The sequence below is a fragment of the Biomphalaria glabrata genome, chromosome 1 (assembly GCF_947242115.1).
Source record: "Biomphalaria glabrata chromosome 1, xgBioGlab47.1, whole genome shotgun sequence".
Classification (NCBI taxonomy): domain Eukaryota; kingdom Metazoa; phylum Mollusca; class Gastropoda; family Planorbidae; genus Biomphalaria; species Biomphalaria glabrata.
Window position 1 is genome coordinate 37,108,116 of NC_074711.1, and position 72,089 is coordinate 37,180,204.

The 72,089-nt window shown below is 34.9% G+C and overlaps 4 protein-coding genes across 4 annotated transcripts in view; 2 read left to right on the forward strand and 2 right to left on the reverse strand.

Moving 5' to 3' along the window:
• Positions 1–7,577: 7,577 nt before the first annotated feature.
• LOC106071511 (nucleolar protein 16-like) lies at positions 7,578–27,826 on the forward strand. The gene is made up of 7 exons (XM_013231634.2): positions 7,578–7,759; positions 9,165–9,273; positions 9,399–9,477; positions 10,202–10,308; positions 12,591–12,708; positions 24,153–24,293; positions 25,170–27,826. The coding sequence occupies exons 1-7, from the start codon at positions 7,659–7,661 to the stop codon at positions 25,244–25,246; spliced, it is 732 nt and encodes a 243-aa protein (XP_013087088.2). The 5' UTR covers positions 7,578–7,658; the 3' UTR covers positions 25,247–27,826.
• Positions 15,301–20,971, reverse strand: LOC106071509 (testicular haploid expressed gene protein-like). The gene is made up of 8 exons (XM_013231633.2): positions 20,830–20,971; positions 18,481–18,528; positions 18,331–18,361; positions 17,196–17,258; positions 16,971–17,105; positions 16,721–16,855; positions 16,278–16,533; positions 15,301–15,766 (listed from the first exon to the last, which is right to left on the reverse strand). The coding sequence occupies exons 1-8, from the start codon at positions 20,840–20,842 to the stop codon at positions 15,476–15,478; spliced, it is 972 nt and encodes a 323-aa protein (XP_013087087.2). The 5' UTR covers positions 20,843–20,971; the 3' UTR covers positions 15,301–15,475.
• Positions 27,827–28,092: 266 nt separating the features above from the next.
• LOC106071512 (BTB/POZ domain-containing protein 16-like) lies at positions 28,093–47,080 on the reverse strand. The gene is made up of 19 exons (XM_056034817.1): positions 46,831–47,080; positions 44,076–44,142; positions 40,928–41,084; positions 37,891–38,038; positions 36,305–36,393; positions 36,183–36,203; positions 35,712–35,880; positions 35,425–35,552; positions 35,073–35,187; positions 34,883–34,952; positions 34,720–34,782; positions 34,213–34,280; positions 33,964–34,083; positions 33,623–33,714; positions 33,406–33,488; positions 32,860–32,937; positions 32,619–32,723; positions 29,632–29,820; positions 28,093–28,586 (listed from the first exon to the last, which is right to left on the reverse strand). The coding sequence occupies exons 1-19, from the start codon at positions 46,917–46,919 to the stop codon at positions 28,515–28,517; spliced, it is 1,923 nt and encodes a 640-aa protein (XP_055890792.1). The 5' UTR covers positions 46,920–47,080; the 3' UTR covers positions 28,093–28,514.
• Positions 47,081–56,873: 9,793 nt separating this feature from the next.
• LOC106071507 (synaptic vesicular amine transporter-like) overlaps positions 56,874–72,089 on the forward strand; it is a 17,404-nt gene continuing 2,188 nt past the window's right edge. Inside the window, exons 1-14 of the mRNA XM_013231631.2 lie at positions 56,874–57,386; positions 59,153–59,486; positions 60,496–60,554; positions 62,808–62,891; positions 63,268–63,360; positions 63,527–63,616; positions 64,416–64,456; positions 64,646–64,709; positions 66,666–66,761; positions 68,765–68,843; positions 68,933–68,984; positions 69,892–69,955; positions 70,940–71,059; positions 71,157–71,202. Of these exons, the coding sequence (XP_013087085.2) occupies positions 57,227–57,386; positions 59,153–59,486; positions 60,496–60,554; positions 62,808–62,891; positions 63,268–63,360; positions 63,527–63,616; positions 64,416–64,456; positions 64,646–64,709; positions 66,666–66,761; positions 68,765–68,843; positions 68,933–68,984; positions 69,892–69,955; positions 70,940–71,059; positions 71,157–71,202 (1,382 nt within the window). The 5' untranslated portion in view covers positions 56,874–57,226. The remainder of the gene's footprint in view (positions 57,387–59,152; positions 59,487–60,495; positions 60,555–62,807; positions 62,892–63,267; positions 63,361–63,526; positions 63,617–64,415; positions 64,457–64,645; positions 64,710–66,665; positions 66,762–68,764; positions 68,844–68,932; positions 68,985–69,891; positions 69,956–70,939; positions 71,060–71,156; positions 71,203–72,089) is intronic.

Sequence of the window (72,089 nt, forward strand, 5' to 3'; positions counted from 1 at the left end):
TTAGTCATGCATATTAACCAATGACTTAAATTCGGCCAAGTCACTGGTTTTCCTGGCTAGCTCAGGCAACCCATTCCATGCTCTAATAGCGCTAGGGAAGAAGGAGTATTTGTACAAATTTGTCCTAGCATATGGAATGAGGAATGTGCCTTTATCTTTGTGTCTTTCAGAGTATTTTATTAAATTTTGTTTTTGTATTTGAAGATTATGGTTCAGTGTTTTATGTATAATTGCTACTTTACTTTTGAGTCTTCGGTCCTGAAGGCTTTCTAAATTTAGTGATCAGGGGCGGACTGGGTGTCAAAATCGGCCCGGGCATTTCTATAAAATTTGGCCCACAAATTCTCTATCATGTGATGGGCATCCATGTCTAGGTGTAGCGGTCCTTAAAAATCATTGTTAAGTTTGATAATGTATCGATACGCATGCATACAGTGAACTCTATTATATCTTAATAAGCAATATAGCGTCTTTTTAAATCAGCAATTATGTAGGCCCTAAAAAGATGAAGCCTACTAGTAGCACTGTCTACATTCTACATTTTATTTTCGGAAAATGTGTTTGATTAAAAGAATATTACACTGTAATGTCTGTGAAAGACTTTTTGTTTAAACACGACGCTCAGAAGGCCTTTTATAAAAAAATAATAATAATAACATAATAAGGATATTATAAAACCTTTAACAACTTGATATGTGCCATAGTGACTTTCGATCAGGCCATTTCGGTGGCCCTACCGGCCCATTTGGGTACCGGCCCACCGGGCATTTGCCCAAATGCCCATATAGCCAGTCCGCCCCTGTTAGTGATTTTACTAAAGGTGTTACTCTAGTCAAATGTGAGTATTCGTTTGTTATGAATCTCACTGCTCTATTCTGTGTCTGTTCCAGTTTCTTAATGTTTTCTTGAGTTGAGGGGTCCCAAACAAAGGCTGCATATTCTATTATTGGCCTAACCAAGGTTAAATTTATAGAAATTTCTTTTAATAAACCCTAATGCTTTGTTTGATTTTTTTTATAGTTTCATCAATATGTGGATTCCATGACAGTTTTTCATTTATTATAACACCTAGGTATTTTGCGTTTTTAGTCTGTGTTACTTGTTTGCCATGAATAATATAAGTGGAATTAATTTGTTTTAGTTTTTTTGTTACTCTTAACAACTGACATTTTTCTGGGTGGAAAGACATGCTCCAATTTGATTCCCATTTCTGTAATTCATCTAATTCTCTTTGTAAAATGTCTGTGTCTTGTGTTGTTTTTATTGTTCTATATATTATGCAATCGTCTGTAAATAAAAAAAGCGAAGACTGGTTTGAAGCTAGTCTACCAGAAATGGAAACTGCCACTACGAACAAGAGAGCAGCCATGCTAATCTACAAAAAGGATCCCACCCCAAGCAATTTAAAAAGGCTCAGAGCTGCACGTAACAATGCCCAAAGAGTAGCGAGACAATGTGCTAACAAATACTGGCAGGAGCTATGCGAAGATATTCATTCTTGTGCCGACTGTGGTAACATAAGAGGACTATATGAGGGCATGAGAAAAGCCTTTGGGCCTCACACCAGCAAGTGTGCTCCGCTCGAGTCAAAAGATGGCTCAATCATCAGCGATCGTGCGCTGCAAATGGAACGATGGGTAGAACACTATGCAGAACTCTACCAGATTGAAAACGCCATCTCACCAAATGCTGTTTCCAACTTCCCATCACTTCCAGTTTTGACGGAATTAGACGAAACGCCCTCAGTAAAGGAGCCATTGACATGCTTGCACATGGGAAAACACCCGGAGGAGATGGCATTCCTGCTGAAGTCATTCAGGCTGGAAAACATGCCCTAATCAAACCACTCCATGAACTGCTAAGCTTGTGCTGGGAACAAGGAATGGTCCCCCAGGAATTGAAAGACTCCAACATAGTTACAATTTATAAAAATAAAGGCGACCGCTCTGATTGTAACAATTACAAAGGCATCTCACTGCTTAGCATAGTCGGAAAGGCTTTTGCTAGAGTATTACTAAAGCGATTACAGATCCTGGCAGAACGTGTTTATCCAGAGTCGCAGTGTGGCTTTAGGGCAGGTAGATCTACAACAGATATGATTTTCTCTCTGCGGCAGCTACAGGAGAAGAGCAGAGAACAAAAGCAGCCCCTCTTCATAGCATTTATTGATTTGACCAAGGCCTTTGACCTTGTTAGCAGAAGCGGTCTGTTTGCTGTACTAGAGAGAATCGGCTGCCCAAATAAGTTCAGAAAACTAGTGTCAGCTTTTCACGAAAATATGCAGGGCACCGTTCAGTTTGAAAGTTCTTCCTCCAGGCCATTCTCCATTAAGAGCGGTGTAAAACAAGGATGTGTACTGGCCTCTACACTATTTGGCATCTTCTTCTCAGTCGTACTAACCAGTGCTTTTAAATCCCTGGATGACGGAATATATATCCATAGCAGATCCGATGGAAGGCTCTTTAACCTGGCACGTCTTAAAGCCAAAACGAAAAGGCGTCGTATCTTGATAAGGGAGCTGCTGTTTGCCGATGACGCGGCACTCGTATCTCACTCACAAGGAGGTCTACAGAAGCTAGTGAACGCCTTAGCAGCTGCTTGTCAAGAGTTTAGCCTTACTATAAGTTTCTCCAAGACCGAAATCCTGGCACAAGACGTCGCAGAAATGCCTATAATACATATTGGGAACCACACCCTTTCAGTGGTGCAGGAATTTACCTACTTGGGTTCAACAATTGTCAGTAACCTAGACTTAGACATCGAGCTGACAAAAAGGATAGGAAAAGCTACCACAGCATTGGCAAAACTCTCCAAGCGCGTCTGGGAAAATGGTAAATTGACCACAGCGACCAAAATCCTAGTCTACAACGCCTGTGTTGTGAGCACTCTCCTTTATGACAGTGAAAGCTGGTCAACATACATGTACCAAGAACACAGATTGAATAGTTTCCACTTGCGCTGCCTGAGACGCATAATGGGAATCTCTTGGAGGGACCATGTCTCCAATCAGGAAGTTTTGAGATTGACCAATATGAACAGCATGTATGCTCTCCTGACACAAAGAAGATTACGCTGGCTCGGACATGTCACCCGCATGCCAGATGTAGAATCCCGAAAGATATCTTATATGCTGAGCTTGTGGAAGGAGTCAGACCCAAGGGCCGCCCATGACTAACATATAGAGATGTCTGCAAGCGAGACATGAGAGCCACAGGCATCAGCGAAAGTATGTGGGAAAACATAACCAACGACCGGAGTGCATGGAGACAGACTGTGCGTGCTGGGACAACCCTTGCTGAGAACAAAAGAACTGAAGCGGCCTTAATCAAGAGGGAAAAAAAGAAAGCTGCCCTGTCCGCTAGCCCTAAATCAGAGGCATACACATGTACGAATTGTGACAAAGTCTGCCGTTCTAGAATTGGCTTGATTAGCCACACCAGATTCTGCCCCGTCTCAAGATTAAGCCAAAACCAGTGACTCATTTGGGCGCATCCATTGCCTTTCGAGACAAAAGGAGCCATATATTGTAAATAATCTGACTTTTGTTCCTGAAGTAATGCAATTTGGTAAATCATTTATGTAAATTAAAAATAGTAGTGGACCCAAGACTGTTCCTTGAGGTACACCTGAGTTTACTGTTATCGGTGTTGATTTAGAGCCATTTATTATTACAGTTTGTTCTCTCCCTATCAGAAAATCTTTAATCCACTAATGCAGTGGACTATAAATGCCGAAATATTTTAATTTTTTAAGCAAACTATGGTGGTGAACTTTGTCAAAAGCCTTGGAAAAATCTAGTAAGATAGCATCTATTTGTTCACTATTATCTAAACCTTTTGAAAAATCATCAATTAGTCCTATTAGTTGTGTTTCACATGATCTATATTTGCTAAAGCCGTGTTGGTATGGGGTGAGGACATTATGTTTGTCTAAGTGGTTTATGATGTTGCTACATATTATGTGTTCTAGGAATCACTTGATCCAGTGTAGGCCCTATAAGTTTTATTTTCGGCATCTTTAAGACGAGGCCCCCCCCCCCCAAAAAAAAAAAAAACACCACAGAAATATTCAGTAACGTGGTTCCTTACATTAAAGGAGAGAGAGAGGGTGGTAGGCCTAATCGCGATTCGACTGCCCACATCCATATTAGTTAGGCATCGGCTTTCGTATACATAGCGGCCAATTTGTGAAGCTGGACTATCTAATGACCGGGCACTGATTAAACGATTTAGTGCATGCCATCCATGGATGAGATTGCCCACCCCACAAATAAACATGACCCTTGTAGGTCAGGACGGAACCACTTAGAGGCATAGGCTATATACCACCTGTCGTACTCAGGGATCAACAACATTAAATTACTACCCATCAGATGCCATCTACTATTACACAGGGGCGTAACTAGGGATTTGGGGGCCCGGGGGGATTGACCTCTTTGGGGGCCCCTTACATTTTGACATTCGACATATGACATGGGATAATGTACGCAAAAATATATACGCCCCAAATCTAATTGGTTCAGTATATTAGTAAACTTAACAAAAAGTAATCAAGACTCTTTTAATGAATAATACCTTTATTTATTAGTTAAATAATGCACAAGTGACAAATCTAAATTGATATCGCTTCACGTCGTGCATTCTGTGCAGCAAAGACATCTATAACATCAACTACATCGATACTTTCAAGTATTTGTGACTTCACTAACATTAAAGCCATGATAAGCCTTTCTTGTGTCATTGTGCACCTGAGATAGCTTTTGATGAACTTGAGCTTTGAGAATGATCTCTCACATGACGTAATGGAAGTGGCCTGAGTTAGCAGTATTCGGAGGAGGTTGCAAAGTTTGAGCACACGTAATTACCATATGAAGCCTGTTTCCTCAATATGTCTATTGGTGGTTGTATTACTGGTTTGTTGATGAAAAGTGCTCGTGCATCAATGACATCATTGAAAAAGCGATTCGCCATTTATTTCATCATACAAACAGGAAACGTAGCACAGTTTGTCATAAGTGGGTCTTCATCTAACAGGTGTCTTGGTTCAAGAAGAAACCCAAAGGTATCCATTTTCTTTCCAGCCTTTGAAATCTGTCCAGCACTTCTGTCGCAACACGTTTGAATGGCAGTTTTATTGACAGTCCTACATTAAAACTCAACTTCCCATCAAGTCTTTTCTTTCTTCTGGTTGTTTTGATTACAGGGAATCCATAGTATTCACTACCTTCTATTGCTTTTTCGATGGATTTGTTTTTTGTCAGTTTCTCATCATTTTGCAGAAAGCATGAAAGGGTACTAATTTCTTTAGCAGCTTTCAGTATATGCAGTCCAGACTTTTGTAGTTTCTTCTGAACTATATTAATTTGACCAGAATTCAAGATAGGCAAAAAATTCTTAATTTTCCACTGCATGAAGAAGATTCTGTGCTAATATTATATGGTATTACGTCATTGTTGGTTGTTTATGTTTTGTGCGCAAGCAAAAGGATTCAGAGAATACAAAAGTGGGAAAGATCCATATCTCTTTATGCTCGAGTATAAAAATACTCCGATAAGTGGACTGCCGTATTCACCATCACAACTGCTGACGAGTAGAAGACTCAGGGAATCATTCCAACTGATCCCAAACTATTGAAACCATAGGTAGCTGAAAATGCAGAGACATTACTCAACGAACGACAGATGAAAAGCAAAGGGAAATACAATGCAAAAGCAAGACTACCTAAAGATTATTCTGTCGGAGAGTTCGTCTAGGTCAAACATGGCAGAAAGCAGTTGTCATAAAAAAACATTCAGCACCCAGATCTTACATCATAAAGACAAACGGAAAAACATACAGAAGAAATCAACGCTTTTTGAATAAGAGTTTCGATGAAGACATCTCTGGGTATTATGATACCGATGGAGACAATGAACTGCAAACTGTTGGAAGAAACGAAACAGACAGTTATAGACCAACGTCTAGAGAACTTGTTGTGCCAGTCAAGACAACCAGAAGTGGACGAATTGTTAAAGTTCCTAGTAGACAGGGCCGGCCTTAGGCCACTGCAGCCTATGCGGTGGCAGTGGGCCCCGCGCTTTCATAGGACCCGCGCTAATTCTAAGTGTACATTATTAAATTAAACCATTATAACGTATATAAAATAACAGGGTTTTCGTGACCTCCTGATTTTCCAGGGCCTCCAGGAAATCTCATGAAAGGCAAAATATACGATAAAGTCCTGAACTTTTTTTGAATTTATTCAAATCTCCTGAAGAATAGACGAAATTGACATTTTGGGGTGCCTATAAATAAAAAGTGGCATTGCGAGCTTTCATTTGATAAAAATGTATTGCAAAGACGCAAGTAGGCCTATTTTCTAATTCAAAAAAAATAATTTAGACATTATGCTCATCCCTACCCAGACTAGGCCCGCGCAATCCGTTTCGCATAGGGCCCCGCAAATGCTAGGGCGGCCCTGCTAGTAGATATCACTTTTAAGAACTTTAAAAGGAAGGGTGTGATAATAACTTCAAAAGGAAGGGTGTGCTAATATTATATGATATTACGTCATTGTTTGTTGTTTATGTTTTATACGAAAGCAAAAGGATTAGATGGAAATAAGAGTTTCCATTGGATTGAGGAAAGATGAATAGAGGGGTAATAACTCGAGTGTGAAGTTTAATTCTGAAATTATAGAATAACCCGAATAATGGAATATTCTAGCATTATAAAGAATAACTTTTGGATCTGTTATACTCCATTCTGTAAATTTTGATTCCAGGTTAATTAGTGTAGCCATAAAATACTCGACATTTAGATCTATTATTTGTAAAGGTAACAAGATACCTGGAATTCGCTGTATATCATGCAGTTTAATTCGTGGCAACAAAGTTTAAAATGTAAAACTAACTTAAAAAAAAACTTTGATCTCTGTGGGAAAAAATATTTTTTAAATGTCAACAAAGTCAACGTACTGATAGACCTAGATCTAGGTTTAGTCTTTGTGATAAATTTAATCCATAAATGTTGAAAAAAAAAGACACCCGTTGACACTATTTGTCAATCAAATATATTAATGTATGTATTTACAATAAATTTCGGACACCCATTTGGGGGCCCCCCCTAGGTGGGGGCCCGGGGGGATTTTAAAATTCTCCCCCCCCATCCCCCCCCCTTAGTTACGCCACTGCTATTACACAAACTTTTTCTTTTTTTTTATTAATTCGCTCCTAAGCGATATTAGGAATTTTTATTTATGAAAGTACATAGACAAATGAAAAACAAATTGACAACTTAACAAAAACAACACACACACACACACACACACAAACAACAAAAGACTTAAAAAAAGTTGCTGAAAAGCGGACTAGATACAAACACATAAATTGTTAATGAAAAAAAAGCTACTGCTACGAAAATAACAACTACACTCTATGTTTAAATTACGAATAAAGTCTTATATTATTTAGATCAAATTAGAATGTAAAAAAATATTAATAGTTCTAGGTACGAACGCTAGATCTAGATCTAGATCTAGTAATTATATAAAATATATTTTTTAAAGTTATTCCAACATTAATTGTGAAAATTCTTAAAAGTAGGTCAAGGCAGCAGTTCGTTGTTTACAATTGTTTCCACGTGTATTACAGCAAATACCAAACATTGGTCTTATTCATAATGGGTAAAGTTAGAAAACAGAAGCGTCACTTAAAGTTTAACTACAACAAAGATAGAAAGAAGAACTGGAAAAAGGCCAAGGGTATGCCAGTTATTAAATGGTTAGTATTTAGCTATAAAAATTTAACCTGTTAATCTAAGTTAAAGATGTAGTACCTAATTTCGATAACTTTCGGCACTTTAACTTTAACTAACTTTTCACTTTGACTTTCGCTTCGCCGGGCTTCGATCTTAGCTTAGAATCTAGATCTAGATAGTAGCTAGATGTCTAGTCTAGAATAGTCTAGATCTAGAATTCTAGATCTATCTTGATTCATAATTGATGATTGAGAGGTTCAAGTTCAGTCTTGTGAGCAAAGAAAGATAGTTAAGACAAGTTAAGTTTATGAGTTTATCAGTAAATCATAAATCTAGATTTTTCTAGATCTACATCTAGAGCTCTGCTGCTCTGTACTGTGTAGATCTAGATCTAGAGTAGATCTAGATCTAGATAGAATTCTAGATCTAGTAGATATCTGTGTAGTAAGTAGTGGTGTCTAAATTAATATATATTATATAATATAGTAGATTCTATATAATATATAGTCTAAGTTACAAGTAGATATTAATAAATATTATAAAAAAAAAGTTTTGGGCGCCACTGAGTCTGACTCTCACTGAGTCCATCTAATCTGGTCATGCCCAGTCATGGCCATGGGTACTTAAAGTTAAGTCTGTTAAGTCACTTGACATTTTATTTAAAATGATTAAATAATGTCATTGTCATTAGTTGGTTAAAAGTAAAGATGGTTGGTCTTTATGCTGACCAAATGACACCAACCCTGTTAACCGTGGGCGGTGTGGGAGCCTACAGAAACAGATATAACATCTATAACCTTTAGGCCTTTACAACTTAACAAAGATGTTTTTGTTTATCAGTAAAAAGAGTAAATCTAGATTTTTTCATGAGCTGTGTAGATCTAGATCTAGTCTAGATTTAGATCTAGATCTTGAGCAAGAGTCTAGAAATACTAGAATTAGAATTATTTAATTAATATTACAACATTTTATCATTATGGGACGATTGACTTAGTCTACTTAGATCTCTAGAATTCTAGATCTAAATGTAGCTAGATCTGCTTGATCTAGGATAGATACAGGGATAAATCTAATCTTCTAGATCAAGAATCTACTTTTCTAGAATGTCTATGAATCTAAATCTCTTTCTCTTTATATATACATATTATAATTATTATAAAAATATATATTTCATCACACATGAGAAATACAATTATAATTTATAATAATTATCAAGCGTTTACTAGACCTAATCTTTGCAGAAGAGTATGTAATGTGTTTAGAAATTTGAGGATAAGATTTAATTAATTGTTAAAATAATTTGGGTTGATTATTTTTCCTCAAGCTTTACCGCACAGACTTATTTAGAAATCTTTGTTTTGTTACTAGATTTTTTTCTCGATTTGATTATAAATAATTTTCTATATCTTTATTTCTTGAATTTTTCAGTAAAGAAATAAAAAATGCTTGGGATGAAGGCAAAAGTCTAACACAGAACCTCAAAGAAATGGGCATTTCAGCAGACCCTAACAAAACTTTGAAAGTCCCACGTTCCAAGGTGAGGTTTATTGAAATTGAGACTTAATTAGAATTTTTTTTTTAAATATAATTTTTTTGTAAGATTTTTTTTTTCTTTTGCTCTCAACTTCATTTTTAAGTCTTTACCTTTTTGTTTGTTTTTAGGCCGTCAAAATGGGAATGATGAATGTGGAGATGGAAGCTGAAATAACTAAGACACCCATAAAAAATTATGTTATGCAAGGTATAAAAATAACATTCATTTTCATTTTTTGTGTGCAAATATTTTGCTGTTTGGTTTGATGATGATTTTCATATAACTAGATGATCATTTAAGCAATCCATATTGAGGGTCATGGCTCTTTGAGCATTTGCCCAGCCCCCTGCCATGGTGAGGCATGAAACCCAGCATCATTAGACAGCCTTTTGCATTCTGTTAAGGCGCGATTAGGAATTTGGTGTTAAATGTTATTTGTTTCATTAAAAGTGAAAGTTTTGACTTAGAGACAATGAGGTGACAATAAAAAAAAAAACAAGACAAAGATTTTAGGAAGTATAGCGAAATGAAAACATACTACTTTTGACGGCTTTATAGAGCGGCAAATTTTTAGTAACGTTGAGATTTAGCTTGACGTCATTTGACGGCTCCCTTTGTTATTAATAAACTTCTTATTCAACATTCGCTATCAGTGTTGACTAACTAATATTGTTGGCCCTTTGCCTGTGTTATTTGATTTAGTTATTTGAGAGTTACATCTGTTTGACTGCATAAGACACAGCATTGAAGCGGCTAACAATTCCTACAATTGGTTGCTATTGTGGCAAAAAAACTCATTGACAGATATTATTATTTTGTATCATACTATGTAAAGGGATATTTGCAACTAGCTCCATGTCACTGTACATGTTTACTTATGCTGTAAAGATGTCACAATTTATTTGCTATTAATTTAATCTTTTTAATCAAGAGCTGGAAGAAAAATCAAAAATACCTGTAGCAAAGAAAATGTCAATGTCTGATGAAGATGCAGGCTTTTGTGTTTACCTTATGGACAAATATGGGGAGGATTACAAGGTAATTTATTTGATTACTTTTACAATTGTTTGTTTGTATTTAAAATACATTATGATTCATGAGTCCTTTAATGTCCCTATTTGTAAATAAAGATTAGAATAAAGCTCAACTATTAATTTAGGCATTTAGGTTATGTGACTAGGGAAATCTCATACCAGAGAAAGTATAGAAAAGAAACTCATCATATATATATATAGAGGTAAAATTCCTTTAGAGAGGCTCAAGAGTTTGGACAAAATCTAAAGGAAAGATCACTTTGCAAGTTGGACTAGAGTTACCCTATGAAAAAAAAAAAGAGGGGATGAGAACAAGAGTATTCACCCGTCACACAATAGCAGGGCCAGCCTTAACCGTTGTGACCAAGAAATCATGGAAGGATCACTCTTTTTTTATTTCTACCCCACATAGTTTTAGCGGCAAAAAAAAATAGGGGTGGGGGACAAGTAATCTACTCTGTATTAATATTAATTACTAAATTACTAAATAGTAGGACCGTACTCAATCGTTGTGCGGCTCTATGCGAAACGGATTTGGAGGGGCCAAGCTTGGGTAGGGATACGGATAATATGTGAAAATTAAGAATTTGTATTAGAAAATAATTTCATCTTTGCATTTTATTCATTCTTTACAACCTACAGAATTCCTTTATGAGCCTTGGGTATAATGAAGCCATACAGTATATCATAAAAATTCAGTTTCCTACATACAACTCGCTCATTAGCAAGAATTACCAAATGTTTCAATCTATCTTCGAGAATTGTTGACCACAAATAATTCTTCATTAGTTTGAGGCGCGTGAAGCTTCTTTCACCAGATTCCACAATTACGGGTATTGCATACTGGCATTTTTTTTTTTCATCGGGCGTAGGATTGGCATTTTTCATTTTGAATGACACCCCAAAATGACAATTTTTTGTCTATATATTTCAAGAAATTTTTTTTTTTTAGTTTTCAAAAGATTTTAATAATTTCTGGAGATTTCCATGATTTTTTCGTTATTTTGCAATTTCAGGAGATTTCAATTAGCTCCTGGTATATCAGGAGGCTGCGGGAATTCTGTTATAAGTTTTAAAATGGTTTAATATAATAATTTACACCAGAATTAGCGCAGGTCCTTTGAAAGTGAGGGGCCCACTGCGGTCGCATAGGTTGCATTGGCCTATGCTACGCCCTGGGTTGACTAGTTTTTTAAATTTTAAGACTTTAAAACCTGTTCATTAAGTAGTATGTCACTAATAATGGAAGTTGATTACCTTGTCTTTAAAACTGTGTTAAATCATCATAGCAATATGATGTATTAATTTATGCATTGACAACTATTTATTTGCTCAGTTATAAAACACAAATAATTGTTACTTTAGTTGCTTTAAAAGAAGAAATAAGTAATTTTTATTGACCATGGTTATTAATAGACTGTTTCATTGGGTTCAAGCAAAAACAAAATTCTTTGTTAAAAAAACTTAATTTAAAAGAGTTATTCCTCTTGTTTTGACTTGCTATGTGATAACCAGATCTAAAATAAATAAATTAGCTTCATTGTTTGTCATATATATATATATGGACAAGTTTATATTTTACAAATGTATTTATCTGTTTTATTCTTTACTTGTTTTGCACTTTTTTTAATGAACACAGTATCAAATAGGTTTTCTGCACAAATGTACAAACCCAATATGACATTAACTAATCTGAAGTTTTTAAGCCAGATAATTGTTAGTCAGAGAATGATCATAAGATTATCTCAGACATTTCAATAGTGTTGTTGAACATACAAATAAAATCATTGTTTCTAAATAATTTAATATGAAAGGCATAGATTCTAAAAAAGAAAATTATATCTATTGAATTAAACTAATTTTCATAATGTTGCTGAATAAGTTTGTGTGTTGTTGTTTTTTTAATCCCTTAATTTTTTTATTTTTTTTTGTTCTCTAAATAAAATTACCCACTTTTTTTTTCTTTTAGTTTTTATTCTTTTAGATGTTTTCATGTGCCTGAAAGAAATTGAAATAATTTTATTTAAACAATAGTTTTTGCTTGGTACATTTTTGGAAACCTAATTCTTGTCTTACCATTTTTGAAAAGCATTTGAAAAAAAAAGTAATTGAATCTATTATTTCTAGACTCACATGAAAACTAGAGATGGTTGGTTTAAAAGTAAACATTTGTTTAAATGTACTAATCATTGTATACTTTCCCTTTCAAGGATTCAGGGTTTTAAGAATATTTTTTTTTAGCCTTAGAAACTATAATTTAAATGGCAATTGAAATTGTCTTTTCAGGCAATGTCCAGAGATGAAAGGAATTACTATCAAGAAACTCCGAAACAGATTCAAAGAAAAATCAATCGTTTTAAAAGTATTCCAGAAATGTACAGAGTTTATGCAGAGGCCAAACAAGGTGAGGCCCTGATAAAACAAAAACCTGGACCTTGATTGTCATTAAACAGATACATAGAATGCATACTGATACATAGAGTGCTTGTACAAAGAAGTTTGATTGATTAGTTCATGCCATTAAGTCATTATGAATGACACCTAGTCTCTTTGTGAATGTTACTTTTTTCAATGTAAATACTTATGTATGTATCCTTGTGATTGTCTGTGTGGATGGTAGAAATTATAAAGAACAATTAGGGCTGTAGTGATGATTGCTGTTAATGTTTCAGTGAATTTATTTATTTGAAGCTATGTAATTACTGTAACATTTTTTAAGTATGTTAAAAACAAATGCTGCTTTATTGTTACTTCCATGAGCATCATTGGTAACAAAATAAATTTCTTTTAGCTTCAAAGTTTTGTTACCTGTTTTTGCTTTTAGTAATTTGCGATACCCAGTAACTAAAACTTAATATCATTAAGCTTAGTATCATTAGAGTAGGTTTCTCATTTGTGAGGGAAGGCCACGATACAGTAATGGTACAATCTGTAGTTGTGAAATCACGGTCCAGGTTTTTTATATATTAAAATTTGACCTTTTCCACTGCTAACCATCATGTAAAGTTATGGAGTTATCTGTTATTTCTTGTCTTAGATAATGTTTCATTATGTGGAACTTGTAGCTAGTTACATGGGCGTCCATGCGTAGCCAGGGGGGGTTTTGGGGGGGTTCAAAACCCCCCCCCCCCAAATGAAATTTAGTGACTGATTTTTTGCTTTCATTTAGTTTATTTTAGGTGAGATTTTAATACTAAATCATCACTTACAGCCGATAGGGTTTTGAATAAAAAACCCTCTAACAGGGGGTTTTGAGTAAAAAAAAGACTATCAGGGGTTTGGAGATAAAAATCCCTCTACCAGGGGGTTTTGAGTTTAAAAACCCCTACCAGGGGATTTGAGTTTACCTAGCAGGGGTTTTGCAGTTAAATCCCCCTCTTCCATAAACAAAACTAAAAAAAATCCCCAAATTCCAAGAAAACAGCTTAGGAAGATTTTGACTTTAAAACTGCCTCCAAAAATTACGATAAACCCCCTCTCAATATAAAAAAAGCAAATTACACACTCAAAATTCTCAAAGGGGGTTTGAGTTTGACCCCCACCCCCTCCAATTGGGGTTTGAAGCTAAAAAGCACCTCTTCAATAAAAAAAAAAAAAAGCAATTTACACACTATAAAATCTATGAGCGTAGCCAAATGGGTTTTGAGTTTAAAACCCCCTGCCATCAGGGTCCGAAGCTGAAAAATACCTCTTCAATATTAAAAAAAAAAAAAAGCAAATTACGCACTCAAAATGCTATGAGCGTAGCCAAAGGGGGGTTTGAGTTTAAATCCCCCTTCAGAGGGTTTTGATGCTAAAAAAAATACCTCTTCAATATAAAAAAAGCAAATTACACACTAAAATTCTTAGCTAAGCTAATGAGGGGGTTTGAGTTTAAATCCCCCTCCTCCAGGTGGCTTTTTTTTTTTATTGAAAACCCCTCCAGATGGTTTTGAGTTTAAAATTCCCCTACAGAGCGTTTTGAGTTGAAAACCTCTCTCTTCAATATTATTTTAAAGCAAACTACAGTCACCAAATTCTATGACTGTAGCTAAATGGGGTTTTGAATTAAACAAAAAAACTCCAGAGATTTTTTTAGTTTAAAACCCCTCAACAGATGATTTTGACGATAAAACTTTCCTTTTTGATATAAAATCTAAAGCGAAATACAGGCATGTAATTCCAAGAGCGTAGTCAAGAGGTTACAAATTTCTACCAGTGGCTGGGCTCCATTAATAAAGTGTGAATAGTCATCTGCCGAAATTGAAAAACACTAAATGTGGCTCAACAAAGTTGGCTAAGACAGATTTTAGGAGTCAGTTATAGAGATTGGTATAAAGCAAAGAAATCATATGCCGAACTGGGAGTCGAACCCTTAGTAAGGTTGTGACAGAGCATCGCATGAGGTTTTGTGGGACATGTTCTCCGACAAAATGAATTGCACATAATTAGAGTTGCGGAAACAGCTTGCTGGAAAATGCGCCGAATGGCGCGAGAGGGTCTAAAAAAGTCAGTAAGAATAGCACATTAGGTTTTTGAAATAAAACTTTTTAATAGATCTTGCACTGTAGATACCTCAGAATATGCATTTTGTTGGCTTTCAATACCAGAAATAGTGCTTGGCGGCGTGGCTTCGCCCCGCGCTGGGGGAGCGCTGCGAGCTCCCCCAGACCCCCTTGCTAGCAAGGGCGGGGAGTCTTTCCACTAATTCCAGGAAGAACCTATTCTAGGGCACAATAAATGTCTTTCGAAAGGGTCAGAATGTAATATAATATAATTTTATTTCGCGCCCGAAAAAAAATCCTGGCTACGCCCATGGGTAGTTATAATCTTGTGAAGCAAACCTAAACAGCGTAGCTTGTTTATTTACTTTCAGTAGAAGGATATTTGTCTTAGCTGTTATAGTTTTTACTGGAGGGTGATCGTATACAAAAAGAGCATCTTGGTATAACCATACGTTAGCTGCTTGTTGCAAAGTTTATAAAATTTTTACATTAAAAAAAAAGTTAGAAGGTAGTTATTGTACAAAAGTTCACATTTAATTCTTGAAGATAATTCTTTTCAAATAATTACAAAATTAAAACATTTTCAATCAATTCTATGGACAAAAAAAAAACAATGAAAGTGTATTGATTCTCAGAAATGTACAAGTTTAGGTATTCTATAAGACGTAAAGCTATGTTAGTGAAACATTATCTGTTGATTGGTTGGGCCAGTTCATTGACTCTTGCCGGAATTTGACCTTTGAGTGCTTGTGGCTTTACTTTGAAGGCTTCTGGATTGAATTGTAAAATATTCATATTCATTCTTTGAATAGGCTGTGACAAAGCTGTTATTCTCTCTGATGCTGAGGCCTGTTTAGCTGCTCTACTGACTGGCCATTCTATATCCTTGGCTGGCAGAAATCCTTCTGCTAGAGATTTTGATCGAGCTAGCTCTAGACACCTGGGACTGGCAACAGATTTAAGTGCTCTTTCTGTAATCTAATTAAAAAGAAAAGAGAAGTCACGTGAGGTACATGTCAAGGTGGCATAGTGTAAACAGGAAATTGTTTACATTTTAGTAGCTTCCAGTTTCTACACAGAAGAGTAAATTAATGAAAGGAGCCAATTCATTTCCAGTAGAGGAATAATCTTGAAGTTTTGGTTTGAAAAACTATATATATAGACGAGATGAGTTTCTGAGTCAATAAGTTTCAATCTTGATGTGTAGTCTTAATTTTTAGAGATTATTATTAAATTTGAACTATAATGATATATTATTACTTGATATACAGTGGGTATAGTGAATGCTCAAACTTTACATTTCTCATTGAAGGATTATTTTATTTCATAAAGATGAATTCAATTAGATATTGAACCATCAAATATAACTTCGGAAATAACAAGATGCATTAACCACTGAATTGCATTGTAACATATTTGAAGAATTTCGTGATTATATGTTGAAATGGCCTTAGATGTTGAAATGGCCTTAGAACCTGTTACCACTTACTTGCCAAGTTGGCTCTCGAAATGGTCCCTCTGGTCTTGCCTTAGGGGATGCCAGTTGTTCCACTCTTTCACTTGCTTTAGCTTTCTTAGCTGGCTCAGGCACCTCCCAAGGCAAGGATTTCTCAGGTTGAAATCTTGGATGATATGGCTTGTGTTGGGAAAGATTTAAAACTCTTGGGGTGGCTGTGCTGTTCAAAGCACTGTTAGGAACTGACCAAATTGGACTTGAACGTCCACAACTGTACACAAATTCTATCCTGGAAATGTAATGTTTATAAATACATTTTTTTTTTATAAAATAAGAATTTTCACTAAAATAGTAAAGCATTATGAACATAAATTCTTTCAACTTTTGAAATAGCTATCTTCCCTTTGATATATGGCTATCTTTTTGGTTCCCAAATCATTTTAACATATAAACAAACACTCCTTTTCTAGACTTACCTATTGGGTGCGTGTAGTGGGTAGGTTTTAGAATTTGCCAGTTGTTCTACTCTAGATGAGGCTTGGGCATTTAGTGCATTCTCATCCACTGTTGTTAGCACTGATGCTCTCCCACAACTGTATTGCCAAAGAGGCCTGAAATGAATGTTACAGTATTGACACACCAAGCTTTATTTAGGACTAAAAGGCACACTGCACTTATCAATTTTTTTTTTATTCTCTGGATTTTATCTATTTTACAGTGTCTAACCTGTTGATGTAGACACCTGTCTGAAAATTCTTTTTTGGTGTTGCCAACTCAGCAATTCTGTGACTGGCATTGGCTGATATTGTAGCTTTGTTAAGAGGCCACAGAGGTTCTTGTGTCCCCCAGTTCTGGGGTGGGCTAGTGATAAAAACATGACAGCTGTGATCTTCAATCAAAAAGTGTTTATGTTGGTAGCATATAAGCTATAATTGCTTTAAACTAACTTACCCAATGCATGTATACCATTCCACTTTAGGCTCTTTATGTTTGGCAAGATATTTGAATCTTTCTCTGAAATGTAAAATTGTTTCACATTCCTTGAACAGAATATGTTAATAGATATATTATATAGTTGTATAACATGTTACTGGAACAGAATAAGTCCTTAGATATGTATATAACATATATACATATATATTTATATATATATATATATTCATGATATAGATGATGGGAAAAGTCTTTGTATCAACGAAAACAAATGTTCCTTTTCTTCAAGATCTTTTCATCTAGAAATCTTTGTATCATCTTGCTTGCAATTTTCTTATTATTGAGAATGTTAAATTGAAATTTTTGCAGTAGTTAGTTCTCAGAGTCCACCTGACAGCTGTTTAGGGAAAATAAAAGGGTTGTTGATGTTATCTCAGTAAACTAAACGGCATTAAGATTTTTACATTTTATTTTACATTTTGAATCAGGTTTTGATTCTGTCATGCGACAGAATACCCTTCTTCTCAATATAACCTCAGCCTAAAACCTTGTACTCTGCTTACGATCGCAGGTTTAATTTTGAAAAGTACCCTGGCATGTTCCGTGGCACTGGCCCCTCAATATCTGTCTCTGATATGTTGATTCGATATTATCCTGAACTCTATAAACTCTTTTCTCATTAAACATCTACAAAGAAATTGTTGAATTATTATTCAAATATTCTTAGAGTCCCTCATTGTGGAAGTAAGTTGTTGACAGTCTGGAAGTGAATCCATTGAAATGCTGAACATTTGTTTGGAAAGTGAAAGAAAGGAATGAAACATTTAGTCAGGTCTTCAAAAAGATGAGAAATAATTTTAAGTTTCTAATCCATTCTTCTAATTAAATTACCAAATGATATAAAAAGGCTAAGCATTATAAATATTGAAATTCTATTGGATCATGTGTCAGGGACCTTTTACACAAGAATAGCATTGAGTGTGGCAAGCACTGACCACAGAAATCATCATCTCATTCGAAAGAAGAGAATAAATATGGAATAATGGGAAATGAAAGAGACGGGTACAATTTATTTATAGTAAATTCTTATACTAATAATGGTTTTGTTGTATTTTTTTTTGACCAGACCAATGTGGACCCAGTTGAATCCTACCTTCCTTTTGTCCTTATTCTGTCGAATTCATCTGAAAGTAAAATGAAACAAAACTTTACGTTCAACACCAAGTGACTTCTATCCGATTCCTACATACATTACAGTTACTGTGGTAGTGTAAGACCAGGCCACAGTGAAGGAGCTACCTACCGTTGTTCTTCGTGTTTCCATTCTCCTCCCCGTACTCTTCAAACTCTCCTGCAATAAAGGAAGAGAAAAATGGGAGACAATCCATTCTAACAAAAAAGGAATGTCCTTATCCAAGCGAACTAAATGAATACTGCGATGGGGATGTCATTTGGAAAGAATATCCAATCTTACAGGGGTGAAAGTGGTATAGGACCAAAACTGGAAATGGTCTGAATGGATAGGCAGTGCTAACTAAAGTGAAGTCAGCTTGAATGAAGACGACATAACAGAAGCGTCGTCCCTCCCCTCCCCCTCTTCTTTTCTTACGGAAAAGTCTTACCAAGTCAAGGTCAGGTGTCTGCCTTCACGGGCATAGAGGCGAAATGTTATCAACAATTGAAATCCGAAATAGCTGAAGAACTCTTGCAAAGGCCGCGGGCCTTAATTTGACACCAAAATCGCAACTGGGTTTGTACACTTTCATAACTTCTGAATCAAACAGCAAGTTCAAGTGAACAAACAGATGTTCTATTTAACCATGACTTTGTATAGGTGGCAGGTTCGATCGAGACATTGCACTCTACCTGTTTCATAGCTAACTTTTGGCTTCACATCGACCACACCGCTGTTGAAAGTCTGTTATAGTAAAGTACTAGATCTGAGTCTGCTAAGGTTTACACGACTTGGGGCTTTTAATTCAACTAGCAGTACGCACCGATTACGCTCGTTGATTTGTTCCTATGTTGTTTTTTTTTTTTTTTGGGGGGGGGGGCGGATTTCAATAGGAAACGTTTAGGTTTGGTGATATACACGTGTTCTTAGAAGAACATAGTTTGAAATACAAACAATTCATTGTATGAATATGTTTGGTAAAAGTTTTGAGCGAAACACGCCCCCCCCCCCCCCCCCCACCCCAAAAAAAAGATCAATAACTGGTCCAGGAAATGTATCATGGACTATATTTGAGAATTTCCTCCCTTTCCCCTTTACTCTTACAAATATTTAGTGTAGTTCGTTTGTTTAAAGCTTATGTCGATTTCAAACATTAATTTAAAGATTTGATGTCTACTGGGTATTTAAATGCATGTTCCGGAAAAGATAGTCTCTGCGTTGATTAGCTCCCCTAGCGTGCCTAGCGTTTCATGACGGGCTGCATTGACGTCACGCTTGCCTTGCAATGTTGATGAGTTAGGGGTGACTTGCTCCAAACAGACCTCGATTAAGAAGGTCAGTCAGACACAACAATATTGATTGATTGGCTCTAGATTTAATGTAGTCTTCCCTTCCCACCCCCTTCTTAAATATTTAGGTAATTAAAACTGTCTACAGTAGAAGAGAAAAAAAAAGGGACTTCGAGATTAAAGGCATTGAACTAATTCTGAGCAGAGGGTATTGTCTATACAAGAACATAATCTAAGCCTACCTTCGCGCACACAGACAGAAACCTGGTATAGAAACACATTCGTTAAAAAAAAAAGAGTTTAGAATAGCGTCGTTGTGTCAGGCCATTTAGTGACTACAATTGAGCTGTGTTTACATAAGCTTTGCATTTTCTAAGGTAATTGCCATGCCATGCAGTGGGGTCATATTGCGATCTTGAACACAGTCAGCCTGGACGTGTTTCATGTGTCAACATAGAACATGCACGCACAAAAGAGGTTATTAACACGCTAGTTGGCTGTTTTTAGGTACGGTGCATGTATGTAGCACATAACACCTGTGCAGTTCCAAGACTGACTTTAAATGGAAGAAGTTTAAATAAAAGAAAAGGTCTCCTCGCGAAACAACAAAGGTTAATGGAAACAATCTAGGCTATCTTAGCAAATTGTCTTCAATTCAGTAGCTAACCCCAATAGATAGAAAAGTATATGGAGAGCTCCCTGATTTGGAAACCACTGCGCAGTTCATCTCATATATTGGTCTAGTCATCTGAACCCTCCAACATAACAGTGAGAACGAAGAAGAAGTAGCTAACTTTGATCATCAATGTTACTCTCGCCCTTACACTATCTTGAATCTCCAACCCTAACACATGAGTGTACCACTGACATAGGCCTACTTGTAGAGATGCATCTCGCTAACGAAGATCATCCACATAAATCATAAGTGGTCATAATGCTCTAGCTGTTCCAACTCACACGAAGACATACGACCAGGGCACTTGACTAATTACATTCATTGAAACCATCTACCACTCTTTCCATTTTATATACTACATTTATAATTATACTATTTTATTAACCTTCTTACAAATAATTTTTAAACGTTTTTCTATGTTTAATTAGGTAAAATAAACTTTTAGACAAAATGTTTGCGATACTCCTGTCTGCACTAAGAATTAATTTTTAGTCCTACATATTGACGACTTACGTGTGTTGTCCATGCTGTCAGCAGTGTTATTAGATCACTTGAGTGCGGTGACCTGATACCGACTGCTGTAGCGCCACAAATGACAGCCGTCTCTCGCCGTAGCGGCTTGTCTGTGCTCCGTGGGCTGGAGACGTAACAATTGTCTGTGTGGTTTATTAATTGTCTTGCATGAGTCTTGCATGAGTTGCGCTGAGACAAGGGCAGAATTCAGACCTAGCTGTGACCTACATTATTTTGTACCAACCAACGCAGACAAAACCGCTGTACTTAAGTAGGCCCTACCCATGCTTACGTTTCGAACGGCTAATAAGCAACCTACTACATTAGAACACAGCTAAGTTATGTTGTACGCTCAGATCGTGAGTTCGACACCTATCAAGTTCTGTAGACATGTCTCACAAACATCGCCTACTTCTATAATGTTGGTTGATTCTCAACATTCTTATTTGACACTCTGGCGGCTGGATGAAGGAAAGGTTTACACTTGCTTACATTGACATCGAAAAACAACAACACTAATAATAACACTGTGTACATTAAACGTAGGTTTGGGGGCTAGACATTCTGTCTTTAATTGGTTTCTTGGTTATTTGATATTCCATTTCTCGTGGTCAGAAATTATTTTAAGAAGTAATACATGCATCTAGTAATGTACATTCGTGGAGCGTTAATTCCGACAGTGAGTAGTTATTCATGGATTGAAAATACTGTGTTATTGCAGTTTGATGCATTTTGCGAATCCAGCTTGATTTCCTTGCTCTCATCAGGCTCTTATGATGGACGTTTCAGCTCTCGGTAAACAGTAGTGATGAAAATGCTTCTTTTTTAATGGAGCCTTTTAGACAAATTACGACCAAGAGTCTACTTTCACCCAAACCAATGGAAGCATGTGGGTGGTCTTTTCTTTAAGAGTCAAATACAGTTTCTTTCCCTTGTTCGATACCAAACAAAATAATTAATTAACTAATTGGTCATTTTTTTTAAAATTGAATCTTGTTTTGTCAGGAAAATAGAATAAATATGCTAAATTTCAGCTTGATCCGAGATTGTGTTTTGGAGAAGTAACTTGTTCAAACTTTTTATCACCCAAACTGACAGAGTGAGTGCTTTGTAAACATCTGTTAGCTCTTGGGATATTTGACTTGGTGTGGAGAACTAGAACTGAAACATCTGTTAGCTCTTGGGATATTTGACTTGGTGTGGAGAACTAGAACTGAAACATCTGTTAGCTCTTGGGATATTTGACTTGGTGTGGAGAACTGAAACATCTGTTAGCTCTTGGGATATTTGACTTGGTGTGGAGAACTGGAACATCTTTTAGTTCTTGGGATATTTGACTTGGTGTGGAGAACTGAAACATCTGTTAGCTCTTGGGATATTTGACTTGGTGTGGAGAACTGGAACATCTGTTAGCTCTTGGGATATTTGACTTGGTGTGGAGAACTGGAACATCTGTTAGCTCTTGGGATATTTGACTTGGTGTGGAGAACTGGAACATCTGTTAGCTCTTGGGATATTTGACTTGGTGTGGAGAACTGGAACATCTGTTAGCTCTTGGGATATTTGACTTGGTGTGGAGAACTGGAACATCTGTTAGCTCTTGGGATATTTGACTTGGTGTGGAGAACTGGAACTGAAACATCTTTTAGTGTATATATTTTCTGTATTTTCTGTCCATGTCAATGTCTATGTCAAGTAATGTAGATCTCGATACAACGCTCGGTATTGGCTAACATTGTTTTGTTGAACACAGCTAATCGATTGATAACATTTCTTCTCGTATCTTAACTTATACATTACAGACGTTACTTCAAAAAAGAAGATGATTACGTCCTACGCGTCATACATTTAGTCATGCATATTAACCAATGACTTAAATTCTGCCAAGTTACTGGTTTTCCTGGCTAGCTCAGGCAATCCATTCCATGCTCTAATAGCACTAGGGAAGGAGTATTTGTACAAATTTGTCCTAGCATATGGGACGAGGAATGTGCCTAATTAACCAATTTTGATTTATCTGCACGCCTTCCATGTACAAACTGTTGGGTTTTTTGTTTTTTTTTCATTGTGAGTTTTCTTAAAATTTATTCATTTGTTAAATTTCAGTTGGCACCTAGTCCACACTTCAAGTCAACTTAAACATACCAATTGATGGAGTTGGTTGTTAGGGTCGAGGAGGGTGGCCATTTCTTTTCATTGAGCCACCTGTTGCAACTAGCTAGATCTTTATATGGCCTTCATGTGTAGTCGTACTAGTGACAGGAAAAAAACATATTGGAAATGAAAGGCGGGATTTAAAAAAAAAAAAAGCGTACCGGTACTTTTTTAAAGCATTGTGTTATAGTGAATAAAGATAGTCATTAGTTGGCCATTATTGTGCTTTTAAGTATAAGTAGGGTTAACTATAAATCAGAAGAACTTACACTGTAAAATTTGATCATTACATTGATCCACCACCCCCAATTCCCTTTCTGCCCATATTACCCTCCCCCCCCCCACACACACAATTAACAACACCTCTATCAGCCAGTGTGCATGTTCCTAGCTGATGACCCTGGGAAGGTGCGTGTTTATACCTCACTAGCTGGTCTGAGTTTTAAAACACTTTATTGAATACCCTACGCCATAAAAGTTCGTAATTCCATTCACCGTGACGTGAGCTACAGGGCTCTACCTGGATTAGCTGGTCATTAAACACTGCTGTACTGATCGATTCGCTGGAGATCTGGAAGATGATTAAGTCCGCCGTAGAAATAAGACATTAACATTTACGTATGATATTCTTGAATGAGTGGTTGGCACCTGCATTGAGTGGCTGGCACCGACCAAAGATTATCAAAAAATACACTTTTCAACTAATAGAACATTGTCTGCGCATTACCTTGGAAACTATTAGCAGTTATCAAAATGGCTGCTAGGTTCTAGTAGTAGGCCTACTAAGTAGGAAATCAGCTTTGACCCGCTAGATGGGCCCGAGATGTATCTAGTAAAACGTCAAAACGCCGTTTCTTCTCGGATTCGATTTTAACTCAGCTTATCTCCTCGTTTTCAAAAAAAAAAATAATTTCATAACATAAAAACAAAAATGACAAGGAGCCTGGCCCCCAACTACCAACTACATACTACTAGCTGAAGAGTTTCAATATTTGATTCAGATGAAAGTGCACAGAAGTTTTCTAAAATACATACAGTACACTGGATACACACAACCAGCTATACCCGATTTGTAGCTGGAATGAAAATGTCCTCTTACCACTAGGACATGAATACCATTGCAATGAACAAATGCCTTCACTGTTGTTGTTGTTTTGTTTTCCTGACAGTGACACCTAACAAGTTAAGAAAACCTTTAGTGTGTCTGTCCCCTACCAGATACATGACTAGACACACAGAGGCCTGTGTTAGAAATGGACATCTCTTCCCCTCTTCACTGGCGGCTACATCAACAGTAGTGATTGGAGAAGGTAAGTCATCTGCAACTTTATCAGACATTGCCAAGAGAATATATTATTTTGAGACTGAGACCCAGATATTCATATGGCTAGTAAACTTTTGGTCTGATTTATTAGAAAGCTGATGTGATCACCAGAGATATCATTGGGAGAGGGAGGGGAAAGGGTGAATATAGTGCACTAGTATACCTTTCAGTTTTGTTATTTGTGAAAAAGTAATGGATGTTGTTATTATCATTTGCCTTGCTTTTTTTTTTTTTAAAACTAAATATTATTCCTCCTCTTCAAAATATTCCCCTCCATCAAACTTACATGACATTCATAGCAACGTTTTCATTTTATTAATTACTTTTAATCATTGTTTAGTTGTAATATAGGCATGTTAGTTAGCCAGATGAAGTTTGATTAATGGTACATGTTCATTATAGTTGGTATGAAATAGTGAAAATTATTTAAAAAATTATGGCTTTTATTTAGCGTTGCTTTCATGCCTATAGCATGCTCAGAGCGCTATGGTCCAATCTCATTTGTGGACCAGTGGGTGGAGGGGGTATCTGGGAGAAGGTTTGCCATGCTGCCAAAAGGCGCTCAGTAAACATAACTCTGCTCAAGTCGGGTGTTGAACCTCAAGCCCCCTTCATAGGTAGCCAAGTTCAAGCATACTTGGCTTCTCGACCACTATTCCCACATATACATAGTTATTAGGATTTATCTACTTCTTCCATAGTTAACTATGCTCATTGTGATTTAGTCCATTTCCCATTGGTTCACTAATGAGGATAAACAAAAAACTCCCTTCATTATTATTCTAATATTCTCACATTGAATAGAAGTGCCTCTCTGTTATACACTGTATCAGTTGGATCAATTTGTATCTGTTTATTACAGCTGCACTTTGTCGTGTCCGACGTAAACTACAGTTTGGAAGGAAGCCTCCTAAAGAAAGGAGTGTCAAAGACACTTAAACAGTTTGAACCGTACACAACATTTGACAGAGGCAGCTGAAGAAATGCATTTTATCTGAGTGAAATTAAGGTCTTTTTCTTGCAAACACTAGCCATATTGTATTTGAAACAGTATTACAGAGAAAATATTTTGATAACTTGGTACCTTGATTGAAGTTGTTTTTTTTTACTAACTATTTGTAAATCACATGTTTGAGTTGCCAACTTTAGTAATTCTGTGCAGTGTAACAGTGAAAGAGATGTTTAATGGATGATTGATGAATATTAAATATACAATGGATCTTTTTTTTTTGTTTACCAGGTACTTCATTTTGTACTTTGTTTTATTCAATACTTTTAAGGCATTTTTTTAGATTATGTCGTAGTCCAAACCTTCCATCAGAAGAGCAGGGGAAGGAAAAAGGCAGGGTTGTTTAAAGTTCATAGATCTACCATACAACCATTAGTGCTTTTTTTTTTTTTTTTTTTTTTTTTTAAAAGATTAATTTGAAGTAAAATAATAAATATAAGTGTTTTAGATGAACATGTTTCATGGTCTGACTGTTTACACAGTTTGGTTTGGTTGACAATATAAAAAAAAGCCCTGGCTAGAAGAGGGGATTGAGGCGAAGAGATTACCAATAGTGTGATACAATGAAACATTTTGTTTTCAGTATGTGATTAGACTGTTATTTTGTATGAACCTGTACAAGCTTAACGGGTTTGTATTAGACATTATGTTCTGCACAAATGAATATTTTGATCTCTGAAAATATTTTTATTTTGTTTTTTTCTCCAATGGCTGAGAACATCTAAACAATTTGTTTTTTTGTTTAGTTTTTCTGTGATTGTTGTTTTTAAGCATTTTGTTGATTTGAAAAGTTCCATGTTCATAATATCTTAAAGAAAACACTGAAAAAAAAAAAAGAAAAAAATATACCCCTAATATAAAAATGAAGGATGCTTTAAAATGTAACCCAAAACTTAAGTGAAGAATTTTGTTTTAGGAAAAGATTACATGTTGTGGACATCACATTCTGTCAGTGGATAAGAACAGTATAAAGCATTGCTGCAATGCTTCAATGAAAAGGCAAAAGTTGAAAACAAAGCTAACTCTGAAAGGTGCATTCACAAAAATATCTGAAACAAATAATTTTTCCTTTTTGACCTGCCACCCACAGAGCAGGTGATGCAAAACTTGTGTCTATGGCCAATGGTTCACAAGGGTGTCATGTGGCCAGCACAATGAAACTGTTTTCACTTCTTTAAATAATATCATGTAAGAATTAGGTGGATCGAAGTTCAAAACTCCAGTTTTTAGTGGGATTCAGTCTTGTCTGGTTCAAAAGCTAAACTACTTAGAAAGAATTCATGAACATTTAGTTTCAAGCTTAATTGATAAGTAGATTTATAAATGGCTTCCTAAGTATTTTGTTCCAAACTAGTTACAGTGGCTACCTTGAGTAGAATGACATTGTTACCAAAGATCACATCTTACTTGAAATGCATTGTGCCACTTACCAGATACTTTATGCTAATCACACTGTTTAGGAAAATGTATAATTAACAGATCCAACTCTTAAAATATTGAATGACCTTTGGTTTCAAAGAGTGCTTCCCTAACGTCATAATGCTTACTTGCATCTTTTAACAGCCACAGATGTGAAACTTATCATTCCATTTTGACTTTGTAGTGCAGGATGTTTCCTATGCAGACGCCATAAAGCAGTCATTTAAAGCCTATGTACATATATTTAGAGTGATTATTCCATAGTTCCATATTCCTTCGATTAATTTACTGTGACTGACCATTGAATGCTTTCTTAGTTACAAGCAATGGTTCACATTTTTTTTTTATACAAATTGTCATAAGACAATAATTATGCTTTTGCTATCTAAGCAAGATAAGTTAATAACTTTGAGGTAGGCATATATCGCTTTAAATTATATTTTATACTTGATTTTAAAAGACTTTTTTTTTCATAATGAGCTAGATCTATCAATCAGGTTTGTTAGATTAAAATTTACAAATGTTTAAAGTTTTATACTGTTTAATAAATATAAGTATATATTTTTTTCTCTAACCAAGTTTAATATCTCAAAATTTTTACTGGTCCACTAACAGGTTGTTGAGAGAACGATACTGAAGTTTTTATATACACTAAATTCACTATATTGAGAAATATTTGAGATGGAAATATTGTTTCTCACTGTCATTTTCTATCCAATCTTTGAAATAGATGTATGTTTAATATACATAAAACATACAGGCATTGTCACACTTTTCTTCAACTATTTTGCTATTATAAAAAAAACAAAAAAAGTTTGTATAAATTTTAATTTTTTTATTTTTGTACTTTCTTAAAATTTCTTTAAAATGAAATTTGAAGTCAAAAGTTCTTTATACTTTTTATAATTTAAAATACATTTTGAAGAATTATTTTTGTAACATAGTACATATATATATGTGTAGATATTTTGTACGGAAATATGTTTTTATTTTAAGCATTGGATTTTTATTGAATGTTAAAGTATGTTATTGTGTATTAATGAATGTATGATTAGGTATTGTAAATAAATGTTCACAAAATTATAGAAGAATGTTGTGCTTATTTAATGTGTAAAACAAGTCAATCTCTTGGCATTAATAAATGATTAACATTCCTGCTGTAACCTTACGTGTGAACATCACATTTATTCATGACAGTTAACACAAAATTTGTGTATAATAATCTATCATGAATAGAAATCTTGCCCATTATTTCTCAACCTGAGTCTGCAAACTTGGCCCTACACAGTTGACTGTAGTGATAATTAAAAGTAATTGTGACACTGTTAATCATTGCTTCTCAAAAAGAAAAATGATCTTATGTGCAAGGTACATTTTTATGTTTATTTCTGAATGCATAGGGATTAAAGAGTACTCAAAGAGTGAAAAAAGTTGTGAAGCTCTTAAAAAATGAATTACAAAACACAGGAAGAAAATCAATATAAGTATTGCAAATAGATTATAAGATATCACAGTCATCATTTTGTACCCTGTATTTTATTTTCACATTTAAAGGTACCACTATAACATTTTTGTATGCAAAGAGCCAATCATTTTTCTGGCTACATATTCAAAAGAATAAATTACTAAGTATAAATAATAACCTGTCAAATGATCCAAATTACAAGAAGGAATGAAAAATTATTTTTTTTTTATAAATAACAACATAATTTATAGTTACTTTTGATGTAAAACATCTAGACATAATCCTAGAAAACTAATCCAATGTTAAGATGAGATTTAAGTTGGTGGTAAGAGAACTGCAAAGGTGACAAACATCGGAGTATCAGGAGGCATATCCACAGACAGCACCTGGACATTAACATCACAAGAAATGAATTTTATTACAAGTCAAAATAAGACAGATTTAGAAGTGAAAAAAATAAAAAACATTTTCTAGCTGGGGAGAGGGTCTATGGAAAAGGGGAAAGAACAAAGGATATTAAAACAAAATAATAAAAACAGTGAAGAAACTCTAAAGGTTCTATCTTGAATAGTGTTACAAAGTATTGACAAACCAGTCATTTGGTTAAACAATTATTTTTGGTGATTAAAAAAAGGAATGACTTAATAATTAAAAAAATATTAATTAAAACCAGTTCAAAAAAGTTCAAAAAGTTTTCAATGAATTTAAGATGATCACAGACAGTGTGCTTAAAACAGAACTCTTACAAATAAAATGTTCGATACACTACAAATTAAAAAAAATAATAATAATTTTGTGCCAGAGACAACAAGGATTTATAAAAAAACAACATTACCTTATATATCCTTGTACAAAGACTTTTATGAATTGTTTATATAATTATTCTTTTCTTCAACCTGCTTAACCTTTATCATTCTCTAAGTCTTTCTAAATTATGTTTATTTACATCTATTCAATTCTTCAGAAAATCTGGTCTAATATAGCTTTTTTTTCTAACATTTGCAGAATGTGACCCAATAAGCCCATTCCCCTGGCTTGTGCACTGAGGCAGGACAATATACACACACAAATTTAGAACAGTGACAATTGTTGGGGGCATGGGGGCTAAATGGTAAAGTGCTTGGATAAGAACAGGAAGTTCCAGGTTCAAATCCTTGTGAAGACTGGGATTTTTGGTTTTGTACTCTTTGGGCACCTCGGAGTCCACCTAACTATAATGGGTACCTGAGTTAAAGAAGAATAAAGTGGTTGCTCGCTGTGCTGGCCATATAACACCCTGGTTAACCATGAGCCACAGAAGCAGATGACCTTTAGATTGCAAGGTCTAAAAGGGGAACTAATAGCAATTGTAATACTAATAAAAATGTTTATTTTTCTTGAGGAAATGTGTCTTACGATTGTGCATTACATATTAAAAACAATTCAGCTTACCTGACTTCTGCAAGTCTTTTCTAAGAGCCCAAAGCTCATGGCATGGACTCCAGTAGAGTGAATATGCTGCACAGAGTCCAAGAGGTACTGAACAGTAATGGAGTATTTCACTACTCTCTCAGAGCGCATGGAAAATGTACTTCTGTCAAAGTTCTTCAGACCTACTGCTGAGTCATTAGGCTTGAGTCTCTAGAAAAAGAAATAGTAGTTTGACTGGTAAGTAGAACATAGATCTACAACTTCCTTAAAAAATATTTTAACAAGAAATACACACAAAATACCAAGACCAACAACAATAAATCTGTGTGATTAGAAATATTTTTACCAATTGTTTTGTTTAGTGCTACTTCATGCTTTTAGCTTTCTCACAACACTGTGATCCTCACTTGCCTGGACCAGTTGGAAAAATGGGAGGGGGAAAGTGAGAGAAAGAAAAAAAGGGATATCTGGGTGAATTTTTACTGCATTTGCTTTTTAAAAGTATTTTTAAAAAAAAGGTTAACGGCCGGAATTCGAACTCATGGCTTAAGCCTCCTCAAGCCAACATACTGACCACTCTGCTAGTGAGGGGCCTATGAAAATAGAAGATTGTATGATATCTGCTGTTTGTTAAAAACTTACTTTAAAGTGGTGACCATAAAGGAGACTAATTCAGCCTATATCGCCACATCAGTCAAGTACAATTTCTTTCCCTTATTTAAGATATCAAACAAAATAATTAATTACCAACAGTTAATAAACTTATTATTTAATTTAAAAAAATTGATTCTTGTTGTGTCAGGTAAAAGAAATAATTATGCGAAATTTCAGCTTGATCCGAGATTGGGTGTTGGAGAAATAACGTTTACAGACTTTTTACCAGACAGACTGTGTAAGTTGATATAAGCTTTGTAAAATGTGATATTTTTTTAATAAAAGAATTAATAGATTCAAATTAATATGGTGGAGAGACAAAAAACCTGCCAGCAATGATATCTTGCAGCGGTTCCCGGTCACTTCATCCCCAGTCATTTCATCCTCTGGTCACTTCATCCCCTGGTCACTTCATCCCCCGGTCACTTCATCCCCGGTCATTTCATCCCCTGGTCACTTCATACCCGGAATTTCATCCCCTGATATTTATTACATCATCTGATCATTTTTTTCTAACAAATTGTAATTTTAAAAATCATGAATTGAGCAATATTTAATGTATTCATTTTTTATTTAAATGACAAAATTGTAACACATTAATGTTTAAAAGGAATTAAAGCAAAACTTATACAGGCGACATGATATCACGAGGATAGGTGAACTCCGCCTTTATTAGAAAAAAATAAAACCTTATTTCAAGGAAACATGGAAGAGGAAACATTATAAACGCATTAGTAACATGTCATAAAATGTCAAAAAGCATTCTACATAATCATATTTATATATAAAATATTTAATTGGGGATGAAATGACCGGGGATGAAGTGACTGAGGGATGAAGTGACCGGGGGATGAAGTGACCAGGGGATAAAATGATCGGGATGAAGTGACCGGGGATGAAATGACTGGGGATGAAGTGACCGGGGATGAAGTGACCGGGGATGAAATGACCGGTCACCTTTGCAGCATCTGTCCAAAGTGGCGTACATGGGTACTAAAGGATGAAGTAGCAAAAATATCAAACAGAATTATACCTAAGCACAGTGAAAAGCTCTAAAGAATTGACTAGAAATGTGTGGGCAAGTAGGCTTACTTAAGAATGGTTCCCAGTGTGATGCATAAAATAATATCTGCTAAATTTAAGGATAAGTGCTAAAATTCAAAATGTCATAAAAATAAGTATTTTGCATTTAAATAAATTAAAAATAGTGTTAAAAGCATAGTAATGAAAATAGTGTATAAACAGACAATCAGTTACGAAAAATATATAGGAGCTCAAAAATGTTGAGTTTGATGATGAAACAGAATTCTGTCAATTAAAGTTTACAAGATTGGCTTCTGCAGCCTTGACCCAACATAGAGTAGCAGAAAGGAAGGCAAAACTATACTAAATTTGGATGAGTAGAGCAATTGGATGGTTGTCTGGCTGGGATGGCTGGCTGGATGTGTAAATTGCACTCTGGACTGTTTCCCCAATGGTCCTGGGTTTGAACTCATTTCTTCCTTCTCCTATTATGCAGGAGATTTGGGATAGGATGAAGTAATGTGTAAAGCAAAACAGAAATTCAAAAAATAAAATGGCAAATTAAAAACTTGAATGTATTTATTTTCTAAAGGATATAAGGGCTATTCTATATTCAAAATTTTTAAATTTTAGAATTTTTACTTTCTCATCAATATATTTCAGTAGAAAAGAAAAGGCATACATTTTATCTGCCCTGTTAGGGCCCAACAAGGCAAAATAGTAGGTGGGAATTTTTAAAAATGTGTGGGAATCATGACAATATTTTTTTTCTAAGCATAGTTAATATGGGAGAATTAACATGGTAGTAGTAATTTGAGATCCTTTGTGAACAGATAATTGTTATTGGCCTCCTTCAGTCATAGAACAACTATAGTTCATCTCAGAGTTTAAAAGATGAAAGCCTGGGCATTGTTTATGGTCGGAACGATGTCAACCACACAGCAGTTCCCCCCTCTCCACGCTACTGATGTGACCAAAGGAATGGAATATCCGATACAGTTTGGGATCAGTAGCGCCACAGGCTCTGCCAGGCTGTAGCATGGTGTGCCACAATCTGCCTATGGTTTACCAGCTCCCCGAAGCCTTTCCCGTGTTTGGGTATAGCCGCCAGTTAGCGAAGGTTTGGATTCAGAGTTTTCCTTCTCAGATAACAGCACTGGTAACGAAATTTTTCAAAAAGCATGCTGTCACACACAGACTAGTTAGTACTAGCAACTAAAATCAATAAAAACATTTTCCAATTCAGTGAAGAACAGACTTGAACAATTTCAATTAGACTACAAATAAAAAAAAACCCAAATAAAACAACCAAACATTCATGTTGTACTCACTTGAAAATAAATGACATAGCCAGGAGTCTCTACATCTTGTTTCATTACTTTCAGCTCAAAGAAGAAACCATATAATGACAAAATTTCAGAGTAGTTTTTAGTGTCCTAGTAATAGAAACAGATTCTTACAATAATACAGGCAAGTGAATTTCACTTTTTCTTAACTAAGAATAAAAAGATGACAATTTAAAAATAAAAAGTGTATCAAAATATTTTTTTAGTACTTAAAGGTAAAACTCACCCCTTCAACAACTATTCCTTGTCTGATAGCAGTTTTATGAAAAGCTCTCAAACCCATCATATCTCCTCCACTGCAAAGCTGAAAAGAAATCATCAATCATGATGTATTAGTATCATTTATTTTGATTTTTCTAAAACAAAAATTCAAGAACACTCTTTGAAATTTCAGAATGTTGAATAAAAAAATGTTAACTATGATCAATAAAATATTTAAATACTGTGGGAAACATTAAATCTGTAATCTCATAGCAATTGGTATATCCATCAACCATGTTTTGGAAGAACTTGAACTCTATCTCGCAGTAATTATTTGACGCGCTCAGAAGAAATTACTCATTTTTCCCATTTGTATTTCACTAGCCTGTTATTGATAAACTTCAATTACGTTTTTCTTTTAATCAAAAAATGTTATAATTGGTATAGATAAAAGCATGCCCTTTTTAAATAACACAAATCAAAGTTTATAAACCCAAAAATTCAGTTAATTTAATGGTGTCTAATCAATGATGGAATTGTCCATCACGAGAGAAAGAGTTAATTTACTTACAGATTTGTGCTGCTGTGACAGCATATCAACTATCCATCGATAAGGTAAGATGTTCATCAGCAGCATATCCTGAATGTCATTGCCTGGAAAGTAATTATAGTCAATGTTGGAAAACTTTATATTCCTGTATGCCTATGTACGAATTAAAAAACATAACATATTTATGGAATAGAAAGAAACAAACTAGCAAAAAAAAAAAAAAAAAAAGGGCACCTACTGTCCATAATTCCATGCAAACGTAAAGATACAAAAAGAGGTTGATACATTATTCCTTCTTCAGCTTCTAGAAATGGACAATGCTTGGGTAAACTGGAATAGATAAATGAAATATAAAAAAAAATAACTTTAACTGAAAATTGTTTTTAATTGATACAGTCCTGAAAAATGAATTGTTGACTGATATATATTTTGTTAATTTAATTTAATTTATATTTTTTTTGTTAAGAAATACGATTTTTAAAGAAATGTTTCATGAATATCATATACACATATAATTTTGAAGGTACTTTTTTCAATATGAAGGCCTATGTATAACTTTCTTTGAAGTTCTGAATCTACCTGTTAAAATATGTTATCACTGTGGTATATGGAGGCATCATTTGAACTTGAGGATTCAATTCCAGAAAGAGCCATGTACACAGCGTTTTAAACACACTCAATTCATTGATGGTAAATAATCTGAAAAACAGGATGTTATGACAACCAACTATTGAAAAATACATGATTTTTAAGTCACATTCTATATTATTTAATTTGAAATAGTTGTAGACTGAAGAAAATCATTCATACAACTCCTTGATCCTTTACCTGTTTGAATTGAGAATCTTTTCCAGTAATTGACTATCCAAATCAGCTAGCTCAATATGCATGGATAACTTTAATGAAATTTTAAAAAAATTATTAGAAGATAGCACATGAATTACATTGTAAAAGTATTGAATAAAAAAGTGATAAAATAAGAATACAATGTTTTTTAAACAGGTCATAAAAATAATTTATAGCTGTTGTCAATTAAATCATATTGTTCTAAATACAGAGGGATCCACTTAAGCAAAGGATACACAGGGAGTAATTTCAAATCAAAAGATTGAAAGTATACTTTAACAATGAAAACAGCTGAAAATTATGTATATCCCAAATGTTTTTTTTCCTTGTAGGTTTAAAGTTCCCAAACATGAGCTCAAGTTCTTCAATATCTTTAACAAAGTGTTGGCCTTAAAAAAATATCTCTCTCCAGCAGCTAGCTTTTTTTAGCAGTGTTTTTTGTCGGCAATTTCTTATATTCAAATAAAAAACTAAATAGGCCTATATTACCTTGGGAATAAGGTTCAATTCTAACCAGCATTCACAAGCTAAGGCAACAGCTTCTAGATTGTACTGAAGGATGTGAAAATAAATAAATAAAAAAAACAAAGAAACAACATTTTAATGAAAAGTACAGACAAAATTAAACACTACAATATGGATATGTTTGTACCTTGGATGCTGCTTTATGGAACTGGCAAACTGTTTTATATGTAATGGAGGTCAGCATCATTCGTTCACACCTGTAATTCAAATATAGTTCTTTATGCAAACTTTTTTTTCTTCAATATAGTTTATAATACTGAGAAATCTAACAGGAACAATTTAAGAAGATAAGACAAAAGAATATATAAGAATATTACCGTTTTACAAGTTCATCAAATTTCAAAACAGATGCAGCAGCTAAAACAGAAGCCAGATCTTGAGCACTAATTGGCAAATCATCTGCATACAAACAGCTTAGAGCTATCCCTAAACCTGAAAATATTTTATTTAACATTTTAAAACTTATCAAAGTAAGAAATGATACAAATTTCTACACAGAAAATGCTTAGAATTTGGTGCTAACGTACCTTTAGTGGATGCTTCAGAAGTAATTTTCATTCATTTTAAAAACTCAGTACAAGATATCAGTACTATTGACTTAAAATCAATTTTCAAACTCTTGCTATTTATAGTTTTAGAATTAAAGAATAAAAAATATTGGTTTTTTACCTCGTTGAGATACAAGTGGATCATCAATATCCATAGAAATTTCAATGACTTGGGATCCTTCAACAGATGAGTGAGGCAAGTCTAGGTAAGTGCTACACTGATCTGATGTTGTGTCATCTAGTGTTGTACTGAGAAGAAAAATTTTAAGAATAACTATCATTTTAATAAGTCACAAATTACATTTCATAAAGTAGTTTCCCTTTTAGACCTTGCGATCTTGAGGGCAGATGATGTTAAAATCATCTGTTTCTTTGATTTCATAAAAGAATTGTATTTTTATGACTTACTAACTGAATCTTGATGACTCAGATTGAGGCTGAGCCAAATGATTTCTACTGTAGCTCATAAGGTTGGAATCTTCTTTCACAGTGCGTAGAAGATGAGCTAAGACATCAGACTTGTGGAGAAACAGACTGTATAGTTCCCAGTCTAATCCAAGGGCCTTTAAAACAATGTCTGTTAGGAAAACATTTATATTTCATTAACAAAAAAAGATTTTTGAAATCAATGTTTTAATAAAAATTACAGAATTACTAAAAAATATTCATTGTTACAGTGTTCTTTGTTATTCTTAGATATCCATTTTTATCATACACAAAGCTTTAAGACTATATAAATGATAAAGACTAAATAGAATTTAGTTCAAGAAAAACATTTAATTACAATATATAGCCAGTTGTAGTTGTACAAATTATGACTTAATCTTCAAGCATTTAAAATTTTCAAAAATAAGTGCATGACACAAAATAAATTCTTACCATGCTTTTTGTGAGCTTTTCCTAAAAATAAATACAAAAAAAGTGAATTTTTAAATGTTACTATTTGTGAAAACATTATTAGGATATCGTTAGAACAAATGAACATGTTCTAATTTAAATACCTGGTCTCAGGAAATTTTGTCTCCTTACTGCATCCTTAAGCAAAGGTTCTTGGTGCTTTTTACTACCCATGGATACCATTGACCTAGTTCTGAAACAAAATGATCCAAGATTTTTAAAATATTTATTGAATATAATTAAGAGGCAGATTGATAATACAAGTTTTATTTTTATTTTTTTTATGAAAAAATTCTTAACTTTCTCTTTTCATTTTTGATAATGTTTGAAGTAAGCCTACAAATATGTTAATTAAAGATTAAATGAAATGGATGGCTGCCTGATTATGTGTTATGAGCACTGGACATTTGAAGGTCTCAATGGTACTGTGCTCATACCCTGCCTGCTGCCACCCCCCATTGTCATGTAGGTTTGGGCTAGGATGACATCATTCTCAAATCTGAAGGAACATCCAAAAGATGTAAAACATTTAACAAACAAACTGAATTTATGTATTTATATCAATTTTTATCTGACTAACACTGGACAGCTAAATAAAAAACTTGACAACTCTGATTCCAAATAGCATGATTCTCTAATGAGTCTAATACATTAACAGTCAGTACAGTACAATTGTCAAAACAAATTGTTTAACTGTATAACTGATGTACTGAACTCGTACTGGACACTCTCATCCTGAACTCCACTGTACTGGACAGTATTGACTCTGCCACTCTCTCTCTTTATATAGGGTTGCCAAAGACCGTCTTGAAAAAGACAGAAAAGCCACGAACTTGTCCCCAGTTCTTGCTAGAATTTCACATGACCATTTCATGGAAGATTTGCATGCTGATTGTTCACAACCTGTTTTCAAATAACTTCAAGCCTGCTTGCAGTTCACTGGCTTTACTGACTTGTGCTCTCTAGTCAAACATCTACCCCTACCAGCATTGCCAACTTAGTTATGACAGTAGGATTTTCATGACTTTTTATTAAGGGAAGAACTCAGAAATTGAAAAAAAAAAGCACTTGTATTTGTCTATATATTACACTAAGTTGTTTTCTATTAAATTTAAATTCTAATTCTATATGTGTAATTATTACATTGCTTTTTAATTTTCCCATAGCCATGAGAAGTACTGCAGTCCTCATTAATCTTCAGGCTCGAAGACAAGCCTTATTATTATTATTTTAATCTTATCACTTTTCAAATGTGTGAATATCAGTGTATTATTTTTAAATTCTATAAAATCTCAATATTATCTTTTAACTATAAACTGCTTTTATTAAAAAAAAACTTTGATCCAAACAACAGCTACCAAAATGAAACTATATCTGAGAAAAACTATACTCAAAACCCACAATAGTATTAAAACAGAATCTCCTTTAATATATTATGCTCACAGGTCTCGACAATATTGCCGTTATTAGTTTAAAAAACTTACATGGAAATGTAATTTTAAAAAAAATTTTCTATTCATTTACTGTGTAAAAATAAAGAAACTCATAAATGAATAAATAAAATAGGAAGTTATAGCTAACAATTTAGAATTAATCCATTGGAAAGTAGAATTTTTGTAACTATGTAACATATTTTTAGTTTTTTGTATCTCTTTTTATTTAGCATGAAAGTAATGTAAAAAATACTTACGATTGACCCGAGCATAATTTGTTTTGAACAAGATAATTTTGTCTTTTCACAGGACTTTGAACTTTTGCTGCTTGAATAGTATTGGCTGACTTGGTCGCTCTTGTAAGTGTTGTACATCTTGAATGTGACGAGCGGCTCCCAGATGATTCTACACAATTGAAATAATAATGTTAATTGTTATACTGTTTCATGAAAATATACAATTTTTACATAGCTAAAATATTGATTCCTTAGTTTTTTTAAACAGAGACATGCAATATTAATATAAAAAAAAGGTGATATGTCATGAAAATAGAAATAAAAAAGTTATAGTGTAGTTATCTATATAAACTTGAATATATTTACAAATAATAAGATTTAGTTGTTTAAAAAAATGGTTGTTTTCTTATTTAAGCTGCAGTGATGGAGGAGAAAATGCTAGATTTGATAATTGTTACCAATGGATGATACACTACATATAAACAGTGGCATAGCCTAGGGATTTGGGGACCCAGGGAGCTTGACCTCTTTAGGGGCCAATACATTTTGACATTCGACATCGTGACATGAGATAATAGCACAATATTTAATGTAAAAACTATAATTTTGGATACTCATTTAGGGGATCTCCTTATCTGGGGGCCCGGGGGGGGGGGGGATTTAACTCTTTCTCTCCTAATTGACGATACCATTGTTGATTTGACCACATTAAATTATTTTTTTTAGTTTTATAAACACATTAATTTGTGTTATATAAAAAGAGCATGGATTCCCATTTAATTCTATGCCAAATAAAATATTTTTTGATAACAAAGTTCTTGAAGTTTAATCCTAACAGGGAAGTGAACTACAAATGAGCAAATGAATAATTCCGTCGGATCATGGAAAATAATTACGGAGAGATAGAGTTAAATTTGAAACTCTCCTCCCCCATCCCACCCTAGCTTTGCCACTACATATAAACAGTTATGATTTGTGAAGAAAGTATCAAGAATTAAAGAATATTAATTTTTGGAGTGACAACATTTTCCAATTACTACTAAGTTAAGTGAGAAAAACTGTTACTAGTCGTCTAGGGTTATATCTAAAAAAAAAATTACTATAGTGTCTACAAACATTTGCAAAAATGTTTTCAAAATTTATTTTTGTCTAGTGGTTGTTTTTTTTTCTCCATAGTTTGCTTTTGAATAGTGAATGTTTCATGCTAAAGCCTTCTCAGTGCAGTATGTTCCAATCTCTTTAGTGAAAATGTGACTAGGAGAGGGAGAACATTTCTGTGCTGACTTTAGGTGCTCAGCAAACACAACTCGAGCTGGGATTTGAACTCCAGCCCCCTTTGAAAGGTAGCCAAGTGGTTTATGCCACTCAATCACACTGTATTTCAGAAAATGAACTTGCTTGATCAAACTTGTTGGAATAATAATATTTCATTTCATTACCATTTTTATGAAATAAAAATTCAACCAGCAGTTTCAAGTAAATTTAAAAAAGTATAATTGAACAAATGATCACTTTAACAAAGTTGCATTAATTAAATGTGAAAAAAAATTAGATACAACAAATATAAACAAAAAAAAAGAAACAACTTAAAAATTCTATTGAACAGGAAACAATAAGTAAACCAATTATAGAGTAAATTTAATAAGAGCACTAAAAAGATAGTTTAAAAAAATATCTCAGAAAATATTCTTTTAAAAACCAAAAGCATTGTGTATTTTACAAACAGTTTTCATAACACTTATTGTTAAAAAAAATTGCATATAGTTAAAAAAAAAATAATTAAAAAGTAATTACACAATACTTCATTTTTCTGTTAGCATATAAATATATATTAATAGGAAATGAAATGTAGGTTATGTGTAAACAATAAAAGGAAATGGTCAGTAGGTTAAAATATATTGCAAGAAGAAATGCATGATGGATATATGTAGTATATATTATAGGATACAGATAACTTTACTTATAATGGTCCAGAAATATATTTATGAATTTTTAATTTACAGCACCTACTAGACTTTTAGCAGCCTAGAGAAATTGAGATAAAGAACATACAAAACTAATTATAATTACATCAAAGAAATATTGAAAACAAAAAAATCCAATATGACTAGAACAAATTTAGTTAGCGAAATATTATGAATGATTTAAAATAATACATACCAGTTCAATGTTCATCTTGACATGTTTCCATAAGTAGTTTTGTATGAAAGTCTTTAAAAGTAAATGTAAATGTATGCACAGCAAAGAAAACAAAACAAAACAAAAATATGTTTAGACTAAATAGAGACAACAAAGAAAGTCATTGCTTTTTAGTTTATATGCACTTTTATTAAATTGTTAGTTGGAATAACTGAACATGGTGTTTTACAAATACAATTTAAATAGTAAGTCATTCTACTTGACTATGGTAAGTTTAGTACTGAGTGCAATAGAATTATATAAAAACACGTATGAGGGTCAGTAACAATTTAAAACAGATACATATACTTTGGTAAACAAAACCAAATATTTAACACTATATATATTGTTTTATTCATCACTGAGAATATATTTTATCATTTCAAATAATTTTTTTTTAAATATATATTTTTTTAACAAAAATTATAATTAAAGAATACAAAATGTCTTGAAAATATTGAACAAAACTTATGAACTAAAAATTATTTTCTAGCAAAAAATATATAAAAAAGCCTTAGGATTTAAAACGAGCAATTAAATTCAACTAAATGTAAACAAAAGATGCAAAATTGTAATGAATCCTACCTAAAAAGAAGTTAGATTGTTAGTTGATTCAATATTATAAATGTTAAAAAATGGCATATTAATTTGTTTAACTATCACAGATATATGCTATTTGCTTTGAATAGTCTTTGCATGAATTTAATCATCTTTCCGAAAGGCTAGTTTTGTTTTACAGTCATACTACTGATTTGAAGGTTCTCTTCTTCTGTTTTCATTGCAGTTTTTGCGGTCTTTCTCAGCAGACTCCAGTGGTGCTCACTGGCAAAGCCAAATTCTTTACAGCTATGTAAATGTGGGTTACAGGTAGGGTACATACCAGTGATGTAATTGGCCAGGCTGTGATTGAATGGCATATTCACAGATTTTAAAGCTTGCTTTGTTCCCAGCATGTCGCTGTACAAAGAATCTGGAAAACGCCAGCGGTTTGTAACACCTGTTTGAGATCGCATTCTATGCCGAGGTAAAACCTGGAACTGTAATTAGAAAAATGATTAACAGGCTGGTCCAATAGTTATAAGTAAGAAAAAAAGGGAGTGGTCCATGGCAAAAATTACGGAGAAGTCTCAGGGGAAATGACCCTCGAGCACGGCCTCCCCCAGGGCTCCGTCCTGTCATGCACCCTTTTCACGGCCTTCATAAATGACCTACCGGCTCAGCTAAAATGCCAAAAAGCTGCTATATGCTGATGATATTGTCCTTTGGAAATCCGGAAGGAGCGCAACCTCTATACAAAAAGTGTTACAAGAAGATCTCCATACGCTCTGCTCATACACACAAAAAAGGAGGCTAGAAATAAACACCTCCAAGACGGTCTATTCTCTGTTCACACTCGGGACTGGCATTCTCGGGCAACCTTTTCGGCTCTCCCTCAACGGAGTGGCTCTCAGCATGGAAAAAGCTACCCAAGTACCTTGGTGTAACTTTAGATCACAAACTAAAAATGTGTGAGCACATTCAGGATGTTGTAAGAAAGGCCTCAGGGAAACTTTGCATTGTGCGGAAGCTGGCAACCAGAGCAGACATGCTCCGATCCCTGTATTTAGGAGCAGTCCGATCACAGATAGACTACAGCCTACCTGTGCAAATTTATGGCTCTAGGACTGCTCTTGAACAACTTGATAAAATACAGTCCCAAGCACTAAGATTTGTCTGTGGAACCTTTAGGACAAGTCCAGTAAATGCGGCTGAAATAATGGCTAATATAGGTCCACTAAACCTTAGGAGGGAAAGGTCTGTACTGACCTGCTATGAGCAGTATAAAAGGCTGGATGAATACCTCCCAGCTAGAAAACTAGTGGATGGTTGGAGATGCAGAAGACGTATCCAGATGCAGTCTTTTATGCATCATGCCACTAGACTATCTGATGAAGCTGGCCACTAATCGACAAAACATTCAACGCTTTCATCCCCTTCCCCCTTGGTGTCGCCAAACGACCCCAGACATATGCTTGAAATTAGTAGACCCTAATGCCACTAAGCAAAGTCGTTCATCTAACGACCTTCAAATCCTAGCTCTGGAGAAAATTAATACCTTCAAGCCCAGTGCTATTTTTGCATACACTGATGGGTCGGCATCAATAGATTCTGGAAGAGCAGGCTATGGAGCCTACATCGACTTTCTTGGCTCTTACACAGTCAAAATCTTTGGACCATGTAGTAGTGTTTGCAGTTTTGATGCGGAGAGCATGGCAGTCTGTGAAGCCTTAGAAGTCATTGAATCTCAACACTGTCGTCATGGCTTCACATAACATTAAACGCTATGGCACCCCTGTAATAATGCAGTGGGTACAGAGTCACATAGGTGTGACTAGCAACACAATTGCAGACTCTTTGGCCCACAAGGGAGGGCAAATTCCACACACTGATCAGGCTGAAAGCTTTCATCAAGCCCTGGCTATAATACAAAAAACAGAAATGGAAAAGTGGTTTGAGTGCTGGGACAAGTCCCAAAAAGCCAGTGGAGTCTGGGAGCGCATGAGGCGCCCTGACCGCACTTCCCCATGGTGGAGGCTGTCCAGGCCTGAGCAAGCTATTATAGCACAGTGCAGGACAGGCCACTGTCCTGTTGGCTCATATTTCTCGCGGCTATGGCCAAATTTTGATTCATGGTGCCCCCGCTGCGGAGAAGAAGAGGAAACAGTGCCTCATATTCTGTTTGACTGCCCCAGACTTGCTGATCTCTGTCTCGACAGGTCTGGGAAACCCAAAATTCTCGACCTGTATGGTGACATCTATGCACTACGCAAGACGGCAGGGTTTCTGTCCAGGGCTTTTGCAAGAGAGGATTTGAGCCTCTCAAGCCCTCACTCTAATGGAGTTTGATGATGATGATGATGGCAAAATATAGCCTGGGAACAAATCAACAGGCGTAGCAGGTGGGTAATGCTAATATAATAATAATTTTAACAGCTCCTATTAATGGTCTAGCAACTGTTACTAAAAAGTTTATCATCTTGCAATAAATGTTCAGTAATTAAACTATTAAGACATAAATAGCTTGAAGATTTAGTGTTGTAGCTTATTATATGTTGTTTAATGTCATGTTTATTTATCAAACTATAATCAGTAATGTATGACTAAAAAAAATAAACATTAAAAATAGTTTTATTTTAAAAAAAGACAATACCTCCTTTCCTATATAGAATTTATAGAGCGATTATTTTTCTTTGAATGAGTAATGAAGGTTAGATTAAAAAAAATGGAACCTTTTTTTTACAACACCAATTCCCCCCCACTCCCCCAATGACATAGGCCTTTAGATCTAGTGAAGACAATGTGAAAAATGTTTTTGAGCATATTAATTTATTAAACTTTTGAATGAATAAAGCCTATTATAAGCAGGAATAGCTCGTTCGTACAAGATAAATATTTTTTCTTTCTCAAGCCAAATTTAAATTTCTTTCTTTCTTTTTTTTTTTTTTTTTTTTACTTTGAAAAATTGTAATAGTCAAACTAGAATTTTTTCCAGTGTGGCCAACAAGCTAGTAATTCTTTTCCCAAAGATATACTGCAACTGTCAAATTTCTAGAAAATCCACCCAGGTTCTACAGACCTACCCTGAAATTTCCACAAAAGTACACGTTGAACAGGTATTCTAAAAAAACGTCTATATGTGTTCATCTGTTCTCTCCTTTCTCACTTTTCTATGGAATTTATTTTTAAAAAATCATATATAGCAAGAAATATTATCTGTGACTTCATAAACAATTAATTTGTAGATTGTCACAATACGGAGGAGCAAAAGTTTTATACTGGCAAAGACCAAAAGGCAGGTGACACAAAATATGATGGATTGATGATATGGAGGCAGATTGAGAACAGCTCGGAGTTCGGGTGTATAGGTGAGTGGCAGGCCAGAGCCCTTTATATTGCGCCACTGGGATAGATGGATATGGATTTTAAAAAATAATATAGATAGATGATCAGATCCACACACACACACAGATAGATCTAAATAAAAATACCTTTTCTGGATTTTTAGCATCAATCACTACTCCAACCAGAGCTTTGTAAGGGGCATCCTGTACATATCTAAACAAATATTTTAAAACTATTAAATTATGTAATTTTATAAAAAAATGTTTTTAAAGATATTTACAATGAAGATATTATATTATTATATGTTAAATTATGCTCTATACTAGAATTTACTAGATCTAGAGAATAAGAATAGAATAGTCGTAGAATTATAATATATAGATTAATAATAATAAAATAATTATTATATTTTATATATTAAAAAAATGATTAGATTAGATTTATTAGGCACTTCAACAAAAAAATTTGTTTTGATCATATTGTTTTGTAATTGATATCATTAAATAGAGCTTGGTGTCCCATTTACAAAAATATCAAATTTATGTTTCTATGATAAGTAGAAGCAAAGTTATGATTTTTTTTGTATTTATTTTTTTTTCCTTCTTTGGCTTTGTATTCAATAAAAAATTTTGGTACCCGAAAAATGACTTTTTGTTATTAAAGCATGCATATCTTTCTTATTATTCAATATTTTTGGTTCAAATTTTCAGAAGACTTTATGTATGTTATTTAAAACGTAATACTACCCCAATCTTTCAATCTAAACCGATTTTTCATACTTTTCCAGCAGGGCGAAGCTGAAAATAGAGACGACAAATTTGGTCGAAATTTGACTTAATTAATGCACAACTTTTTTATTTGTCAATATTTCCATTTCAAATTTTCAGGAGACTTTACATGTTCTTTATATCATTTTATAACCCCCAAATCTTTCATCTAAATCTATTTTTTACACTTTTACAGCCGGGCGAAGCTGAAAATAGAGACGACAAATTTGGTCGAAATTTGACTTAATTAATGCACAACTTTTTTATTTGTCAATATTTCCATTTCAAATTTTCAGGAGACTTTACATGTTCTTTATATCATTTTATAACGCCCAAATCTTTCATCTAAATCTATTTTTTACACTTTTACAGCCGGGCGAAGCTGAAAATAGAGACGACAAATTTGGTCGAAATTTGACTTAATTCATGCACAACTTTTTTATTTGTCAATATTTCTATTTCAAATTTTCAGGAGACTTTACATGTTCTATATATCATTTTTTAACCCCCAAATCTTTCATCTAAATCTATTTTTTATACTTTTACAGCCAGACGAAGCTAAAAATAGAACCGACAAATTTGGTCGGAATTTGACTTATTTAAGCACAACTTTTTTTATTTATTAATATTACCATTTCAAATTTTCAAGAAACTTTAAACATGTTATTTGCTACAAAAATAAATAATAATTTTAAAGAAAAAAAGCAATTCAAAATTGTGACATTTATTTTTAAAAATTGTACTATGGGAACAGCTAGATTTTTTTCAAATATTGACGAGAACTTGTTTTTATTTCTTAATATTTAATCATAAAATTAAAAGGAGACTTTAAACAGCTGGAGTATGAAAAAGTTATCTTTAAAAAACATTTTTAAAATATTGACCTTTTTTTTTATTTAAAAAAAAATGCAGATGTAAAATTACAAAATATTTGGATATTTGGGGGGGGGGGGGGGCGAGGCAAGAGGCAATAGAAATCAATACAGCTAGTCAAATTGCCAAGATTAGATATCAGAATGTCTCTTTTATAAAGTTTAAAATATACTGAGTCTATATATATATATATTATATATACAGACATAATCTAAACAAACTTATAATATAACATCTAAATTATCTAATTTATAATATATATTGAAAAGCTGTTTTAGTTTTTAGGCTATTTCTCAGATTTTCTCCCATTAAATTTCACATAAAAAAATAGATCTAAATTTAGATTCTAGAACTAGAAACTAGTATTAGTTTATTAAGACAATTAAGTATAGACTAGACTAGTATATATCAAATCAATTAAAGATCTATCTATCTTATCTAATTCTTATTCTAGATTTCATTCTAAGCATCTCTGTTCCTATTCTAGAAAATAGATCTAAGTCTAAGCCTAAATCTAATTCTAAGTATTAGACCTAGATCTACACTCTAGTGTATGATTAAAACAATAATTTGATTTTTCTACATTATCTGTTGCTTCTCTAGATCTATTACTAACTAAATCTAGATCTACATTAATACGAGTTTTTTTGCTTCATTATCTATATTAATAAACAAGGAAACTTCGTTTTTATTATATTTTATAAGTATTTTATTACTACTTCCGGTAGAATTGATAGCAAAATGGCTACTTTCGATTTGGTGGTCATTTTGGCATTCATATACCAAGAGTGCCATCCAAAATAGCTTTATAATCACACGTGATTCTTATGTAGATATGGATACTACAAATTACTAACCAATATAAATAATTACAAAACAAAAATAAAAAAGTAATCATATCTGGAACACACCCTAATTTTGGAATCTTAAAAAAAAACGATCTAATAAACCAATCCCGTCAAATTTGGTATCAAAAGAATCGCCATTTTCTCCCCGACAAAATGATACTCTAATCTAGAAGATCGGTTCAAAAATAATGACGTTTTACGCACTTTTCCGACGGTAACCGGGGACGCGACCGAAACCATGAGGACCAGAATTTAAACACACTTCCGGCGTACAAAAATAGCGATGTTGAAGTACCTAGATTTATTATTAGAATCATCTAGATCTAGACTAATTGTGTAAATACTCTCTAGTCCTATACTTTAATAATTTAAAAATTGTTTGATATAACCAGGAGTAGCTTAATTAACATTACCTAGAATAAGCTAAAAACAAAGAGGGTGGTTTTGGTGGTAAAGATGGTAAATTAGAATAGTCCGCAAACTTTTTTGTATCCTCCGCCATTTTGTTACTAGTACACAATTTTTATCTTCCCTTCCAGCAAATCCATATTTTTTATATTTTCATATATTTAATGTATCATTTTTAATTTTATACAAGTATAAAATGTTAAATAATTTCAATATAGGTCTATATAATATAAGAAATCTTATTCATTTAATCTAAGTAGTCCAATATTATTTTACAAATCATTAATTTGAAGGACCAATTAGATCTACTTTTAATATCAACATATAATGATACAACGTTTGACACAAAAGTTGCGTTGCTAGGGAAAGCCACGTTACACATACCTATATAATCTATATTATTTACAATCCTTGCCTACTTCGAACCAGTAACCAGTTGACATCCTAAGTTGATATTAGACTTCGCTGGGAGAGGGGTTTGAGTAGGAAGACGACAGAAGAATTGCAGTTGAAAGTTACAGAAAAAGGAGAATATTTTTTTTTGTATTTGTGTGAATAAAAGTAAAACCGTTTATGCTGCGTCAGTGTTATAGTTCGTGCTGAATTTAGGACCTGCATTATATAGGCAACACAAGAACGAGCTTAGACCCCCCCCCCTTTTTACCTTTTTTTCTTTCATAAATTGACTATAAAGAATATTGTGTGTTTTAATTACAACTTTTGTACGAAAGTTTTATACATGTTTTTTTTAAGGTGTCCCACCAAATCAAATAGGTATTATAGGCCCTATTCAGGGGCGGACTGGCTATATGGGCAAACGGGCAAATGCCCGGTGGGCCGGTACCAAATGGGCCGGTCTGGTCGCGACCAAAGAAAAAAAAAATTAAATGCAGACAACTTTAAAAAAAAGTGACAGCAACAAGACACAAAGACCCGAACACGTTATCTTCTTGTTTTTTTTTTTTTTTTTTTTTTTTTTTTTTTTAAATTATTATTACAATTAATTTTGTTTGAAATTCAACAAGAACAAATTTTGAGAATTACACTATACACTGTACGTGTTATCATTTGTAAAACGTTAGATCGTACTTTCTGCTATGCACGAGCGGCATGGCCTTCAACACTACTTTGATGTCTTCAAGACTGTTTGGCCTGATCATTTTGCTGGTCGGCATGGGCCTTTGATGGCACTCCTATTTTTGTTTAACTCCTTTCCTCACCCGTTTTTTTTTTATGGTTCCATTGAAAGTTAACGAAAAAGAGGGATGGGAGAGGTTAAGTTAGAAAACATTGATATAATGCGTCAAAAGGGGAGACAATTAGCTCGTTAACAAAACTTAATAGAAGTTAACTTAAACACATACACACAGCCACGAAATAGCAAACCACCCAACTTATTCATAGCTCAATACGGGTATAACCGTATAAAGTTTCAAGTTTCTGCGATTTGAAAAGAAAAAAGTAAATTTCTTGTTTATTTGTAATAACATAAATCTAAAAATACTACACTTAAGGCTTAAAAAAAAAATTATTTAATTAAAACATAAATCTAGATCGAAATCAATGTTTACAACGTTTTGACTATATGATTAATGGCAAACTTATGCTTAGTATGAAGTCATTGATGATGAAAATTATTACAATAATTTATATAGCGCTGTCACATCCGATATTTAATGAAAGATTTAGAATCATTTATATTTTAAATAATATATTCATATACAAATCGCGTTTTTGAGAATGTACTAGGACGAAGCAAGAGCTTTTCACATTTAGAAGTACCTCTCTAACCGTTTTGCTTTCTCTTATCTTGTAAAGGAATATATATAGTTCGTCCATCGTAGTTCGATTATGACCACTTTGTCATCCAGGGGGCTGAGGGCTTTGCACTGGGGTTTTATGTCTCCTCGTGTGGCTGGTAAGACCTATGTGAGCCCGGAATGTTCGGCCGCACACTAGGCAGGTTATTCCAGCTGGAGCTAGTGTCATTGGCGTTGCTTTTCTTCTCCGGCGTTTTTCTTCTGCCAGCTTTGTTCTCTTTTCCTCAGCAACCTGTGCGCCAGTTTTCACAGCGCGATGTCATGATGCTCTGTCATGTGCCTCTGTCTCCCAGGTGGCTGGGTCTATGCTGAACCCCTTCAGAGAAGCTTTGAGGGTGTCCCTGAAGCGCTTTCTTTAAAAACCTTGCGAGCGCTTTCCTTCGCTTAGTTGGCCATACAAGAGTCGTTTAGGAATGCGGTGGTCTTCCATTCTGCATACATGTCCTGCCCATCGCAGCTGGGACTGCATCAGGATTGTGTGGATGCTTTGCAGGCCCGCTCTTTGAAGGACTTCATTATCTGGTATTTTGTCTTGCCATTTGACATTTAGTATTTTTCACAGACATGTCGTAGTAGTGATTCAGTTTCTTTGCATGTTAACTGTACACTATCAATGTTTCTGAGCCATAGAGCAATGTAGGGAGGACGACGGCTCGATAGACCCCTAGTTTTGTATTTGTGGTGATACCACTTTAAAGGAATGGGTTGCCTGAGTCAGCCAGGAAAACCAATGACTTAGCATATTTTAAGTCACAGATCAACATGCATGACTAGACTGACACATGAAATGCGTAGGACCTAATTATTTTTATTTTTTTGAAGAAACGTCTGTAATCTATAAGTAATATCAAAAAGTTTGAAACTCATTAAGGCTGCTATTGTAGTGTTTATAGTTTTCAGACTACATACATGTATAAATAGAATACATTATGTAAGCCTACGAAAGCATACATCCAGTTTTCGATGCGTTATCAAACTTTATATATTTTGAATAGAATTAGGCTTACACCTATGTTAAAACACATGGGCGTAGCCGAGAGGGGAGGAGTTCAAACCATCACTGGCCTCAGATCTCATTGTCTGAAAGGGAAACTTTACTTACTTCCCCATTGCAGTCAACTTAAGGAAACTACAGTCACCAAATTTCATGAGCGTAGCCAAAAGGGGTTTTATGGTTCCTCCCCCCCCCCACCTACAATACAAAAACTAAAGCATTTTACATTTTTCTACCAGTCGCTGGACTCCACTGAATAGAAGATTTAGTTTTTGATTTTTTTAGCGGAAGAATAGCAGGCTAATTGCACTGTAGATACCTCAAAATATGCATTTTTTAAGACTTAAAATAACGTAAATAATGCTTGAATCCGGGGGCTTCGCCCCGTACCCCACTGGGGGAGCTTACAGCGCTCCCCCAGACTCCCTAGCTGTCCCTTGGCGGTGTATACTGCCTTTCACTAATTATAGGGAGTATTCTAGGGTAGAATAAACGTTTGAAAGAATGAAAGATAAGAATGTAATGAAGATTTATTACATATAGACACACACTAATATATATATAAATTGCGGAGAGGTTTAAACCCCCCCCCCCACACACACACACACCGAAAATATATGACAATACATTTGTGGGCCGGTTTATATGTAATGCCCGGGCCGGTTTTGATACCCAGTCCGCCCCTGGCCCTATTCATTAATTTCTCTCCTTCGCCTCTCTCTATCTCTCGGTTTCTCTCTTTGTAGGCCTATTTCTCATTGTCTGTTTGTCAGTTTCTCTCTTTGTAGGCCTATTTCTCATTGTCTGTTTGTCAGTTTCTCTCTTTGTAGGCCTATTTCTCATTGTCTGTTTGTCAGTTTCTCTCTTTGTAGGCCTATTTCTCATTGTCTGTTTGTCAGTTTCTCTCTTTGTTTCTCAGTCCGTCTCCCATTCTCTCTCTTATTTTCTCTCTCTCTCTCTCTCTGTCTTTCTCTCTCTCGGGTTCATATTTATTTCTAGGCCTCTATCCTATTAACTACCTCACCTATACGAACACATGCTCATAATATGTTTGTTTCGTACTTTTAGTTTAGAAATTAAAGAAGACATGTGAATGTATAAACTATTCAGTAATAATAATAATAATACCTTCAAAAAGGCCCTTAACATTCCTAGGAACATTCTCGTTTCATGTCAGAGGGTGGTACTCAGGGGCGGACTTGGTGTCAAAATCGGCCCGTGCATTTCTATACAATGCGGCCCATAAATTGTATACCATATGATGGGCATCCAATCATACCTGTTCTAAAAAGCATTGTGTAAAGTTTAGAAATGTATCTAAAGTATTTAGCTGTACAATAATTTATTAGATGATTTTGAAACTATCTGATAAGCACTAAGATTACTAAATGAATAAGGTATAACACTTAGAATGATGAATTTCTTATTATGAAAAATTTCTGCTGCCATTAACATATACATTTACTTGTCATTCAAATTTCAAGCATTCAAAGCTGGTTCGGTCCTATTGTTGGACACGACTCGCTGTTATATCATCTATAAACTAGGTACAAAAGTAATAAAATTAAAAAGGAAAGCGAGATTATCGACGTCAGACAATGGACCTACCTTTGTCTTGATTTCTGCTAAGGATAGCTTCTAATTGGGAAGAGTGAAGACATTTTGTCACGCTTACAGTAACATCATTTTAGGGACAGATGATGATAAAAATAAAGAAAAAAAAAAGAAAAAAAAAAGGATAAAATAGGTCAGCACAATATATTGCAGTTTTAGTGATTTATTAATTAAAAATAAGTAAACAAAAATGTGTAAGAAAAATCCGCTACAGAGAATTGAACTCTAGTACCTTTGTATAAAAAAAGCCAAAGCTCTACGCAAGTGCCACACGACAATCAACGTTAATGAAATTTGAGGTTGTTTAGGCATATACGCACTTTAAATTAAATTTTATCTGAAAAATAAATATACAATTTTTAATTCAGTATTCTGTAAATATTGCTTGTAAATGTTGAATTTTATCTGAATGAAAACATTTTATAGGCCTATGTTTTAAAACAATATTAGTAAAAAGAAAGAGCACATTTTATCTGTACATTATATTTGACCTTAAAAATTTTAAATTTATTTTCCTAGTACAACGACATAAAGAACTCTATAAGTGTTTTAATAAGAAAATTTAGCATTTTATTTGATAATAAATCTTTTTTTTTTTACAGAGAATAGTATAAATAACATAATATTACTAAGAGGATTTTCAAATTAATCGGTACAAACATTTACAAGAAAATATTTGGATGGCTGCCTGGTCGTGCGGTTTGCGCGCTGGACTGTCGTTCGGATTTATCGACTGTCGAGGGTTCAAACCCTGCCCGCTCCCATCCCCCGTCGTCCTGCGGGAGGTTTGGACTAGGAAGTAAACTATCTTCAACTCTGAAGGAACATCCGAAACATGTAAAACATTTTACAAACATTTATAGTAAAATCATTATTACTTTTAATATTTGATTTATATAAATATAAAAAGTTCACGCATCTTGACTTTTCATAAAATACATGACATTATTTTTGTTCGCAAGACCTATCACATGAACTCTTGCAGTGCAGAATTTAATTCATGGAAATTTTTAAAAAGATTGAATTGAAGCATATGCTCTTCACGGCAGTTGGGAAGGCTATTAGTACATTATATTTTGAATTTAGGGATTTTTAGGGCGCCCATGAGTCCAGCCAACTCTAACGGGTACCTGACTTGAGTTGGACCAAGTAAATGTCCACTCATCTCTAACGGGTACCTGACTTGAGTTGGACCAAGTAAATGTCCACATATCTCACACGGGTACCTGACTTGAGTTGGACTAAGTAAATGTCCACCCATCTCTAACGGGTACCTGACTTGAGTTGGACCAAGTAAATGTCCACATATCTCTAACGGGTACCTGACTTGAGTTGGACTAAGTAAAGGCGGTTGGTCGTTGTGCTGCTCGTCAACCATTGGCTAATAAACAGATGACCTTCACATCATTGGCCCTGTAGATCGCAAGGTCTGAAAGGGGAATTTTACTTTACTCACATGGTCAAAAACTGCTTTCTCAATAACATGGAAACTTAGTAACTGTCTGCATCTTAAAGCTGGCTACACACACAACAGAACATTAAGTCCATTAGTTTGACTGTAATTTAATATGCTTAATTGCAAGTACAGTAAAGCTAATCCTGTGAAGATCATTTCATATTTTAGTAAAGCCTCTATGTATTTCGACCAAGTCGTAATACATAGAGTTATCCTAAACGTCTTATGGCGGTAAGTCTGTTTATTCATAAATGCTGTAATCATAACATTGGAGAAACTCTATTGTTTGCGAGAAAACATTAATAATTTTATGACATTTTTTTTTGCACATGATTCTAGCAATAGTTGCTTTTTATCTTACTTATTTTCTGCTCCTTTCTTCGATACTGTGACAAGTCAAAAACTTGCTGTCAGAGTCACTCAAAATTATCACAGCATTAATTATTATTTTTCCTTATTTATTTATTTTATTTTAATTATTTCCCCATCCTACCCCTAAATTATTTACCCGCCACACCTTTTCCGCTCCAGGCTAGACTTAGTTGACCACATTGGAGATAGTTAAGGCGCGTCCTTTCATTTATCTTCCCTTGACCGGGGCAAAAATACGTACAGACTCTTTGATCTTATCGGCATGATGTCTGACAGCCGCAGTGGACACCACCTTGTGTGGAATGCAAGTCACTCCTCCCCCCCCCCTTTCTCCTACGTCTCTCTTTGATCTAGGAGATTACTCGAGTCAAAGCGCCTCTCGACGCTCCCATCTCAAGTCTAATTCACCCACGTGTAAGATAATTCTTAGCCTAGGACATTTCCTGTTTCCGCTCACATTTTCCATATAAAGTAAGTTAAATCAAGCCTGTCTCTCATTTCTCATTCGAGCTGAGCAATCGAGTCTGGACTACTTCATACATTCTTACTCCTAGAGGAATACCTGGTGGTAAGCCGAACTTAATCACAAGTTCCATCTTAATTACTCTGTGTATATTTCCATTGGATTTTATCATGTGTATTTTGCCTAGTTCATTTATATTTAATTAGTGCATTGTGTATTTCTCACTGGCGTAAGTAGAGAACATAAACATGTCCTATGTATTTATTTATGTATTGCATTAATCTATTAATGCTACGTTGCTCAACTGATCGTGGATGCAACCATGTATATATTTGTACATCTTAGTCTATTTCCTTTATCTCGGCTGACAACCGTGATAATTTTACTAGCGCACTAATACTGCGTCTAGAAAAGGGATATGAATTATCTCCCCTATATTGAATTATCTCCCCTGTAATGAATTATCTCCCCTTTACTCATTTTACTCTAATGAGAGTTGCGCCGCTTGAACGGACACCCTCTCCATTCAAGCACGCTTCATTGCTCTCGACCCACGGTCATATGTAAACAAACCATCTGGGTCGCTGACCACCGCCCACCCCCCCCCCTTCTTTCTCTATCCACCTGTGTTGGTTATTTATATTATTATTTCCCCTTTTATGTACATTTCTATATTGCTACTATCTGCCATCTATTTTCCAAATCCCATTTGTCATCATCTCCCCATTGTGCTCTAAAGCAATTTTACCAATCTGACGAATGCACCTCAGTCGAGGGCATCGATAAGATGCATGAGAGACATGTCCTAACTTGTCTTTATTTATCCGCAGCCTCCCTCAGGTGTCTGCCTATTTATCGGATTATTTACCTGCCTATTTGTTTGATATCCAGAATCACCTACTATCTTTGTGCTTAGTGCTATTCAGCACTGCACTAGTTCACTGATCTGCCTATTTATTTATTGGATCAACGATCTATTTACCTGCATCTGTGCTTAGTGCTATTCAGCACTGCACTTGCCTACTGAGATCTACTCAACTCTACCACTTGGCGCTATCGGCATTGCCCGCCTTTTTGACAGCCCACCTGTCAAGCTATTAGGTGCGACGTCCCTATAGATTCAGATCTGTATGAGACGTCATAGCTACGCCAACCCTCTGCAACTCACTGGACATATCCTGTCAACTACGCTGCCCACGGCAGATCAGCTCTGCCCGCAGTAACCTTGTGCCCACGGTAGCCGGCCACCCGCCCTACTGTGCCCACTACCGATACTAGAACTTGGGATTGAGACTCCACAAGAACTATATCACCGGCGTCCCTCTATCCGCTAGAGCGCCACCTCCAGCTGCAGAACCTCAAGCCAGGACACAGCCAGCTGCGACATCAACAGGACAACCAGCTAAGTCAGAGGACAAAGTGACATACTTTCTTATTAGGTGCAAGAGTGATAATTAAATCTAGTATTCACTAGAGATAGATGCACCCCCCCCACCTTTTTCATTCTTATATGTATATTTATGTAAATAAATATTCTTTTATTTTTAACTTTGGTATGTATCTTTCATTGCTTTGTCTCGTTGCGTGTCTGCTCCCGATTCATATGCTGATAGGTTGGTGTGTGATAGCTTTAAAAATAATCATCCCCTAGACATAAAACGCGCCAAACACACATCACATTTCCCCACCTGTCACAGATACTTCTGGATTTTGATTCCAATTAACACATTTCTACACTGTTCAAGATAATTGTTAAGATTTATGAATCACTTTGCTTACTCCACCAAACCAACAAGAATTCGTATGTGACTGGACATGTCATCTATAGGACTTAAAACGTTGTCTTTCCCTTTATAGATTCCTCCGAATATATTTACACTAACGTCGATCTCTACAAAGAATAATGGCCTTAAGTTTCTTGTTTATTGTTTAGTGTGTATAAGGAATATATGTATAGGCCTACTAGAAGCACTACATATACATTTAGGTTATCTACGACAATGCTTTAGATTAGTATTAGGCTTTAAGGTGCAAAATATTTTTTTTTAAATTAGGACACTCAAAGTATTACATTTAAAGAGAATATTATTAAATCTTTAAAAATTTACCCGAATGCCTATATAGCCAGCCCCACAGGGTACTGCTGCAGACCTGCCAAATCACAAATACTCCTTCTTCCCTAGTGCTATTAGAGCATGGAATGGGTTGCCTGAGCTAGCTAGGAAAACCAGTGACTTGGCAGAATTTAGGTCATTGATTAATATGCATGACTGAATGCATGACGCGTAGGACGTAATCATCTTCTGTATTATATAAGATAAGAAGGTAAGATAAAACTCCTCAAAGGAAACTGATAAAGGGACTACAATGAATTTCGTTTCTCTTTAACGAAACTCGACCCTAGCAGTTCCAGAGAATGAATACTCGTTCATTTCTAATATAATAATAATAATAATAATAAAGAAAATATGGAAACATAGACTGGAGTCTGAGCTGTCTGGAACTAAGAGCCGTCTTTCGGGCTACTAGTAAACTGTATTGAGGACCTGGAGCGTCTCGGAAGTGTGTCAGTGGTCTTTGCTAATGTTTAGGTAGAAAACGACTTGTAGAACTTAAGACTCCGTGAGTTAAGTCCATTTCTCACTGTGTCAATACATACATAATCTATTTATTACCTCCTTTCGTTGAGTGCTTGCCTTAGATTTACTACAAGAATAAGACAGAAAATATGGGAATCTAGGCTTGGAGATTAAGCGTTTTTGGGAAAAATAACAACATACCCCATTGTTATATCAACCGATGGATAATGACAACTGACCTCACAGATACCTTCAAGGCCCTTACTAGTCCTAAAAAGCGTCCAGAAAGCAATAGCATCATGCTAATGATGTTTTATATGACTTAGAAATGAATAGACTTTACCAACAATCACCCCTTGAATTCTGCACTGTAGAGAAACAAAAATTGCCATTGAAATAAACATTATTTCCCTTTAAACTCCAAATAAGATCTAATACAAATCTTGAAGCGTCTATTATCTGATAAAATGGGCACGAGGGCGTTTTCTGAAGAACCTTTTCTTTCAATCACATGTATGTTTCGATTATCTCTAACAAAGCGGGACCCCGTGACAAATAAGACCTGCAGAAATGAGACATTGACTCTCAAACGAGTGGATCTCGAGCCCGGGTAAGTTAATCAGTTCAACCAACCAAATTATGTTTGCGATCGTCTTCTGCCAATCACGTTGCCCCATTTAGACCGGGCTATAATATCAGGAACCTTTTTTTTTTCCATTCTGTCCAAATATTTCGGAGAGCGTAGAACGTGTTCATGAAGACAGTTTCTTTCTGTACAATTTTCATGAGAAAATAAAAGAGAATTCCGCTATTAAAGTATTAAGATATCATAACTTTTATAATCGTCGTGTGTATGACTATAGTTGAAATGAATCAATCATGTTACTAACTCACAGATCTGAATCTATATTGCTTCCACTTCCATTAGGTTTTGTCTAGCTAACATTTTGTAGTATTTAGATCTGTGTCTCTAAACCTTCACAAAGTTGTCAGTCATACAGTGAATACACGAATCTCTATCTCTCGGCTCTGTGCTACTAAAGTGTGATATTGCCACTTAGTGTAAAACTGATTTGATTGGTACTAACAAAAGCTAATATAAGATGGCATTATTGAAGACACTGAAAGATCTGTGGTATAGCATCTTAAATAGCTGTGTAACTATTGAACCTATCAGGGAGCAGCTTGGTGACTCGAAGAAAGTAGCTTTGGCGATCATCTTTTTGACCAATATGTTGGATAACCTATTGCTGACCTCTGTAGGTAAGTTTGTAACAATTTCTCATGATGAACTTTATTACGAAATAATAAATAAAAAAATAATCTTGAAGTCTATATTTTAAAGTGAAAAAAACAACAACTCACCACTGGAAGGTATCCTTGTCACTACTTTATGCTCAAAAAGTTAAGTTTCCGTATCATACTTCATTGGTATATAGGGTAGATGATGTAAAGGTCATCTGTTTCTGTGGCCCACGGTTAATAAGGGTCTCTTGTGGCCAGCACAACGACCAACCGCCTTTACCTTTGTCCGACTAATGTCAGGTACCCATTAGAGCTGGGTGGACTCAGAAGCGCCCAAAGATCCCGTAATTAAAAATCTCTTTCTCACCAGGATTAGAACCCGGGACCCCCCGAAGCCAAACGCTTTAACTCTCAGTCACCGCGCCTCCAAATTAACGCTTAATATGCGTTTTAAATTTGACATTCCATGCCATTCTTGCAAGTCCAAATTAAATGTTTGCACATAAAAAGACATTTTGATATAAAAAGTTATCAACCTGATCATGACCTGATATATTTTTGTGATACCCTGAAGTTTACAATATTTATGAGTAAATGTGCTCAAGAAAAGTTGATACCTGGGTGTCACGACGTCATTTGAAGAGATAAAACTTGTGTGCTATGCCCTTCTCACTTCAACTGACGTGCGGATTAAGAGGTGCCGTTATTATAAATAAAAAACGAGTAAGATCAGTAAGATGCAATAAAATGTCCAATTGTAGATATAACTTTCTTGTTTTTAATTCTTTTGAGCTTGAAACAACAAATATAGGTATAATACAATCCAGATACATAATACTATTAGTAATGATCAGCTAAAACTAATCATTTACTTTGTACTAGCGACATCTAGCTCTCCGAATTCTATCTGACCCTGACTGTAACTGGTTACCAAAACTTCAACCAGAGGTGGCTTTAGCAGACAGTGACAAAGGATTGTCTTTATCGCACCCTTCATCGCGCGGGGCTTGGGGCGGTTGCCATACTCGCCACCCCCTAATTTTATTCCTTATACCCCCCAAAAAACAACAACAACAACAAACTTCTACAGCCTTCCTCCCACGCTCTTCTGCCTTCACCTCTAGTTTCCCGCCATTTTTATCTTCACTTAACTCGTGCACGTGGATCTGCACTCATGATCACCTGATCATGCGACGTCACATTCTTGCTACTACCCTTGACATGCATAAGCAGGACAGTGGGATTAGGTGTCTTGAATTTTTGTGTCTGCTTTCTGCTGTGTATTCAGAAACTGCAAAATCTATTACAGGATAGCCAATTTCTATTCAGAGTAAAAATTGCCGGATTTCACATCATAAATCGGCAGCTAGACTTATCTTGTATAATTTTATCCAAACAAATGGAAATTCAGTTTGACTACAGTTGTCCACCTCAACATTACTACTATAAAAGTAATAATATAGACTCTAGGTACAAATTTGACTAATGTACTAGGAATGTTCACTTTTACAACCAGTACTTTATGAATTAGAATCAGGCTTCCATGTAGCCTACTTCTCAGTGACGACGAACGACCTTCTAAAAGTGGGATAAAGGAGTTTTGAAAACTTTCTGTTCTAGTCCAGATAATGCCAAAGGTATACAAGCATAATAGAACATTTTGATAACATTGACAATATCTATATTGTTGTTTTACAATGGAAAAGGCAAATGTAATCTAATGTATTTCCATTCCGCCACTCGATTTCCTTTTACTACACCATTAATTCTCTTTATCTTTAAAGTACCAATAATTCCCGCCTTCTTACTGACATTGGACAAGGAAGACTTTTACAGTACAGCAAGCAATAGCACATCCTCCCATAGGCCTTTGTTGTCCCCCCACGAGAAGCAGGTCTTGCTCACCATGAATGATGAGAGTTTTAAAAGCCACAAATCCCACGCCATGTGGGCCAACATCACTGGGGCTGGACCTAACTGGACATCCAGCCACCACCATGGCAGATTTCCTTTGTCAGCAGCGGCGTTCAGTGAAAATGGAAGAGTCGGATGGCTTTTGTCTTCCAAGGCCATAGTTCAGCTCTTTGCAAATTGTTTGGTCGGACCTTTATGTAACAAGTAAGATATTTTATTCACGTGATCAGTTAATAGAAATCACAATTTAAATAAAAAGTTATATATCTAAATATATATTACAATATATCATCGTGTATTATTAGAGTTTGAAGGAATTAGCCTTGGACACATTATAGAATCATAGATTAAGTATATTTTCAATAGTCTCTAAGTTTAAATTAAAATCTTCAATAAATGTATCTAATTTTTCTCAATGGCATTCTCGTCCTCTTGATTCTAACATTTTAATCATCTCTGTCTATCTCTCTCTCGGTCTCTCTTTGTCTCTCTCTGTCTGTCTTCCTCTCTGCCTCTCTCTCTGTGTGTGTCTCTCTCTCTTTCTTTTTCTCTCTGTCTCTCTGTCTATCTCTCTCTCGGTCTCTCTCTTTGTCTCTTTCTCTCTCTCTCTCTCTCTGTGTCTCTCTCTGTCATTTGTCTCTCTCTCTGTCTTTTTCTCCCTGTCTTTTTCTCTCTGTCTCTCTATCTCTCTCTGTCTGTCTCTCTCTCTCTCTCGGTCCCTCTCTCTATCTCTCTCTGTCTGTCTCTCTCTCTCTCGGTCCCTCTCTCTATCTCTCTCTGTCTGTCTATCTCTCTCGGTCCCTCTCTCTGTCTCTCCCTCTCTTATTTTACATCCTGTGTCTCCGTCTGTCTCCTTCAGTATTTATTCCCCAAAACTTGGTCAATAGATTTTTACCCTCGTTTTTTTTTTGTTTCACCATCACCCCCCCCCCTTTTATCCTTGCTACAAATACAATAACCATAATTTTATTGCTAGGCAACGACCATCACCTGACTACGAAGCATACATTGTATTCTATCAGTGAGATATTATTTATTGATTTGAGTAGCAAATGTTTTCAATGCTTCCTTTATCAATATTTTGACATCCAAGATATAGGTCTGACACATAGAAATAAATGGCCTATTTTCATTTTATTTTGTACGAGCCTTATAACCTTTAAATATTATACTTAATTTGAAACCGGGTAATTTTTGTCTGTTTATTCCTCAGATTTGGGTACCCCATCTTCCTTTTTAGCGGAACAGTCATTTTATTGATGTCCTCAATAGGTATGTTTTTAGTTCATAGCACGCGGGCAATGTACAGGCTATGTCAGCAATGAAACAGTTTTAAAAAGTGTCCCCATACTGTGACACCATATTTGTATGCTCTTGTCTCTCTATTTCCTTTCAATGGCTACGCTATCAAAAAATAATGCATTCGGGACTGTATCATCGGCTCTTTTTTTTTTCTTTCTGTCTTGAAAGTAGATCTATATGCTACAGTGAGGTCAAAGCTAGAGCTCTTTAAGCAATGGAGTTTCCTTCCTTTTCGGCTTAAAAGCATTCGCAATGTCTTAAGGTCTTATGTGTCTGCCCTACCTTTAAGCCTAATCTTAAACCTGATTTGTGTGTCCTAATGTGCGACACTTACCTTAAGCCTGATGTGTGTGTGTGTTATCTTCAGTAAAACGTGTCTCCTATTTTAGGTTTAATCTCTGTGTGTCTGTGTGTGTTTGAATCCCGATTCGAGCTGAGTTGAGTTTGCTGAACACTTAATAGTTGCGCGAGAGTCTCTCAGCTACCTCCCAAAACTCGTCAACAATAGAGTATTGTCTTGTAGTAAATGCCTACACTAAAGCATACAAGATGCGTCATATAAAGCAATTATTGTAACTTAATCATGGTGTGTCCTATAATATGTCAGATGTATGTGCTCTATCTTTAGTCAGACAGGTGTGACATATATTAGGTCAGGCTCATGTGTCCTATCTTAAGCTAGATATGTTTACCCTATCTTAAGTCAGATAGGTGTGCCTAAACATAGATAGGTGTGCCTTATCTTAAGTCAGATACATATGATGTGCCTTATTTTAAGTCAGATTCATGTGTCCTATCTTGTATTTGTTGTGTTTACCCTAACTTAAGTCAGATGTATTTGTCTTATCTTATGTTTTTATTTATGAAAGAAGTTTGAATGTGTACAGTCTGACACTTCCATAGAAGGCGGCTGTTATGATGTCCAGCATTTGGGATAGTAATACGGCTATTATGTAATTGTATTATCTATATGTTGGTTTAATCTCTTGGCTTCTTTCTGATTCCTTTACGGGAGAGCATACCTACAAATAAAATAATTTCGGATCTGGCCCTGAGATCTCTAAGTAGCTTCAAGTTCATGGACAGCAGTGAAGTTTCGATTTCATTTGGTGTTAAACTTGTAGAATAATCTAAAACACGCTTTTAAAATCGCAGTCATGTTTTTAGCGGCCCCCGAAAGGGGAAAAGACGCTATTAGTTTTGTGCGAAACGTCTGTCCGTCCGTCCCGTTTAGATCTCGTAAACTAGAAGAGATATTGAAAATCCGACTTCACAATATTTTAGACCATTCAAAGTTCTGATGCAACGGCTACTTTTTTTTTTTCCTGAAATCGAAAATTCTAATTTTTAAAATTAATTATGCAAGCAGTTTTTTATAAGAAAAAGCTAATTAGTATGCATTATATGTTAGACCTAATTTAAGACGAATAGTAATCTTATATACATCATTTTCGTGAACATTTTTTCTATATAGCGGAATTTTTTTTTTTTTTTTTGAGGATTCGAATATGAGATTGAGCCTTTTCAAAACAATTAACTTATTTAGTTCGAACAGAGGGTCCCGGGTTCGAATCCTGGTGAAGACTGGGATTTTCAACTTCTGAGTCTACCCAGCTCTAATGGGTACCTGACATTAGTTGGGGAAAAGCAAAGGCGGTTGGTCGTTGTGCTGGCTACATGACACCCTCGTTAACCGTAGGCCACAAAAACAGATGAACTTTACATCATCTGCCCTATAGACCACAAACTAGTTAGGCCAGGTTCACATCTAACTTTACATTCACTTTCACGTATCCTTTGATCTGCGGGACGGTTGGGGCACTACACAAGATCTGTTAACCTTCTTTCTCCATTCTTATCTCTCATTTGTCTTTGATATAATTTCATTCGGATTTTCTTTCTGAAAATATTGAAACCTACCTGGGTGGACCACTGGTCGTGCGGTTTGCGCGCTGGACTGTCGTTTGGATTTATCGACGATCGAAGGTTCAAACCCTGCCTGCTCCCATCTCCCGTCGTCCTGCGGGAGGTTTGGACTAGGAAGTAAACTATCTTCAACTCTGAAGGATTATCCGAATTATGTAAAACATTTTACTTCGGGGGCCGATTTTGAGTTTGTGTTTCCACACAAACTGTCTTTTGAAACCTTGTTCTTTTTGTATTCAGCCAAAATATTTACATGAAACTATTGTTTTCTTTATGGAGTCAATTATATTTTTACAGTATTTGCAATAGCTGAGAGTTATGTACCATTGTTTATTGCACGTGCAATTCAAGGTCTTGGCTCAGCGGCAGCAGTTATATCTGGTAAGAGGTTTTCTTGTTTTACAAAGCTTGTATCAACTCTGTCTGTCTGGTATAGATTTCAAACGTAATTTTCTCATAATTCACAATCTTAGATGACGTTGAAAATTTACATAGTGGAAGACTTTTATTAATAAAACATGAACCAATAAAAAAAATTCAACAATTAGTTAATTAAAATAGTGCTAATTAACTAATTGTGTTTGATATTGAACAATGGAAATAAATCTAGAAGTATTGAGATGGTCACTGCACATGTAGAGTTCTTCCCTTTAGCTAATTTTTTAAAAATAGTATTTTTTACTTGTTATTTCCTTTTATTTAAATTCTAAATGTATCTCCAACTTTTCCCAATATTAACATTCCTTGTTCCATTTAGGAATGAGCATTGTAGCCAACCGTTTCCCCGAGGATAAAAGCCGAAGTCGTGCTATGGGCATTGCTTTGGGAGGAGCAGCTTTGGGAATCTTGAGTAAGACCCTGATGTTTTGGATACATTCACTAACATATTTTTCTAAGTCTTATTGACAGGGGGGTGGGGTTCCATAGATTTTAAGATATTAGTTGTTTAGATTCCTATTCCTATGTGAAAGTATGTTTATATTCACACCGTATATAATGAACGTTTCTTTCCCTAGTTGGTTACCCGTTTGGTGGTATTATTTATTCCTTCATTGGTAAGACGGTCGTCTTTCTAGTGCTCGGAGGATTTATTTTTATCGACTTAGGTAAGTAGCTGAGAAATAAATATTTGATATAAAACAATTTAAGTAAATAACAAGTCAAACTTCCTTGTATCAGATATGGTTACATTCACCACCTTCAATTATCCCTTAGTCTGTTTGACCTTTGGGGTACAACACAAGATCTGTTGACAGTCCTTATCCATTTCTCTGTCTTTCGCCTTGGACAATCTTCCTTAATGTCCCGCAAAACTAAAACTATCACGAGGTCCTCAGGGCTCGCAAGAACAAGAAGATGAGTCAGAAAAAGGTGTGAAGACAACTTAAAAGAATTGACGGGCCTGCCATTGAGGGAGATCCTATAAGAGTCAAAAGACAGAGAGGAATGGAGAAAGGAGGTCAACAGACTAAGGGATAGGTGAAGGCTCTACTGTGTTGTTAGATGGTTGTGATTAAGTAGTGACTCTATGTTCTTGTATTGGAAGACCATGAACTCTCTTCCTAGTCCTCAGTGACGAGGACTGCTGACAATAGACCCCATGTAACATAGCTTCAGTGAGATATATTGACTGTTGCGGTCAAAGAAATGAAACGTCAAAATCTTCTCGTTTAATGAAACAATATTCTAGTATTATTGAATGAATTTATCATAGTGCAAAGCATTTTGCTTTTCCATTTTATTTTTAGGCACAAATTTTAGTGAAACATAAATACAAGACATTATAATGCGGGGTGCCATTCTTTTTTTCGTGAGATTTGATTTGATTGTAAAAGTTGTCGAAACAATGATTTCTTAGTAATGTTAATATTGCATTCAACTGCCTGTTTTCACTTCTTCCACCAGGTTTACAGTGGTTTGTGTTTGGTTTGAATGTACACATTGAAGTAAGTCGTACTGATATTGGAAACAAAAAAAAGCTAAAGCTACCTTAAAGCTTTATTTCACTTCAAAAAAGAAAACAAACTTGAACGAAAGTTTGTGTTTTTAGTTATGTAAAGTGTAAAACTCAGTTTGTAAAAAAAAATACAATTTAAAATACTCATGTTGCACATTTAATTACATATGTTTCCTAGACTTACAGTAAGGTGACACCTGTCTACGTACTTCTGCGAGATAAGCACATACTCATTGCAACAGGTGAGATCAACAATGTTTCATTTCTATTTTTGATGGCTTCACGTTTAGCTTGCCCTAACATGTGGAATGAAACAGGTGTAACAAACCTGATGTTACTATTAGCTTATATTGAATTAATATGAACAATTTAACTTCAACTCAATTACTCAAATTATCAAAAGTAATTCTAACACGATACATCGTAGCTTTCCATCGATCGTTCTGCAGTAATACATTATTTCAACAGTATCGTTTGAAAATTGTTTCTTCAATAAATAAATAAACTTTGATAAATATAGTGGGAAGCGTGGTCGAGAGGCTATGAAGGCTTGAACTTGGCTTGGCTTAGCTATCTATGAAGGGGGCTCGAGCAGAGTTGTGTTTACTGATCGCCTAAAAGGCAGCAAGGACAACCTTCTGCCAGATACCCCACTGGTCCACAAATGAGACTGGACCGTAGCGCTCTGAGCATGATATAAGCATGGAAGTAGTGCTATATAAAAACTATACTTATTATAATATAAGATGCACACATTTGGGATTCATTGAATAATGACAAGTTGGCAGCTCCCTATTTTCTTACTGTCTGTGACGTTTTCTTTTGAGAGTTGAAGTTTACATAATTGGTTATTGATGTCTCACTATGTTATGGCCACACTTGCACATTCTCCAATACTCCACTGAAGTTCCATGATATGGATGTGCAGTTCAAGACAATCACAGTGAATGAATATATAGATGCATTAAGTTACTGTGAAAAAACATCACATAAATAAACTGTATAAGCATTAAAAATAAAATCTATGATAAGGTAGCAATCAGATAGTAAGGTAGCAGCCAGATAATGCAGTAGCAGACAGATAACAAGGTAGCTTGACGGACATTATAACGCGCTCTGAGATGAACTCCGATGGGTAAAAGGACAGGAAGGACTTCTACTCCAGTTGTGCCCTGGCGAGGAAATTCTGCTGATCGGCGTAGTGCGTCATAAAGGTCGATTAAACGTGATCAAAACATTAACCAACAATGAGTAATGTATTACGATGAACCCCACTATCTTTAATAGTCTTTTATAAAGACCCAACCTAGAAACTATAATGAGTCTTGACCCTTTTTTTTTTTAAATATTCTTTGCTTATTCTAATAATTTTTTTCTCCTACTAAGGTATCCACCTGAAGCTTTGTTGGACACCTTTATTACTTTAAAAAAAAATCTTTATTGGCCTTCTTAGTCAATTTACTGGACAGTATGTGCAGCCCAGGGTGACACTCTTTTATTCAATTATGGGCATGTTAATGTGAAAGTTTCTTCCATTCTGTAGGCAATACATGACGTTGAGAACTGAACCTCATGGACTTATTTAATATCTTGCGTTTCTCACTCACCTCAGAAAAAAAAATTACAATTGATTTAAGATATACATTTTCATTATAAGTCAATACAACATTGAATTGAGTATCTTTATTCATTTATAGCATCGTTCAATGGTACACGTGAGGAATATAAGCGTGCGTACTACTAGAAGCTGTAGCACTCAAAAAGACGCACTACGTCGTTTACGTATTGAGAGTTTACAGTTTTTATAGCTATTCATTTTGGATTAACCAACCATTAACATTTCATGGGAAGAAATAGCAGGCCCTCTTCCTAAGATCTTCATCATTCTTTATTAGTGTGAAACACAGGACTTAAGTCACAACACGCTTATTTCCACGGTCACGTGCTTTCCCGTTCTGCCCTGTCCTCTCAGCTTCATCTAGTACACTGTAGCGTAATGTTCTTTTCCATGTTTCTCCGCGTCTTGTGCTCTGGGAGGTTCAAATCTAGCTCTGTTGTTGTCATGTTTTCATAGAGTGTTACCATCTTCACTGTCTATGATCTGCAATTCTTTATTTCTTTGTCCGCCTTTCCCACAGGATTTGGCGTTTTGTACTTTTTTCAAAACTTTATATGCAGCAACTCTTAATTCCTTTCAGGTGTCATTTGTTTAACAACGATGTCTATGTCTGTGTTAGAGCCTACAGTACCTTTGTGGGCAATGAGTTTTATGAAAGTAAAAAACTGGGAGTTGGGTGAGTCAACACAATACAGTTAATGAAACAAAACTTTTCAAAATAGTAAAGAGAAATAAATTACGAATAATAACTGGTATCTTTAAAAAGCTTGCAATTATGATTCATACACCATAACATATAGAAAACTCATAACATTTGTAAACTAGGGAAAAAAAAACATTATGCTTATTTGCATTTTTTTTGTTTTGGTTCAATAAGATAAAGGCTTAAGTAGGTAGTAGGTCAGGGGTAGAGAAACAGCTGTTGGTGTCACTGTTTTGTTTTTAAACACGACGCTATTGAATACCTCATATGAAACCATCATTGTTGTCCATTTCGTTGACCCAAAGAATAAATTGAGGAACAAAACACAGCCAATTTATATTTCATTTCTTTTTTTCACTAAAGCTAAAAAACTACAACAAAACTTAATGTTTCTATCTTACTAAAGACCAAAGTATGGTACTTCATCCATCACAGACGACCGGCATTGAGCCTGGAGTTCTTATTGTTGTTGATAATTTTAAAATTAACAAAGTCCTACTGTTTAAATTTAACGTGTACCAACTTTTACCAGACAGACATACAAAAATGAGTTGCTATAAGCTTTGTAACAAGCAATAGAAAAAAGATTACTAAAACAAGGTTACAAAAGACAGTGTGGAAACACAAACTCAAAATCGGCCCCCGAAGTGGAGCTTCAATATTTTCAGAAAGAACATCCAAATGAAATTATTTCAAAGACAAATGAGACATAAGAATGAAAGAAGGTTAACAGATCTTGTGTAGGGCCCCAACGGTACCGCGGATCAAAGAATAGGTGAAAGTGAATGTAAATTTAGATGTGAACCTGGCCTAACTAGTTCCCCTTTCAGTCCTTGTAGCAGATGATGTAAAGTACATATGTTTTTGTGGCCTACGGTTAACGAGGGTGTCATGTAGCCAGCACAACGACCAACCGCCTTTACTTTTCCCCAACTAATGTCAGGTACCCATTAGAGCTGAGTGGACTCAGAGGCTCCCAAAGATTCCAAAGTTGAAAATCCCAGTCTTCACCAGGATTCGAACCCAGGACCCCCGGTTCGGAAGTTAAGCGCTTTACCGCTCAGCCACCGCGATTCCCCTGGCCAAACTGATATAATTGATTTAATTGTTTTGAAAAGGCTCAATCTCTTATTCGAATCCAATAAAAAAATTTAATAAATTCCGCAATAAAAAATGTTGAGGAAAATAACGTTTACAAGATTACTATTCATTTTAAATTAGGTCTAACTTATAATGCGTACTAATTAGCTTTTTCTCTTTAAAAAAACTGCTTGCATAACTAATTTTAAAAATTAGATTTTTCGCTTTCAGAAAAAAAAAAGTAGCCGTTGCATCAGAACTTTGAATGGTCTAAAATATTGTGATGTCGGATTTTCAATATCTTTTCTAGTTTACGAGATCTAAACGGGACAGACGGACAGACATTTCGCACAAAACTAATAGCGTCTTTTCCCCCTTCGTGGGCCGCTAAAAACAACTTCTATTTATCTGAAAACGGCATGGTTTAGCTCCCTTTCTACTATCTAAAACAAAATTAATAAATTATTACTAATTGATTAATAAATTGGTTAATTTTTGGATTGATTCGTGTATTGTCATCGACTATGAATAATTATGCGAAATTTCAACTGGGTCCGAGAATGGAAAAAAAATGAAATTGTCAAAGCGTAATAAGGGAATTAAATTCATATATACATCCACATTTATTCCCCATATTTCAATATAAAAAATTAATCACCAGTAATTTATTTGCTAAGTAGTTACTTTTTTTTTTATTGATTCATGCCTTTGTCAGGTTAATGAATAATTGTGCAGGTTTCAACTTGATCCGAGAATGGGAAATGGGAGAAAAAAATCATGTTCAAACTATTGACCAGACAGCCAGAGTGAGTTGATATAGGGCAAATAAAGGCTTTGTAATTAGAAAAACGTTTTATGTGTTTTATATTTTAAATACATATTTTTTTTAAATTTAGGGCTGATATTTCTTCCTGATTCTATCGGCTATTTCATTGGAACCAACTGTTTTGGGGAAGTATCTCAGCGAATCGGAAGGTAAACAATGAGAATTGAGATCATCCTGAATGTGTTTTAAAATATAAGGACAATTTAATAAAGATTTTTTGTTGTTCTTTTTGTTTCAGATGGTATTGTTGTGTATTTTGCATTTTGTTGATCGCTCTTTGTCAGATCTGTGTAAGTAGTTTTTTTTTTAGATAGTTCTATTATACAACTACTAGAAAAACCAAATGATTTCACAGTTTATGAAGCTTACAATTAGCACATAAAAAACACATACATGCATGATACAGTTATTCCAGTCACATACGAAGCTTTGGCATTAACCCATATCTCCTCTCTTTCGACCTCTTTCATATAAAATCGCAGGCCTTAATTGGATACATAACCTTCAGAAAAAAGTGTTTTTTTTTTTTTTTTTACAAAAAGAGCATTTATGTAATTATCATGTATTAAAATCTTAAAACAAATAGAATTAGAATAGTCAACTTTTCGTAACGTTGCAAAAACATAAATTTTTATAATACGTATATAACTATAAATATCCAGATTTATCTCCCTAGATCGGTTTATATAATTTTTTTTTTAAATAGTGCTAGACAAAAAGAGACTTTCATATTCGAACCATATGGGAAAAAGTTTTACGATTTGCATCCCAAAATTTCTATGTTGTTGTTTCTTTGTATTAAATTTGTATCTTCAATATTTACATTGTACCAAAAAAGTGATTTTGTTGAACAAGTGTTTTTGATATTTCATTTAAGATCTATTTTTTTTTTTTTCAAGTTTAAGTATATACTGGAAATTCTTAAGCATTTAAATAGTAATGGAATATATTTCATATATATTTTAACGAAGTTTAATATAAACGATTTTATTAAAAAATACATAACTGGTTACATACTCGAACTCCCCAAGAATTATACTTTCGGTGTTTCTGATATTCCTCCTGATCTAAATCCTAAATCGAGGCTCTGACCTCAACGACCCACACCAAAAATTTAAAGTTAAAAAAGAGATATGTATCCACGAATTAACTTGCATTTCTGCATTCATCGCTTTTTTTTCCCTATTTTGTTGTCAGTTGCCTTTTGCTACTTCAATCCCACAACTGATTCTACCACACTTTGGTCTAGGGTTGGGATTAGGTAAGTGTATCAATAATATTATAAGATGTATATTAATAATTTAATAATTGAAACATGCTTTATAAATTGTTTATGTACTAAAAGGTAGAAAATAACATTAAAATGACTTAACATTCTATAAATTAAGATATCTTCCATTCGTCTTTGCTGTATTAAAAAAAACGAGGAAGTTAATTATTCTATTGCAAGCTTCAGTCGCGAAGCGACTTCTGATCATCTCATGAAAAAGATATGATTGCCCTGACATTACCTATGGTCGAAACAATGTTGCCCACACACCTGACCTGTTCCCTCCTCTCCACGTAGCCAACGAAAAAGCAAGTGCCGATACAGTTTGGGATCAGCGGCGTCACATGCTCTGCCAGAGTGTAGTACTGTGTTCTGCATGCTGACTCAGGTTCGCCGACTCCTGATTTCCCCCAGGGTTGACTCTCAAAGCCTTTCTTTGTGTATAGCTGCAATGCAGCAGAGGTTTGAATTCAGAGTTGTCATTCTCTTAGGAGGGTAGTAAGCCAAGGACAACGAGCCCCTATTGTCCGAAGCTAACTTGTTAAGGCGCCAGTTGCTCGCCTTTGCCCCTTGTCCTGATAGTAATAACCCAATATCCGAGCCACACGTGAAGGCAAGAAGGTAGTCAGAGGCTATTTGAGACGCATGCCCTTGAAGTATTTTATAGGTAATGGAGTGAAAATATCCATTACCACTTCCGGCATTAGAAACCTTACGGAACCAGATACATAAATAATGAGATTTTCATCTAGTCACGTGATTGGGGAACGTGCTGTGTTTCACCTAGTTGTAAATATCCACCTGTAAATTTGTCAAACCTCAAGCAGACGAAGATAATTTTAATACTTTTGAAAAGGAAACATGTTCATAAGAAATGTTTCACTAAAATAAAAAAAATATATAATTATGCAAAAGAACAACATTGAGCTAGCGTTGTGTGTGTCACTTACCAAGATAAAATGTTCACTATGACAGGAATAACTGACGCAGCAATCATGCCACTTCTTGCTCTACTTGTGGATGTCAAAAACGAGTCTTTCTACGGCTGTGTCTACGCTGTTGCACAGCTGGCTGTATGTTTGGCATATTCTGTGGGTAAGGTGATCTTGTCGGGCCCGAAATAAACGTTTATTAATATAGTGAAATATAAAAAATAAAGATTAACCCCCAGTACTGTTGCTTGAAATTTCAGGACCGTTTGCCGCTGGTATGATAATAAAAGAAGTAGGATTTCCATGGTATGTTCTAGCTTTCACATTTATACTATTTTATCGTTAAAGGTGTCACGAAGATTGTTCGTATATCGATGTGCTTCCTTTAATTAGAATCTTATTACATATTTATAAATGTGTCCATTTTCAACAACATTTTGGTCTGAATTTAGTCATTTAGTTTGTAAATATAATCTAATATTTCAATTATAAAGTTATGGAATCTACTTGGGTAAAATGTGTTCAAATTAACTTCAAAGTGTATTGACTAAATCTGAGAAAGAGACGATAAAACAGACAGTATTGACACGGTAGTATTCTTACATGGATACAACTGACTCTTTAGCCCGGCAAAAAGTCACAACGGCCAATCTACTATTAACAAGAGTTTAAGGTATATGACTCATTCTATATTGTAAGACATTGGAGGCGCCCAGATGAGTCACTGATTTTAGTTTCTTCTTGAGACGGGACAGAATCTGATTGTGAATAATCAATCAAATTCCGGAGCGGCAAAGTTTGCCACCGTTCGTGCATGTATATACATCTGTTTTAGGGCTAGCTGATAGGGCAACTTTCTTTTTCTTTCTCTTGACCAAGACCGCTTTTATTCTTTTGTTCTCGGCGAGGTTTGTACCGGCACTCAGTCTCTCCACATTCTGTTCGGTCTTGGGCTATTTCCTCCCACATACTTTGATTGACCCCTGTAGTTCTCATGCCTTGCTGGAAGACATCTCTGTAGGTTTGTTTTGGTTGTCCTTTGGTCTGACTCCTTCCGCAAGCTCAGCATAGAGGATGCTTCTGAAGTTTCTCCATTTGGCCTGCGTAGTCTTCTCCGTTTTTATTAAGTCAGAATAATGTAAGATTATTATTAAATTATGTGTACAGTGTGCTTTAAAAAAAAAATTAAATTT

Bases quoted from the DNA above. Each gene is read 5' to 3' on its own strand.
- LOC106071511 (XM_013231634.2), top strand. From the start codon at position 7,659: ATGGGTAAAGTTAGAAAACAGAAGCGTCACTTAAAGTTTAACTACAAC. The intron at 9,478-10,201 runs GTATAAAAATAA...TTTTTAATCAAG, and splicing joins AAAAAATTATGTTATGCAAG to AGCTGGAAGAAAAATCAAAA. The intron at 10,309-12,590 runs GTAATTTATTTG...TTGTCTTTTCAG, and splicing joins AATATGGGGAGGATTACAAG to GCAATGTCCAGAGATGAAAG.
- LOC106071509 (XM_013231633.2), bottom strand. The intron at 16,534-16,720 runs GTAAGTCTAGAA...TTACATTTCCAG, and splicing joins CCACTACACGCACCCAATAG to GATAGAATTTGTGTACAGTT. The intron at 15,767-16,277 runs GTAAGTGGTAAC...CTTTTTAATTAG, and splicing joins TTCGAGAGCCAACTTGGCAA to ATTACAGAAAGAGCACTTAA.
- LOC106071512 (XM_056034817.1), bottom strand. From the start codon at position 46,919: ATGGCGGAGGATACAAAAAAGTTTGCGGACTATTCTAATTTACCATCT. The intron at 38,039-40,927 runs GTATGTACCCTA...TCAATTGTGTAG, and splicing joins CCTGGCCAATTACATCACTG to AATCATCTGGGAGCCGCTCG. The intron at 34,953-35,072 runs GTAATATTCTTA...TTTGAATTACAG, and splicing joins TTTGATGAACTTGTAAAACG to GTGTGAACGAATGATGCTGA.